The sequence below is a fragment of the Triturus cristatus genome, chromosome 6 (assembly GCF_964204655.1).
Source record: "Triturus cristatus chromosome 6, aTriCri1.1, whole genome shotgun sequence".
NCBI lineage: Eukaryota > Metazoa > Chordata > Amphibia > Caudata > Salamandridae > Triturus > Triturus cristatus.
Window position 1 is genome coordinate 765,543,100 of NC_140589.1, and position 72,089 is coordinate 765,615,188.

At 45.2% G+C, this 72,089-nt stretch overlaps 1 protein-coding gene across 5 annotated transcripts; it reads right to left on the reverse strand.

Annotated features, from left to right (window-relative positions):
- Positions 1-22,866: 22,866 nt before the first annotated feature.
- On the reverse strand, positions 22,867-47,887 carry VGLL2 (vestigial like family member 2). 5 transcript variants are annotated; one of them, XM_085611298.1, is made up of 5 exons: positions 47,754-47,886; positions 47,002-47,452; positions 39,835-40,129; positions 31,340-31,828; positions 22,867-24,837 (listed from the first exon to the last, which is right to left on the reverse strand). In XM_085611298.1, the coding sequence occupies exons 2-5, from the start codon at positions 47,080-47,082 to the stop codon at positions 24,794-24,796; spliced, it is 909 nt and encodes a 302-aa protein (XP_085467424.1). In that variant the 5' UTR covers positions 47,083-47,452; positions 47,754-47,886; the 3' UTR covers positions 22,867-24,793. The 5 variants fall into 5 exon arrangements, with proteins under 5 accessions (XP_085467424.1, XP_085467428.1, XP_085467425.1 ...); XM_085611302.1 differs by lacking the exon at positions 47,002-47,452 and having other exon boundaries at positions 47,754-47,887; XM_085611299.1 differs by lacking the exon at positions 47,754-47,886 and having other exon boundaries at positions 22,867-24,674; positions 47,002-47,266.
- Positions 47,888-72,089: the final 24,202 nt, after the last annotated feature.

Below are 72,089 nucleotides of genomic sequence, written 5' to 3' on the forward strand. Positions count from 1 at the left end.
GTATCCAACCCGCATTCCGTTGAGGTTCGCCTGAACTTTTGACTTTGACCTGGTCGATTGCAACCAGATATCCCCATTTGGGGATATGTGGTTGTAATTTTGATGTTTCCACAATACGTTTTGGGTCCTTCCCTGCTGCGGGTACTTGGCCCACCCACATAAGTGAAGTACCATTTCTATTGGGATACTTGGAGAAATGCTGGAGGGTAGGAAATTTGTTGTTTCTTTCTGAAGCATGAAAATGTTGGCACAATAATGCAAGGAAAATGTGACAGTCACATTTTAAGGTTTGCAGGACATTGTGGGTAAGATAACTTGTTGGGATCCACAAGAGAGACATCACCATGTACTCCCATGGGTGTTTAGTTTATGACAATATCTACAGTTGGTAGGTTTTCCTTAGATGGAATGTACACCTCGGCAGAGAGACAAAAAATATTACTGCATAGCCATCTATTCCTTAAGTACACACACATACTGGATGTATTTGTCACGAGGGCGGGTGATGGTTCAGTATATAACATTTTATTAACAAGAGATTTCACAAAAATGAAATGCACTGTCAATAATTTAAAGGACAAAAAACTGAACCAGTGACTCGCAGCTCATGAGCTGTAAAGCCACGTCAAGGCCCCAACCGCTTTACAGGCCATTCACACACCTTTCATACGTGATACACACAAGACCCTTCACACCACCAGGCACGAAACCAACACATTACAATATTCACAAAAAGGGACAAGGTACACCCTGCTTGAGTAAGACAGAAAAGACAAATACTTCTGCACAACCACCTATTCCTCAAGCACACATACATACCAGCTGGATTTGGCACGAGGGTGAGTGATGGTTCAGTGTATACAGTTGTATTAACAAGAGATTTCACATAAATGAAATGCGCTGTTAATAATTGAAAGGACGAGAAACTGAACCATTGACTCACAGCTCGTGAGCTGTAAAGCCACGACAAGGCACCAACCTCTTTACAGGCCATTCATACACCTTTCATACGTGTGACACATACAAAACCATTCACACCGCCAGTCACGGGCCCAGCACATTACAACACTCACGCCAGCAGACAGCGTCATTCAAGGGCTCATCACTTTCACACACCCACATTCCTGACACAGCAACCACACCAGCTCACGGATTGCGTGGAGTGACATTTGGCTAGCAGTGTGTGTAGTGACCAGCAGCAAGTCACTGCTCACACACCACCTACCAAGCGCCAGTCCATGCACACCGCCAGCCAAGCACCAGTCCACGCACACTGCCAGCCGAGTGCCAGTTCATGCACACCACCAGCCAAGCGCCAACCCACGCACATTGCCAGCCAAGCGCCAGTCCACGCACACTGCCAGCCAAGCGCCAATCCATGCACAGCACCAGCCAAGTGCCAGTCCAAGCACACCGCCAGCCAAGCGCCAGTACACACACGCTGCCAGCCAAGTGCCAGTCCACGCACACCGCCAGCCAAGCACCAGTCCAACATACCACCAGCCAAGCGCCAGCCTACACACACCGCCATCACATTTTGGATTTTTTTATACAAAAAAGAAAACACAAACAAATTGAAAATAGATACAAATCTACTAACACAAAATCTGAAACTAAATACATTGCACAAATGCCAACCTTGAAACTGAACAAAAAATATAAAACAATAGAGACCATGCAGTTCACTTTACCACTCATGGATGCTCCCCAAAATTATTTTGCGTGTGGTACATTCTAAAACAAGCAGGCACGCACATCGCAGGGTTAGGACACTCGGGGCAGTACATACGAGTCTCCTTCCGCGTACCTCTTCGCCAACAGACTCTGCATCTCCTACTGGGAAAGTCTTTTGAGGGTGAGGGAGGAATGTGATCAGGAAAGTGGTGATCTTTAGGTGTGCACCCTACAACCCCTATTTGAACATTTATGAGATTTAACCCAAAGTGAGGCAGCACCCGCCAAGTTAAAAAGGAGGAATGGAGAAACAGACATTATTATGACTACATGCACGGAGCAACAACTGGGTTCGAGTAAGAAGCGGAGTTTTTATGTGTGGTGAAGGACTGGAAAATTGATTTTCATCTGTTGATACTCAGTATGACACAATGAGGCTTGATACATAACTAAAAGTGATAATGATGAATTTGTAATAGCAACACTCATGTTTCAATGTTCAGGTATACTGCATTATGGGTAGTGTAGTTTGATTTAACCTGTAGGCAATTTTGTGAGTGTTTTCATGGCGGGAAAAAGGTAATTAATGCCCTAATTAGGAGGTGTGGACTGGAGAGGCATGGGTTTAAATAAGGGTGGGATCAAAGGCTGTACAAACATTTACTGAAACTAAGATGGTGACGGATTAGCGTGAGCGTTTGAAGCAGGTATGTGAATTCATTGGATTGATGATTGGGCAGATGGTTGTGAGCGGAGTGTTCCGTCTGATAAAAATGATGAGCGGGTGTGTGGCAGTAGTTTGTGAGCGTGAATGGGTGAGTACATATGTTGTAATCATAGATGAGTTTACTCTATGAGAGGTGGGGTTGGTGTGAGTAATTACGAGAGAATGGAGAGAGACTGGATAGGAATAGATTCAGAAGTATGAATGCTAGTAGGTGATTGAGGATGTGAGAGGTTGGGTGATTAGCAGGGAGGGCGACGAATGTAGGGAGAATGCAGAGGAGCGCATGGTAATCAGTGGAGCGAGGTGGGGTGATGACGGGGATATGGGTTCGAAGAACGTACAAGTTGGGAAGATTGAGCATACAAAGTAGGAAATTAGCAATATGGACTATTAAAACGTAAATTACATCTAGAAGAGGGGTAAATGGTTGTTATACAGCACAGAAGGGATTGTTGGCAATTTGTTAGGGAGGAAAATTAACTTTTCATGAAGACAGGGGCAACATCCATATCGTTTTCCGTAAGGGGCTCAGTGAGGGAGATGTAATAAATGTCATATTTTGCATTGATTCATGGTGATGAAGTCAGATGTTAAGCATTTTTGTGATGGTACTGGATATTTGTTTCATTGTTGTTTATATCGCACCCTGATGAAGAGCACTTGGGGCCCGAAATGCATTGGTCTTTCATAATAAACGTTGCTTTGGATGAACTCTTGCACTTGTCGTGTTTGAGCAAGAGGTCCGGATGGGCACAGCTTTCACACTAGAAACTTGAAAATGGTACAACATCCCTCGTGTGGATTGAAGAAAATGTTGAATGACAGGAAAAACATCTAGAGAATGGATTACGTGGTTAAACATTGGTTTAAAAATGGATGAAGAACATGAACTGTCTGCCAGAGTGGCGCAACACAGCTGTGCGGTCGGTTTGGGGCAAGATGTTGCCCCTTCTATCCATGATCTTTCAATCTAGCCACATCCTCCACCACTCCAACTCTAGGAACACTTGCCTGTTCCACTACAACAAGGCTGCCAATTACAGACTCCTGAAACTTAGGACAAGTCATCTTTGACTTAGGACAACAAACCTTTAATACAACAAAAGCATTAAAGGTTGCCAAGTGGAAAAGATGGCTAGCCAACTTGTTATACCAAATGTAAGCCTTACGAAGAGCAGTGTAAGGTTCCAACCTCTGATCTACTCTATCAACACCACCCATGTGCCTATTATAGTCTAAAATACACACAGGTCTATGTGCTTCAGCAACCTTACCCCAAATAGTCACAAGTGAAGTGCTATCATCATGGATGGTAGTCAGCATGTAGACATTTCTCCTTTCTGAAAACTTCACAGCTAGAAGTTCCTCGCAACGCAACGCGCTGCACTGTCCCCACACAAGCTTATGACCAACAAGTTCTTTTGGGAAACTCTTACGGTTAGAGCGGATTGTGCCACAAGCAACAGTGTCCACTTTGGCCAATTCCCTGAACAACTGCACACCAGTGTAGACGTTATCTACATATAAATGGTCACCTTTGTTAAAAAGTCCTCTACCAAGTTCCCTCACAATTTTCTCAGTCACTCCAAAAGTGGACAGACAACCAGGGGGATTAATCTTGGAATCCTTACCGGTGTACACCCTGAAATTAGAGACATATCCAGTCCTACTGTCACACAACATATACATCTTAATTCCATAGTGTGCCCTCTTACTAGGAATGTATTGCCTGAAACCAAGTGGCCCTTGAACAAGACCAAAGACTCATCCACTGCTATTTCTTTCCCTGGAGCATAGATCTCAGAAAATCGATCTACAAGTGATCAATGACAGGCCGAATCTTAAAAAGACGGTGATCTCGTGGCAAAGATAAACCATTATCGACACAATGCAGCATCCGAAGCAAAAGCAAATACCTATCACGACTCAAACAAAAGAACGAACCTCGGCACTCTAATTAATTCAAATATTCATTCATGGATAGTTGCCCTTTTCATACGCAAATCAATTTAGGCAATCTTCAAACAACCATAGCTTACTGTTCAGTCATATTTTTAATGTAAAAAAAGCACACACATTTGTCAATATCATAAGTACAGTAAATTAGGAAGCAAGAATTATAATAGCATTGCATTCCGAAGGTGGAGGGCACAGTACAGGGAGCCTCCTGTTGAGCGTTGGATTGGCAGCCGACACGTGTTTCGTTACAAAGTAACTTTTTAAAGGCTTAGATACTCCATGGACAAGGTTCATTCATATTCCATAACCATCAAAAGGTCTTCCAATAAGGATAACCAAATCCTATTTGCCTACTTTATCTGTTTCGTCCAGAGCGATAATAGTGGCACACAATTTTAGTGGATCCAATGATTGACTTCAAGTATACAAAGCGGTGGCCCATATATTTCAGCCGACTAATTATTGTCCGAAATTACTTAGTAAGGCCACGGAATATAGAAACCAAGTAGTGTAATCCTCCCAAGTTCTTTTATATTCTAAAAAGCAGTCCATCATAGAGGAAATAGGTTTGTATCAATACAAGGAGCGAAGGGCTATGATATGCCCCTGTCGGTGAAAATTCAGCCGTGCGTTTGGGCCGTCTCGAAATAAATGATTTTTTCGAGACGGCCCTAAACGCACGGCGGAATCAAAGAACATCCCCAGGAGGGGCAGAAAAGACATGCACATATTTGATCCCCATTGGGAAGCGACCCTTGCCCAAGGGGTCCCTTCCATTTAAATAATTATATCCCTGATAAAAACCCTGGTGGCTAGTGGGGTTTTCTGCCCAGGGGCAGAAAGGCCAAAAAAACGGCCCGATCTGCCTCTGGTGCTAGTGGGGGAATTTCTGCTGCACGATCGCGATGCTGTGTGCGACGCTGTGCGCAATCGTGAAGCAGAAATGCCCTGAATCAGGGTAGAGGAAAAACTCTTTCCTCTCCCCCAATGCCTCAATGCATGGAGCAAACCCCCCCAGGAACAAGGAAACCTACCTTGTTCCGTCCGATGCCTGGAAGCAAACGGCTTCCAGAGCGTCTAGGACTTCCTGATGACGTTAGCGCACGCTGTGCGTGCTGACGTCATGGGATTCCCATGGGGGTTCGAGGGTGGCAGCGGAAACTCTTCCGCTGCCATCCCCCTGTGTGGGGGCTAGATGGGCTGCCCATGGGGGAGCACCAGCGCTTCCCCCATGGGTGGGTGCCATGACAGAGCAGTTCCTTCATGAGCACACACCCACCGTGGCTCATGACGGAACCGCTCCATCATGAGCACTCAAGTGGTTAAAAATTCATAACTCCGGTTCTACTGATTGTATTTTTGTCGTCTTGGTCTGGTTTTATTCATTAAATTAAGCTCTATTGTTCTAACTTGTGGAATCTTTTTGTGTGGTGTTTTCACTGTTTTACAGTTTGAAGTGTTGCACAAATATTTTACACATTGCCTCTAAGTTAAGCTTGACTGCTCTGTGCCAAGTTACTAGGGGGTTGAGCACAGGTCAATTGGGGATTTGCTTGTGCCTTACTGTTAGAAATGGGGTCTCTAGTTATCAGTTGTTTGCACCCTGTCCACGTAGGGACCCTCACTCTAGTCAGGTTAAGGGGATTAAACAGCTACAATAACCTCAGCTCACCTCCTTGGTAGGTTGGCACGAGCAGTCATAAATACCTCAAAGACAATGTCTAAAGCATTTGTACATATACACACAGTAAAAACACTTCAAAAGGACACCACAGCAGTTTAGAAAAATAACCAATATTTATCAGAATAACACACGACTAAAACAACAACAATCCATACACAAGTCAAGTTATCACTTTAACCCCTTCAGTGCCCATGACGAGCTGGACTCGTCATGGGCTGCGGTGGCGCTGTGCCCATGACGAGTCCAGCTCGTCATGAACTCCGCCCGCTAATAAAAAGCGCGGCACTGGGCGGGGAAAGGGGCGGGCATGCAAGGGGTTAAAAAAGTTAAAAATAGTTCGGTCCATAGAAACTATGGATGTGTCACTTTTAGCACAAAGTACCTGGGATGCATGGGGCATGGCCAAGCCACTGACCGTAATGGCCGTGTGGCGTTGAAGCTCTGTTCGAACTCCCCACCATCCTCAATAATATTGGGTCGCAAACACCATCCCCCACCATCCGGCACCTGAAAACACTGGTGGTGCCCTGGGCGCTCTCCTGCTATGCATTGGGGGAGGGCGGCACTGAGGGAGTCTGAGTGGGCCGTCTGAAACCCCTGACTGGCCCTGAGCCTGAGGCCTGCTCAGGTGTCATGTTGGCGGCGCCTGCAGTATATGCGACCTGGAATCGCGGGTTGCCGCACTAAAAAGCATACACTGGTGAGAATGCAGAGCAGATCAACCACCCTCCCAATCCTGCAGCACACCATCGCAAACGACCTGTAAGCCCAGCTGAGATTGTACATGCAGACGGAAGAGCCTTGTGGAGCAGCTGCTCACTGTATGGGCCCATGCCTGTGTGAGTGCTGCAGAGACCTGTCTGGATGCGCTTGATTGGAGTGGAAAAGAACAAGAGGCACAGCACGGGAGGCAACAGGAGATCTACCACAGAGGACTTTTCCCAGGCATGAGGTAAGGTGAGCCCCAGCGATCCCCGTAGGCCCCCTGGTGACAGGGTCCACGGGTTAGCCTGGGGAGCCAGTGGGCGGTCAGATCGGGCAAACCCGCTGCTACTCATGCTTACAACCTATGCGCTTGCCTCCTCCCATCCACACAGTGCAGCCGGCTGGCCCTTTGGGGACTTGGATGTGAGGGGCTACATTCACTGGGATCCCCGGACCGCCATTGGCATATCAGAGGCCTGCGTACACACCACTAAATAACACACCATAGTGTCCCCCCAGGCCTACATGGATACTGTCGCCAATGGAACAGAGGTGCAAGACGTCAACAACCATCAATTTCATGCTGGCCAGCCTCCCCTAGCCGCTGAGTAATCCCTCATTGCGGGACGCATTAACAGGGCCTTCACACCCCGCTGGTTCAGGTGCAACACTGGGGATGTTGATTGGCCCCGCTTACTTGTACTCCTCCAACTGCCATCAGACACACACTTTTGCCCTAATCACCCGGCTACTTCTAATTGTGGAAACAAGATGGGTCCTGGTGGCACTTTACTGAATGCCTGGCTGCTGCAGGTAGTCCTTTTTAACACTCCCTCGGTGGCACGGTTCTATGTCCATGACCTAAAGAACACTGCTCTGAACTCTCCTGGAGCCTTATGTATATCGTCAATATAACCATTGTAATTTCTGCCTGCCAGCATATCCTTACATTATATATAACCTCCCCACAGGTGAGATACACCACCCAGGCATTGTTTACATCAGCAGATACCAACACAGACCCATTCAAGCTTGAACTCCTGCTTTGACCCACACCTAGCGGGATATGGTTTGTGGGGACCCCAAGCAGCATTGCCTAACCTACAACAAGAAGAAACCCTGAAACTACCCAACATCAGAAAATGGCAGTGGGGAGTACAATACATAGCTCAGAACCTACCTTCATAACCGGCATATATTCAATAATGGCTGAACTATGCTCTGACTTTCGAGCCATAGATGGCCAGTTTGATACTCTAGAGAAGAGACTTGATGCAATGGGTGAGGCCTTGATGGTCATGACCACAGACTTGAGGCGGCCAAGGGGAGAGTGTCAGATTTGGAAGACAGAGCAGCTCAGATGACTAAAAAACCTGACCTGCCTTGAACAACTAATGAAGACAGTTACAATGAAGAATCAAGACCTAAAAGTAAGAAGCAGCAGAACAATATTCATATAAAAGGAGTCCACGAATAAGGGCCGATTAGATCTGTTTGTTGAATGGCTACTGACGGAACTGTTCAGCATGGAACCATTCACCTCAACATTTGTGATCAAACAGTCCAACCAAACATTGGGACCACGTCCAAACATGGGAAGGCAGCCGAGGCCACTTATCGCTCGACTTCCCCAACTGCAGAGACCGAGCTACTGACCTACGTCTGACCAGGAAAATATGCCCATTGAATTGGTAAGGATCCTCTCTTTCCATATTTCCTGATTTTACCGCTATGGTTCAAGATGCCTGCCACAAATATACAGGTATAAAGGCCACACTCTGGGCCCGATTCACAGAACTAACTTAAGACAAAATCCTAAACTTACTACCATTTTGGTATTCACAGAAGGCACTTACTCATTTTGGCATTCACAGAAGGCACTTACTCATTTCGGTATTCACAGAAGATAGGTGTCCTAACTTTAGGACTCCTAAATGCCTTCTGTGAATACCGCAAGTCTTAAAGTTGGGATTTTTCTCAGTTTAGGAGTAGTAAAGTTAGGACTCCTAACTTTAGGACTCCTAAATGCCTTCTGTGAACACCGAAAGTCTTAAAGGTAGGATTTTTCTCAGTTTAGGAGTAATAAAGTTAGGACTCCTAACTTTAGGACACCTAAATGCCTTCTGTGAATACCGAAAGTCTTAAAGTTAGGATTTTTCTCAGTTTAAGAGTAGTAAAGTTAGGACTCCTAACTTTAGGACTCCTAAATGCCTTCTGTGAATACCGAAAGTCTTAAAGTTAGGATTTTTCTCAGTTTAGGAGTAGTAAAGTTAGGCTTTTGGATTTCAGACCTTTTGAGTGTTTTGTATATGTTCTAAAATTTGTAGAATTGTGGATAATTGATCTTGAAATGTATTCACCTTAGGTCTTGTTGTTTTTGAGTATTGTTCTTTTAACCATTGTATAATTAGTAGTTTTGTATATGATGAGGGAGTGCATGAATGATTGTTGTTTGTCTGTAGATCAATGTTGTATAAGTTTGTTTGTTGGGTGTGAATACAATTAGGGAATGTGTTTCAACGTATGAGTGTGAGTATGCAAGAAATTGTGTATTAATGAAATATGGGAGGTATGTGATATGTAAAAAGAGTATAAGGATGTTTTGATTCTGAAAATAAATATTGATTTATTCATTAATTGAAAAAAAAAACCTCTATTGGTCACTTTTTTTGTTTCGTTGTGATTAATTTGAAATAAGGCACATAAGAGATATTAGCATTGGCATTTTGTTGTTTATTGTTCTATTTGTGGCTCTGTCTTGCAGTCTATGAGTCCAAACCCTGGTCATTTTTACTTTCCTACATAATGTCATTTCATGTTAATATCCGCCCATTCGCGGGTGTCACCTGCATGTCTTGGAATATACGGGATTTAAATACCTGCGTAAAGGCAACCAAGTATTGCAATACCTACAAAGCCACACTGCTAGAAATGGGGGTCTCTATTTGGCAATGGTTTGCACCTTTTTCCAAATAGGGACCCTTGCTTCTAGTCAGGGAAAGGGGGATACACTCCGAAAATAACCCCTGCTCACCCCCTTGGTAGCTTGGTACGAGCAGACAGGCCTATCTCAGAGGCAGTGTGTAAAGCATTTGTGAACACATACAGTAACACAGTGAAACACTACAAATGGGCACCACACCAGGTTAGAAAAATAAGTAACTTTATCTAAACAAGACCAAACGACAAAAAGAAAATCCACACTACAATATTAAAAAAGAGACTTTCAAATGGTAGAAATAGTTCAGTTCAATGCAAGTTGTAAATGCGACACTTTTCCAACAAAGTACCTCAGATGCGTCACGCAAAACAAACAAGATGGTTGCAGGGAAGGTGATGCGTTGGTTCCTTGCTTCGGGGGAGGTCATGCGTCGGTTCCTTACTGCAGCGCAGGGGAGGTGATTCATCGGTTCCTTACCGGAGAGGAGGTGATGCGTCAGTTTCTTACTGCGTTGCGGATACGATGCAACAAGATGGCGCCTCGACACGATGCGACGATACGGTACGATGTGACAAAATGGCGGCTTGATGCGATGATCCGGTACGATGCGTGTATGTTTGCAGCCGCACGGCAGGGGCTGCGACGGTCTTCTCAGCGATGCGTCGGGACCCGCTGTGGATGCGGCGCGCTTCTCCTGGTTGCTCGGCGTGGCGTCGGAACCAAATGCGAATGCGGCCCACTTCTCCTCCGCGACTCGGTGATGCGCCGGAAATCGGTGCGGGTGCGACGCGCTTCTTCCCGTTGCATCGCGCTTCCAGCTCCCAGCGACACGCAGTCTCTAGAGGTCCTAAACAGCAGCAGGCACCTCTTTGCAGGATAGAATTCCCAGCAAGTAAATTCAGAGGATCTGGTGGTGAAGTCTTTGTGATCCTGAGACTTCAGACTGGAGGCAAGCTCAGTTTCAAGCCCTTGGAGATCTTTTCTTCAAGCAGGTGACAAAGCAAACAGCAATGTCCTTCTTCCACTTTCCTTGGCAGCAAGCAACCACTGTAGGCCAACCCCAGACAGCAAACAGCACTGGGGCAGTATTCCTCTTCTAGCTTATCCGGCTCTTCTCCTTGGCAAAGGTTCCTCCTGATTCCCAGAAGTGATCTAAAAGTCTGGGGTCTGGGTCCCCCTTTTTATGAACCAAAATCCTTTGGCTCTGAAGGCAGAGAGCGTGTGTACCCAGCCAAACCCAGTTCTGTCCTCACTGGTGCAGCTTCCTGGCAGGAGGTGGAGACAGCATTGTTGAAGACAGACTAGGTCCATTCAGGTGAAAGGAAATCTCCTCTCCCTACTCTAAAGTCAACCCAGGTCCCATTCAGCCTAGCCCTGACTAATTACACTGCCGGAGCAACAGCCCTCTCGCCAGCTACTGTCACTCACAAGCCAGACATGCAATACACAAACCTAGCAGAGGCATATTGGATGGTTAGGCTAGAAAAAAGATCCACTTTCTAAAAGTGGTATTTTCCAACACAGAATATAAAAATCACCTTCACTTAAAAGATGCGCTTTAACATTCTGAGTTCAGGCATACTAAACTTGATTTTCCTATCTTGTTCCTTGGGCCAGTTATGTTTATAAGTTGTTATAAACTAACTGCCCATTCGGGCCTATGGGAACAGATAGCCTTGCAATAGTGAAAAACGAAACTGGCAGTATTTCACTATCAGGACATGCCCCAAACACCAGGGCATGTCCTAACTTTCACACACAATGCACCCTGCCCACAGGGGTACCTTTAGCCTACCTTAGGGGTGACTAATATGTAGAAAAGGGAAGATTTAGGGACTGGCAAGTGTGCACACTTGCCAAGTCGACATGGCAGTCCCAGACTGCACACAGGCTCTGCAATGGGAGGCCTGAGCCACATTTTACAAGCGGCTTCTGCGGGTGGCACAACCAGTGCTGCAAGCCCACCAGCAGTATTTGATTTACAGGCCCTGGGCACACATGGTGCACTGTACTAGGGTCTGACAAGTAAATCAAATAATCTAATCATGGAGCCACTTCAACAATTTACAATAGGGAGCACTTGCACTTTGGCACTGAACAGCAGTGGCAAAGTGCCCAAAGCATCTAGACCAGCAAAATCATAACAAAAACACAGGAGGCAACAGCAAAAAATGGAAGGGAGACCCACGCCAATGGTGCCAGGTCTAACACACACTGTAGACATAGCCTTTCTACATGAGACCCACCTATCATCTAGTCAGACACCTACTTTTGCAACCACACAGTTTTTGTTCCAGTTATAGCACCTATGGAAGAGGAGTGTCTATTTTAATTCATAAACGACTACCTTGTCAACCATACGCTATCCACACTGACACAGAAGGCAGATATCTTCTAGTGGCGGGACACCTGCTAGGTTATCGCGTACTGTTGGTAAATATCTACAATCCAAATGTCGATGACCTGGAGTTTTATCAAAAAGTGCAGACACAGATCGATCAGGTAGAGGTGGACCACATTTGGGGGGGGAGGGGGACCTTATTATACTCCTAGATGCAACATTGGACAGCACCGCACAGACCCCATTAGGCAAACCTCACTCTAGGCCCATTCTATGAGTCATTTGAGATACATGTACACTAGTAGATACCTAGCGCAAGCAAAACCCTACTAAGTCCGCCTACACATTTCATTCAACGTAACACAATACTTGGATAAGACTAGATTTCTGGCTCCTATCCATGCTCATTCACTGGATTAGGCCTGTTACACAGCTCCCACATACTCTGTTGGTTTATTGCCCTGTAACTCTGATCTTTTGCATGCCCCGGGAGGGGGGGTGTTGAGCGACAAGGGAGATTCCCGAACATGCCTCTCCAAGATTAACTATTCCGCTACAAACTCTAAGCTGCTATTATGGAATACTTCGAACTCAATAAGGGCACTTTTGAATCCCAAGCTACACTGTGGGAAGCCTTTTCGGTGTACACATGAGGTGTCTGCATCTCCAAGCATGTGGGAGTACTGTGGACATACGTAGTTCATTGGCCCGAATAGAGACAGATTGGGACATTAGACAAGACCACAGTCCTACAGAACTCGGCGGATTATCTTCAGTGTTGGGCTGCTTTGCTTGCAGATTTCAGAGAAACGGCAGAGAGGGAGGCTAATTACCTTGGAAAATATGCTAAAGAACAAAAATATGGGGAGGGGGAGAGGGCGGGCAGTACATTTGCTAGGCTACTGCAACCATCCAGGGGTCAATCCTACATATTGGGCCTACAGAGACCCGATGGGACTCGTGTTACAGATGCAATGACTATCCAGGCAGAGTTGCTTGAATATTACACTAATCTATACAATTCGCGACTAGTTGGAAGTGACACAGACATACCTAATTACCTAGAGGAAGTAGCTATGGTCTGGCTTACTTCAGTACAGCGTTACAATGGATGCTTGATTCCGGTCCAGGGAAGACATGGCTTGGCAGTTCGGGCTGGACTGTTCCCATGAGGCACAGGGTCAAGACTGATTTGCATATGGCCATGTCTAAACTGGGGTGGTGTAGTGGGCAAAACAATGATGGATTTAACCCAGATCTCTTGACTGGGGGAGAATGTCTGCATTGTCAGCATTCCGTCCATCATTTGTTTGTTGTAACGCTTTTCGCCCTAAGTGGGATGGGTATTCCCAGACGTGGGACCCGTGCTCACTACGCCACTGGAGTCAAGCTATCCTGGCTGATGACGGCTGATAGCCAGAAACCGGTCCTAGGATGCTTGATTCCGGTCCAGGGAAGACATGGCTTGGCAGTTCGGGCTGGACTGTTCCCATGAGGTACAAGGTCAAGACTGATTTGCATATGGCAATGTCTAAACTGGGGTGGTGTAGTGGGCAAAAGAACGATGGATTTAACCCAGATCTCTTGACTGGGGGAGAATGTCTGCATTGTCAGCATTCCGTCCATCATTTGTTTGTTGTAACGCTTTTCGCCCTAAGTGGGATGGGTATTCCCAGACGTGGGACCCGTGCTCACTACGCCACTGGAGTCAAGCTATCCTGGCTGATGACGGCCGATAGCCAGAAACCGGTCCTAGGATGCTTGATTCCGGTCCAGGGAAGACATGGCTTGGCAGTTCGGGCTGGACTGTTCCCATGAGGCACAGGGTCAAGACTGATTTGCATATGGCCATGTCTAAACTGGGGTGGTGTAGTGGGCAAGAGAACGATGGATTTAACCCAGATCTCTTGACTGGGGGAGAATGTCTGCATTGTCAGCATTCCGTCCATCATTTGTTTGTTGTATTACTTCAGTACACCAGCAGTTTATTAGTGATCCTTTCACCACTGAAGAGATCATTCAAGGGATAGATGCAATGGATGGTTCTAAAGCACCTTGCTTGTATGGCTACACAGGTGCTTTCTAAAAGGCATATAAACATATATTTGCACCATATCTCCTAGAAATGTATTCTGAAGCACTAGAAAAGGTGTGCTTTCACCCACTCTCCGTGAAGCCATGATTACGCCACTTCTAAAAGCTGACAAAGACCCTCTGACCTGCTGTTCGTATCGACCACTATCCATGTTAAAGTTTGACAATAAAATGTTAGAGAAGATGCTGGCAATTCGCCTTTTGTTATTAATGTAACAAATAATATCAGTCAGTCAGGATTTGTCCCACATAGGTCAAACGCCCTTAATTTGCACACAGAATTGCCCTTTCTCCATGCCACCCTCCGTACACATCACTCATCACCCTCCTTTGCGCGCAACCAACTGCACGCATTAGAACCAACGGCATGCTGACGGCCCATATACAATTTCATGAGGAACAACACAGGGGTGCCCCCTCTCACGATTGTTGCTCATAATAGCGATGGACCCACTGGTGCAACATCTTCAAATGAACCATCTACATGGGAGGGTTACAGTTTCAACCCACCCCGCTCCTGGTCACGCTATAAGTCACCGATATTATTATCTATGTGCGACGTCCAGCTGAAAACCTAGCGCCTATACTTCAGAGATCACTCGCTATCGAACGCTATCTGGTCTGCATATAAACTGGACCAAGTCCAAAATATTTCCCCTGACAGCAGTAACTACACAAACATGCCTCAAATTTCCCTTAAAGTGGTGCTATACATCAGTCTGCTACCTGGGTATTCATATCAATAGAGATAGAGACTAGATCGTGCATCTCAACTATGGACCGGCAGTAGATAAATTGACTGCCCAGCTAGCGAGATAGATCCACCCTCCTCTATCAATAGCGGGTCGTATCGCTATCATCAAAATGACGGTACTGCCTTACTTTTTGTACCTTTTTCACCACAGTCACATGCCATTAACCAAAGCTTTTTGTGCAACACTCTGTGGCATTCAACTACAACTAGTCTGGGGGTCAAACAACCCAGGATAGTGTGGGATACTCTGGTACTCCCATACAAACATGGGGGCCTGGAAGTTCCCCATATGCACTAGCTGGTGGCTCAGTGCAGTTTTTCCAGAGATTGGTACCATTCACACATACGAATACCATACTCTAGGCCAGAGATTGATCTCACTGACTCAACTCAGCTAAAAGTACTATTGCCTATGGGACTTCCACGAGATCCACGTAATGTACAAACATTGTCTTCAACTACCTCGGCCTAGCAGAGATTGCTCTGTCTGCTCGGTAGAAAAACCTGAGATATCTCCAGCTGCTAACCCCTGGCTGCCCATAACGCAAGAGAAGCTATTTCAATGCATTCTCCTGAAATACTCACTGCACACCATTGGGAATCTTTTCCCTGAAGGGCACATGTTTTCCGGCACAGAAGATGCATGTTTCCAGGACGCTCCCTATATGGACCATTTTGTGTTACAGAGGCTCCAGTGGAGACTCAGAGCCCAGGTTTTGTCATATACGTTGGTGCCAGTGGAATTTGTACCGCCAACACTGATAATTACTCACTTAGAAGGGGATTGGTTAATTTCGATGCTGTACAATGCTAGTTTGAAACCTATTACGTGCCCACGACTCAAAACTTAGGACGGCCTGGGAAACAGATCCCGGACATTCCTTAACAGATAAGGTTTGGCACAATTGCTGCATGCAGACATGCTTAATATCCCTTAACCATCACCATAAGATTGTACATTATAAATTTTTACAACAAGTATACGTTACACCGGCTAAGTTAGCACGCATAGACCCAACTCGATTCTCTGACAGCCCAAGATGCCAGACATCGCCAGCAGACAATGCACACATGACATAGATTTGCAATAAGATCTCCCCATACTGGAGAGAAATCTTTGCCAAACTTTCTCTTATGACCCACACCATCAACGAGCCCTACCCCTTACTGGCCCTGTTGTGCTATATACACAACTTGCCTAAATCAATATGCCGCTTTGTAGCAATTGCCCTACTACTTGCCAAGCGGGAAGTAGCCATGCAATGGGGGAATAAATGCCCGTCAGAAGCATAGATCCAGTGTGTAATGTACTGCCACACCAACATAGAGCATTGTGCTTCTCTCCAAACACCCACCTCTAGAGCCCGAGATATCTAGCAATCGACTCCCCTGAAGAGAAATAATGATGATAGACACCCTCCCTATGTGCATCTAACGCCAATTGGTCGAAATACTCGAGGTAAATATAAGAGAACAGTCTGCTATGCTGAACCATTGTCAATTTTGAGGTGATACATATTTTTTTTACTCTGTTGCTATCTTATATACTGGTGAATGTCACTGCTATGTAACAACAGCTACTATTTCTTTTATGCCTTCATATATAATTACGTTACCAATCCACCAGGGGGTGGGAATGTGAAGTGCTATGTATGGCGCTGTGAAAAATCAAAAAATAAAGTAAGCAAACAAAAAACAATGTACCTAGGATGCATGAAAATCAAAGATGAAAACAGGCGCTGGGGAGGTGAGGTGCCAGAAAGGCAAAGCAATGCGTCAGTCCCTCACTGCCAGGAAAGGTGATGTATCGGTTCCTCACTGCCAGGGGAGAAGATGCTTCGGTTCCTTACTCTCAGGGGAGGTGATGCATCAGTTCCTCACTGTCAGGGGAGGTGATGTGTCACTTCCTTACTGTCAGGGGATGTGATGAGTCTTTTCCTTACTGTCAGGGGAGGTGATGTGTCAATCTCCAGACAAGCAGCCTTGGTTCCTTACTGCTGGGTCAAGTCGAAGAACTTGGTGCACAGGGATGATGAGGTGAAAATCTAGGCGGGCTGAGTCAATGCAGCGCAACAGGCGCTGCGATTTCCCAGCTGCGAAGCAGGTGATGAATCGATTTCTTCAGCCACACAGCAGGGCCTGCATCGGTGCCGGTGATGCGGTGCTCGGGATTAAGGTTGTAGTGATCTTTCTACCGCACAACAGGCGATGCGTTGATTCTTCACCGCACAGCGGTGATGCATTGGTTTTTCAACCGCACTGCAGTGCTGCTTCGGAAAAACAGGCACTGAGAGTCGATGCCTTGATTGTCTTGGTTCTTAGCAGCAAAATGACCTCTAATGGCCCAGAACTGGAATTGCCACCACTTGGCAGATCAGAACTCCCAGCAGAGGAGTTTAGGGGCTGCAGATGAAGTCTTTGATGGCTCAGAGAGTTCTTAACAGGAGGCAAGTACACACAAGCCCTCAGAGAACCTTGGAAAGCAGGATGTAGAAAGCAAAGTCCAGTTCTTTCACTCCCAGGATAGAAGCAGCAAGCAGCAGGCCAGCACACAAAGCAACAGTCTCCTCCTACAACATCCGGCTCTTCATCCTAGCAGAATGTCCACTTAGTCCAGAAGTGTTCTGAAGTTGTGGTGTCAAAGCTCCGTACTTATATCAGTTTCTGTTTTTGAAGTAGGCAAACGTCCAATGAAAGTATCTGTAGTGCATAAGACCCTGCCATTCCCTGACCTGGCTCCAGGCAAACTACAGGGGGGTGGAGACAGCTTTGTGTGAGTATGGGCAGAGCCCTATTCAGGTGTCAGCAACAACACCCCCACCCCCACCACTCGAGCTCAAGAAGACCCATCAGCCTGGTGATGGGCCATCAGGATATGCAGGGCACACCTCAGCTCCCTTTGTGTGACTATCTAGAGAGAATGCATGAACAGCTAACTATCACCCTCCCTCAGACATGGATTCCACAGGCAGGCAGAGGCACAGAATGGCAAAGCAAGAAAATGCCCAATTTCTAAAATTGGCACTTTTAAATGCGCACTTTAAAAACTTCACTAAAGGATGTATTTTTAAATTGTGAGTTCAGAGACCCCAAACTCCAAATCTCTGTCTATTCCCAATTGGAAATTACGCTTGTAAGAGGTTACAGGTCAGCTCCAATAATAACCTATGGGAGTGATAGCCCTTGCAAGAATGAAAAACAAAATGAGCAGTATTTCACTATCGGGACATTTAAAACACACCCGTACATGTCCTACCTTTCAAATACACTGCACCCTGCCCATGGGGCTACCTTGGTTCTACCTTAGGGGTGTCTTACAAGAAGTAAAGGGGAACGTTTGGACCTGGCAAGTGGGTGCACTTGCCAGGTTGACATGGCAGTTTAAAACTGCCCACACAGACACTGCAGTGGCAAGTCTGAGACACGGTTGCAGGGCTACTCATGTGGGTAGCACAATCAGTGCTGCAAGCCCACTAGTAGCATTTGATTTTCAGCCCCTGAGCATACACAGTGCACTATACTAGGGACTTACTAGTAAATCAAATATGACAATGATTGGATAACCAATTACAGATACCATTTATTCAGGAAGCACCTGCACTTAAGTGTCCAGAGTACTAAAGCCAGCAAAAACGAAATGCAGCACACAGTCAAAAACAGGAGGTCAGAAGCAAAAAAGACAGGGGAAAACATGCCAAAGATGCTAGTTCTGACACTTACCCTGACTAGGACTGTGGTTGCTGCTTGACCAGGGCTCACACCCCAGTCAACCAGTAACCCAATTTCTAATAGAAGAATTGCTGAGTATGTGAATCATTGTTAGTAAAATATTGTTTTGCTAAAAAATGTGTAGCCTACAGAACGTTTCAAATGCTACACATTTTTGATGTATGCACAAACCTAGGAACATGGATGTAAGCACCCATTCTATGTGCATGTATGTACACGCACATATGATGTGAACACTGGGGCCCAGTTACTTACCGGTGAGGTAGTTTAACGGTCAAATGTTTGAATTATACACACACCGGTTGTTCCATTTTCTACAACTTGCATGGATTATGGCAACACTTTGTAGAGTAGACTTTAGGCTTGTTGATTACGTAAGACCTCTTTTAACATCTAGTTTGGGGACAATGCTAATGAAATCAGTGGACTGCCATCATTTTCCCCTCTCCCATACTGTAAGGACTTTTTGTGTAAATATATCCAGGAATATTCATTGCGCACAGAAGTGTAGTCACTCCGCGTGAAGTAAATCAGACAAGGCACGTCAGTGTGAAGGATAGCAATACAATAATAACTCGGCTCATTTGTTGGGCAAGACCCCTGACCTCTTAGTCAGGAAACTGCTCTCCCACTGTGTAGCACCGCTGTAAGTGGCCTGCCCCAAGCGCTGCCTTTGACGGAGTTCGAGGCCCATGTGCCCCAATCCTTCGTCTGCTCCTGCCTTCTTTTGCTGCACCTAGTTTTATTTTCTTTAAATTTTTGCCCACTGCCTTTGAGACTTTTGCTCTTTGGCTGTCTTCAGCCTTCTGTTCTTTTTTCTTCTGCCTACTTCTATTTCTGTCTTTTCTCCTCTTTATTCAAATCTTCTTTCCCCTCCTTTCCCCGCCGCTTCTGCCCCCACGGTCCCTCCCGCATTCTCCCGCTCCCACCTCCCAGCTGTCCCGCCTTCCCCTGACCCCTACTTAATGGCGGCTGTTGTGCCCGTCTGTGACCCGACCTTGACCAGCGCCAGGGACCCTGGTCCTCCAACCCTCCAGCGCTACAGCTCCGCAGCTCTCCACTCACTCAACAGCGGCAAGGACAACAACTGCTGGCTCTCCTCACCAAATGACACCCACGGGCCTTTCACCTGTCGCCACTGCCACCACTCCTTCTCCAACCCCCAGGACCCACCCCAACCCTACCACCGGAACTCCACCGCACCCCAAACCCTGCAATGTATCCTTCACAACATCCACTCCCTCCACAGACATGCCACAGAAATCCGGGACCTCCTCGACAGCACCTCACCCAATGTCGCCTTCCTCACAGAAACCTGGGTGAATGCCATCTCAGGACCCGACATCGCGATTGCCATCACCGAAGGCTACAAGACCGCCCCAACCACCCTGGAGAAGGCATCGCCATTGCTCAGAAATCCAAAACTCCGACTAAACACCCACACTGACGGGTCCACAGACCTGATGGAACACCTTCACTTCCCGATACAGACCAACCCGACTCACCCTTTGAGGCACCCTCATCTACAGACCCCCCCGGACCCCGCACACCCTTCACTGATTCCATCATCAACATCATCACCCCGCAAGCCATCACTTCCACTGACTACACCTGCTGGGAGATCTCAACTTACACCTAGATAACCTCCAAGACCCCAACTCCTCCTCTCTCCTGGACAACCTCCTCAACTTCAGACTCAAACAGATTGTACTAGAAGCCACACACCCAGCAGGACACACCCTCGACCCCATCTTCACAGCAGGAAACTCCATCACCTTCAGCCACACCTCCGAACTCCCATGGACGGACCATCAGTGCGTCCACTTTACCTTCAATTCTGAAATCACCCCCAAACACCCACACCGGGTCCAAAGCAGAAATTGGAACAAGATCCCCAATGACCAGCTCACCGCCTCTCTCAGCAGTTCCACTCCCACCACCATGGTTGTCGACCCAACTGCCGCCGCCGAAAGCCTGCACAATTGGCTCACCGACTGCGCAAACACCATCGCCCCCTCAAGAAAACTACCAATCTACACGCCAAGAGAGCCAGCTGGTTCTCCGCCAAACTCCGAGAATCAAGACGAACCTGCAGACGCCTAGAAAAGATATGGAGGAACTCCAAAACCACAGCAGACCTTGACAACTTCAAAGCAGCCACTGCCATCCGCTACAAACTCATCAGACACACCAGGAAGAAAGCACTCCAGGATTAAATCTCCACCCATGCACACAACAGCAAGGAACTCTTCAGCATCATCAAAGAGTTCCCACAACCCAACAGTGATACAACCAACATTCCCCCTCTCAGGACCTCTGCGACAGACTCAGCACCTTCTTCCATCACAACATCAGGACCATCTATGACAACTTTGACGACAACAACCCACACACAGGTCCCACACCCACCATCCCCTTCACCACACAATCTACACTCGACAGATGGACCACCCTCTCCATCAATGACACCCTGAAGACCATGAAGTCAGTCCACTCCGGAGCCCCCACTGACCCCTGCCCCTACCACATCTACCACAAAGCCGCCAACACCATTGCCCCTGAGCTTCAATGAATCATCAACTGCTTCTTCGAGACCGCCTCCTTCCCTGATGACTGGAAACACGCAGAGATCAACCCTCTCCTGAAAAAACCCTCAGCTGACCCAACCGCCCTCAAAAACTTCAGCCCAATCTCCTTACTCCTGTACCCGGTGAAAATCATCGAAAAAGCCATCAGCCAGCTCACCTCCAGCTCACCTCCTTCATAGAAGAAAACAACATCCTTGACTCTTCTCAATCCATTTTCAGGAAAAACCACAACACCGAAACCACCCTCATCGTCGCGACAGACGACATCTTCTCCCTCCTCGGCAGTGGAGAGACTGTGGCCCTCATCCTCCTGGACCTCTCCACGGCTTTCGACACCGTATCTCACCGCACCCTAGCCCGATGACTACACGATGCAGGAATCCGATACAAGGCCCTCGACTGGATCCGCTCAGTACTATCCAGAAGAATGCAGAGGGTCAGACTCCCACCCTTCCTCTGGGACCCCTCACAGACCACCTGCGGAGTTCCCCAAGAATCCTCCATCAGCCCCCCCTGTTCAATATCTACATTGCCCTGCTCGCACCCATCGCCAGATCCTACGGACTTAATATGGTATCATAAGCAGAAGACACCCAACTCATCCTCTCTCTATCCAACAAACCCCACATCTCCAAACACAACTTCCAAGAAGGAATGGAAGCCATCACCAGGTGGATGAAAGACAGCTGCCTACAACTCAACTCGGACAGAACTGAAGTACTCATCATGGGCCCTAACCAAGACACATGGAACGACACCTGGTGGTCCCCCGCCCTCGGTAACCCTCCCCTCCCCCACCGACCATGCACGCAACCTCGGAATCATCCAGGACTCCGAACACAAAATGAACCACCAAATAAATGATGTCACCTCCTACAAAAGACCTTCAACTGGTTTCCTCTTGAGCACAGGAAAACCGTCACCCACACCCTCATCAGCAGCAGACTGGGCCATGGCAACGCACTCTACACCGGGAACAACAAAAACCTCACTTGCAAACTCTAGAATGGGCAGAACGTTTCCGCCAGACTTGTCCCCAACCTACCTCGCCACTGCCACATCACCAAACACCTGTGGACACTACATTAGCTCCCTTTCAAAAAGAGAATCACCTTCAAGCTTCTCACCCACGCCCATAAAGACCTCCACACCAGACCGGCCTACCTGAACCACCGCCTCTCTTTCTACGCACTCCAGAGATCCCTTCTCTCAGCCCAGCTCTCCTTAGCTACGGTGCTGCGCATCCAGAAAAGCAGAACAGGAGGACGGTCCTTCTCCTCCCTCACTGATAATGCATTGAACACCATCCCACTCCACCTCCGGCAGACACAAACACTCTCCAAGTTCATGAAGGACCTCAAGACCTGGCTCTTCGACAAACTCAAATGAACATCAGGACGCTTCCCCCCCCTCCTCAAAGCGCCTTGAGACCCCAAAGGTGAGTAGTTGCGCTTCATAAACCCTTGTTTGATTGATTGATTGATTGATTGATTGATTGGGTTGATTGATTGATTGATTGATTGATTGATTGATTGATTGATTGATTGATTGATTGGGTTGATTGATTGATTGTTGAGGCAGATAAACTCAATGACTGGGCAGTCACTGCCTCTTCTGGAAGTATTGAGCAAGTAGTCGAACTCCCTCAGTAAATCAACAATTGCCGAAAATAGAGGAAGCATATTGTATTTAATGTGGCATCTTCCACGTTGAAACCATCGACTTTGTTCAATAAACAGAACAAGGAAGTTAACGAGTGAAAGGGGGCGTGTAGCGATGGAGACAGAGAGATCAAGAAAGAGGCGACAGAGAGAGTGGGTCACAAGAGGACTGGATTATGATTGTTGCGTTTGTGTGCATGAGGGAAGGTGCAGTCGGTGGAAGAGATATATTGTGGTGAGAGGAAGGCTGAGAAGCATGAAGAATATTAATATAAAGGGTGAGAGGGAAAGGATGAGAAGAGGGAGAGAGATAGAACTGAAGCGAGCAAGAGAGACAAAACAGAAGAAAGAGAGTTAGAGCGCCTGAGAGTGGAGAGGTTGAGGGTAGAGTGGGTGGAAGGAAAGAAAGGAAACAGGAGAGAATTAGAGGGTAGGGCGCTGAATAAATAAAGGACAAAAGAACAAAATAAGGAGATGCAGAAGGTAAAAGAGAGCAGAGTAAGAAGAAATAAAACAAAGGAGAGTAAGCCAGACTCAGTCAGCTATAGAGAAAGAGCAGGCGAGAAACAAAGAAGCAAGAAAACAATGACTGAGACAAAAAAAGAGAATATTTTCATTCTATTTGTTGAGAGGAAGAGAAGAGTGGTGTAATTTAACTTTTGACTGTGCCAAAAGATGGTACAAGAGGGCGAAGGATGGGGACTAGCATGTAGTAGAGAAAGGGACAAACGAGTAAACTTCAAGACAGAGACAATGAAGGATCAAGGGAGAGGATGAAATAAAATGCTGAAGGCCAATGATGAAAGTAAAGCAGAGAAAATAAACGGAACGAAAGAAGTAAAATCAGTGGACACGTGGCATGTAAGAGAAAGTTTAAAAGGAAATACAAAATAAATCAGAGGAAACTCACAAGCACGGAAGGAAAGGACAGAAACCAGCCTTGCTTGATAGGCAGTGTAGACCTGTCGCCCATCTGCCATTGCCTAGGCTATCAACGGATATTGGTTTTCTAAAGGTTTTCCCGTTAATTGTAAATTGTTTCTAGTAAACAAAAGTAAATAGAGAGAAAAAAAACCTACAGCAATTGGAGGGCAACTTCCACCACATTGGCAGCCATGTGTCTGGAGTTTCAACAGTTGTCCCCATAACAGCTGCTCCCTGTAAGCCCACGGCAGGTGGCTGCTAGTAGCCCCTACCACTCACATAACCCTTCTGAAACGTTGTAGATCTTGCAGCTTTTAATAGTCCAGAAGGTTTCATTTACCCTACCAACATTCTTCCAGGGTCAATGTTCATTGTCCTGCATGAACAGTCTTAAGATAACAAAATAAAATATACAAATCCAGTTATTTTTAAAATATATACAGTAGCTAGCACACCACTGGCAAGAAATAATTCACATCCGTTTATAAAAAATATTCACAACACCAGAAGAAAAAGTAAGGAGCCCACGTGAGCCCTCACTTCAGCTGTCCAAAGTACAGTTCAGAAAACTCGTCAGCTTCACAAAAAAAGGTCCACCAGCATTTTTAGCCGTAAGCTTTTGAAGAAATCACTGCTATTTCTTTAAAGGCAAAGCATCTGGGGTTTCCTTGCCCCCTTTTTTCAGGGTTGTCCTTGCAGCGGATAGTGCATGGTTTCTGCCCCAGCGTCTCTGCATCTTTCCAGGTGATGTGGCGCCCAGGAGTGTCCATGCCCTGGTGGAACGCAGTCAACCCATTTTCCTTTGCAGCTCTGCGGGGCGGAGGTCTGTTTTTTGGTTCAGCGTTTATCAGGTCAGCTCATTAGGGTTCCACCACAGAAGGAATATCGCCGAGCTGCAAACCAAGACCAGAAGTGGTTACAAACCAAGCGCACTGCAGCGCGGACAGTGCCACCCACTCTACCAGGCCAGGGATCGCTACCACCAGGGGAGGGAGTCTGAAGGGAGGGCCGCTTAAAACCAGTAAAGATCCTTGCTCTTATCCTGAGGCTGCAAACCTGAGAATGCAAAGAGGTGGGAAAAAAAGAGAAAAGGCACAAGATGTTTAAGGACAGAGAAAGGTACACAAGAGAATTCCTGCAAGAAAAGAAAGCTGGATTGTAGCAATAGAGCATGAAAGTAAATTAGCAGAACAAAGAGAGAGCAAAAGGACATGTTGAAAGCAGAGAACCGGGGCCCTTCTGATAGCTACAAGTGATCTAGAAAAATCACCAGATTATTTACTGGAAATCTTAATCACGCCTAGCCCTTCCCTTTCTTATCAGACTAATTATTCCCTGAGACAGGTTCCCAGTTGCCTACCTAAATATCAACCACGTTAAACAAGGCCTCTTCTTACAGAATTTTCAGAGTAGCCATTTCCCGCCAGGCTGCGACACTGCAGGTCTAGTCAAGTAGCATGCCCTATCTGTGATTTACCAAATTACCTCCAGAGACTCTGCATATTACCGATAGAAACAAGAATTTGTAAACTAATGAAAATTTGAAAAACTGTATCCCAGAAGTGCACACGACAACCACAAATAACTTGATGGAATTAGAAAACTCCGTGTGATTGTCTACTCTCCCATATACCGACAGGCAGCGTGCCAGCCCCTGTAGGGCACTGGCACTCCCTTCACAGGTGAGAAAGGCAAGAAACCAATTCACTACTGCATGGAAAAGGTATCAACCCTTTTTTAGTCTCAGTCACTTATTATCTGACCACTTTGTTTCCACCCCGGTACCAATAGTTTAGAACGTTTCTTGACAAAAGCATCAAGATCCAGCTGAAGTGGGCATTGCCATGCCCCAAGTTGCCCCACGCCTGACGAAGAGGAGTACAGGTATCCTACAGGAACGTGGGGGCACCTGATACAAGAGTTCAGTAACCTGGAATGAACAAGAAAAAAACAAGCAGAGAAGGAGCTTCGCCACAGATGGTCAAGGCCGATGCTAAGTGTCAATAAGCTGTGGTCTGAACACAAACTACTCTTAATTGGTGTGTCCTTCAGTTATCTTCTCTATACCTCTCACTGTCTCTTCCCATTGCCGTATCAGGCATGTCCCACATGATGAGCTATTTCAGTATTTGTTTTCCCCCTCCAGCAATCATCTGTGCCCCTTGCCAGGAGTACTCAGCTAACTGACCTCAAGGATCTGCTTTTTGGCTCTGCGTTGACCAGATCTTCCTCCCTCCCAGCGATCTGCTATCCCCACCCCGCACACAATGCTTTCCTTCACACTATTGAGGGTTTTGGCATTCATTTATCTGCTCTAGGGCCGGATGATTAAAATAAGCTTTTATGCCCTAAAAGGGTTACTGCTCAATCCCAGACACTAATTATTTGATCACAGAACCTGATTTCCTGAGTCAATCACAGGAATTCAATTAGTGCCAGCTCAACAAATGGTCCCAGATTGGAATGAAGTTATCACAGAAGCATAATAATGAATTCTGAACATCCCTTCATTGGCCCGTCTTTAAATGCGGGAGATCAGTCATTAGCATGATTAGTTTATTAATGAATGCATTAAGCTAATTAATGATCTGTTGAGATTTTCGGATTAAAAAAAAAAGCTTATTGGCCTTCACTAGCAGAACATAAAATAGTTATTTAAAAAATACCCAAAGAATATCGCTCATCATTCTGGAAGCATTTTTATTGGCAATGAAATGTGTTCATTGCTGTAGACCTTCACTAATTGGTAACTGAAGCGCACTGGTTTTTAAACTAAGTACAATATTTTGTGCCACAAGTTTGGAAATTGTCCCAAACAAAATGGCCCAAATTGTTAAACGTGCATTTTCGGGTGTGGGCTCAATAACTGAAGGCTACTTACTTATTTTTCAGAAACGTTAATAAGTGGGTGTTGCTTATTAATCAAATCTTAAATCATTTACAAATCCAAGATGTTCAATATTTGCTCCAGAAATGCACAAGTTTGAATAGGAAGCGCATAAACTCTATGCAAGTTATGCATAGTCCATTAATCTTTCCAATAGGTCGGGTGTTGTCACTGATGTTTACAAATTGGCTTAATTTCTATAACTCTTCTCTATTGTTTTTAATGTGCCCCGTTAAGTCCATTGCCACTAGATGTTTCAGTCTCATTAAATGGCCCTGTTGGTTTTTCATTCCCAGCTCAGTAACTGTTCCAGCTCATTAATTGCTGCAGCTCATTAGTTATTGTCACCAACGGTTAGCTAATGAGCTTCTCGCAATCACAACTTATGCACAAAAGGAAATGTACATTAACTTATTTTCTCAGTTCATCTACTGCATTTTGAAAGTCACCATTCATTCATTCATTCATGCGACCGAACTCATGACGTGTCACAGAGGTAACCCCTCTGACCAAACTGATCCTCTAAGCCATGGGCGCTCCCTGGCATTCCTGCAAAAAACGAGGTTTTTTTTTAGCACAGCCACTTAGTCCTCAATTAACACCACCCCTCCTCCCCCACCCCATCAAGGAGTCCCAACTGTACATTTATCTCACCAATTTTGGAAAAACAGAGTATTTGGTTCGAGCACAGAAACTGCACAATCGAGGGTGAATATTAAAATATCCCCTCTTTGAACCAAAGCACTTATGGCACCAAGCAAGCATAGTAAGTCATTGCAACCCTTCCCCGAAAAGCTAAATTGTCTCTTCCATCAAAGCCTCGATCCATTCATTCCATCCACCCACTGATATCTAACATTCCACCTTTGCATTCTGTCATCCTTTCATTCATCATTGTCTTTTACCATTCTGTCCATCCATCCATCCGTCCACCAATATTCAAACCAATCGAACTCCAAACCTATCCATCTATGATTCCTAAACACCCTTACAGTCATTCATCCCTCCAGCTACCTTTCCACTCATCCACCCACCCATTTACTCCTCCTGCTCTTATACAAATCCCGCCTACCTTTCACTCATCGATCCATCTTTTCACTCATCCATCCATCTAGTCTTTCACTCATCCGTCCAACTACTCACTCATTCATCCACCCTTTCACCCATCCATCCACCATCTGTATAACATTCACGCTATCCACACTTGCCCATCCATCCATCCTTCACTCACGCATACACATTAATTATTTATGAGCCTTTGACTGCCGAGTTGCAGACAGATGAAGTCCATCAAGAACTCCTCCCCCACTCTAGCTGCTAAAGCCAGGGCAGGGGTGGAGGGAGGTTACAATACCCCTGTCCAAACCTATCATCCATCTCCCAACCAATTTATGTTTCCATCCTTTCAACCATCCATCCGCTCATCCATCCTTTCACTCCATCCATCCACCATTTCACTCATCCGTCCAATCATCTATCCACCCCTTCACTCAACCATCCACTCATTCATCCACCCTTTCACTCAACCATCCATCCTTTCACCAAGCCATCTATCCTTTCACTCAGCCATCCACCATTTACCCCATCCTCTTCATTCATCCATCTTTCCACTCATTCATCCACCCTTTCACTCACCCACCCATCCAGCCTTTCACCCACATCCATTCATCCTTCCTTTCACTCACTTACCCACCCTTTCACATTATGAGCCTTTGTTCGGCCAAGTTGCAGACATACAAGGCTTATCAAGAACTCCACCCCCACACTAGCTGCTAAAGCAGGGGCCTGCCCCTGTCCAAATCTATCATCCATGTCCAAACCTATCCATACTTTCAGCCATCAATCCATCCCCCTTTCACTTCTCCATCCAATCCTCCATCCACTAATTCACTCAGCCACCCATCCTTTCACTCATCCATCCACTCACCCATCTATTCACCCTTGAACACATCCATCCATTCACTCAACCATCCACCCTCCCATACATCCTTTTCCTTTATCCTTTCACTTAGTTAACCATCCTCTCACTCGTCCGTCCACTCTTTCACCCATCCACCCACCCTTTCATTCATCCATCCTTTCATCTATCCTCTCGCTCATTTATCCAGCCATCTCTCCATCCACCCTTTCACTCACCCATTCAGCCTTTCACTCACACATCCATTCATACATACATACATCCACCCTTCACTCACTTACCCACCCACCCTTTCACATTAATTATGAGCCTTGGTCTGCCAAGCTGCAGACAGAAGAGACCCTTTAAGAACTCCACTCCTGCTGTAGCTGCTAAAGCCAGGGGTTTACTACGCCCTGGTGCACAAAACTGTCAATATATTAATACAACGACCTCTTCACTGGCGACACCTCATTAACTGCCCTAGCTAATCAGACCCTACAAATTCATTTTCACAGCAGTTCATTATATGTCCCTGGTACAAAGATTACCATCTCAATAATTGCGTACCAAATGTCCTAATTTGATCCAAATGCTAATTATTTTGTCCTTATGCTTGTCTGTAGCTGCCTCAAACTGTGGCAGAAGGTAATAAATAGGTACAACTACAGCTGGCGAAGCAAAACAGTTGGTAAAGAAACTCACTAATTGATTTTACATCAGCGATTGTAGCCAGATATCTAACTGCCCATAACAATTAATGATTTGCTCTTATCTTATTACATTGAGCCAGCTAAATAATTGATACAAGGAAGTTGTCACCAGAAGCTTAATGTGTTCTGGTCAAATTTAGAGATGAATTACAGCATTTCTCCTGCCTATCCCTGCAGACATATGGTTGGATCAGGGTCTCTACAATTCTAGAGCATATGGAAATGTATAATTACCTTGATTACCAATCCAGGGTCTCAACTCTTAAACTGGATATCAGCAGATCATTGGCTATTCCAAGTTCATCAGTTCACTTGACCAACTCATTAAAATCATTTTCATTAATAATGCTTTGAATGTCATCATTTAGTGAATCTCATAAAGAGACCCCTCATTCTGATGCCTTCATCCTGGAAATTAAGTTAAAATACTCCGCTCACGAGGCAGTCTTAATAATTTATTAGTAGATGCAAACTCATTTATTGCACTGGGGCCTTTTCTAAGCAATCCAGGATTATTCATTTTATCTTGGTTCATTAATTGGTCCCAACAAATTCCCCTTATGGATAGTTTCAGAAATTTGTTCTGCAACATAGGTTTCCTCGCATATGATCCTAATAAAATGCTGTTAAGCTTTGAGAAGAGGCACGGAAGCATTATATAGATTAAGTTATTATTTATTAACAGTATATATGATATGTGTCCATGTCAAATATAGCTTGTTCGAAGGGATTGCACAAAGGCACTTTAATTACTGGGCTCGGCAAGGTGGCTAAATTTGAACGTATGGAAGTTTTTATTATTATTGTTATTATTATTATCTGGAGTTGTGTCATAATGAAATGAACAAAATATTACTTATATGTGGTCTCAATGGTTTAGTACGGCATGTCATCACTGAATTCTCAAAATTTGTAATGCATCTGTTCAAAAAATCTTTTTGACGACAGTTTTAAGAAACTTATTGCTTTTATTCTCCATGATTGTATTGATTTTTATAAATTGGACAATAAAGACATTATTATTATTATTAATTGGGCCCAGTCTGTAAACTGATACTAGTTATTACTAGTTCCTGAAGATCATGCTTCTGTCTCTTTAGCCCAAGCAGCTATCACCTTGAGTTGAGTGGATGTAGTACCAGCCTCATCTCACAGTGGCTTTGAATGCAAACAGATGTCAAGCCACGGCAAGACTCCTGGTCCACCTTTTACTCCTGCCTACTTCTCAAATTAGAGAAGCCATCCACAACGTCCCGCCTGGTTCCCAAAGGTCCCACCACTAGTTTAGAGGCAGCCAACCACAGACAGGCTGTGGGTATATAGAGGGGCATGCCCCTGGTCACATTTTATGAAAGCCAACCAACCCAGACTTTGCTACAGCGTTAACGGCAAATTTAGAGTGCATTATCTAGCTTTCCCAACACAAGGGCATGAAAAGGCATGGCAGCACCTTTATTACCAAATTGTTATTCTTGAGAGCACTTCAGGTTATTTCAGATTGTGACGCATGATTAGGTGAGGAACATGTAAGCTGATGTGTCACAATGACAGAAGGAAGGGGACGGTAAAAGCATGAGGAAGGAAGAGCAAGACTGCTCGGAGAAATGCCAGGTTTTACTGATAAGCTAGGATTTTAATGGAGGTGGATGAGAGTCTGATGGACAAAATGTGGTCATTGATTCTGCCTCCTGTGGACTAGGTCAACATTGTAAATCAGACTGCCAAAAGAAACTATCGATTTTATGTGATCTGACCATTTGTCCACCTTTCCCTGTATCCAACAATCAAGCTGATAATTAATCAACTGTTTCAGTATATGTCGTCAAGGCATTGAATGCTAAGAAAAATGTTTTTCTCAATCGCACAAACTTAAAAATTACATATCACATTTTAATGACTGAGCCATTATATGCTAGAATGATAAGACAACTCTACTTATGGGGAGGGAGGGGAGGGGAGGGGAATATTGCTATTGTGCCCATAAAGGCACTCAGCAGCCAGCTGGGAGAGTGGGTTACTGCATTTGCTAGTGAGGATATCATAGCACCTTTGTGTCCTTACCTGTGTCTACATTGAGACTCATGTCGCCCGGTGGCCCGGGGAAAGGGCCTGGTGTTGTCCATGCAGAAGGCTCACCCTTCCCCAGGTCACACTGTGATGTTCCTGGTGGCGGTGGAAGTCGGTGTGGCCTCACAGAGGTGGGCACCAGTAGGGAGCTGTACCGAGGGTCAAAATGGCTGCCGTAGACCTCATGCATGGAGGAGGGCCGCGTGTAGGCTGAACTCTGTGAGCTGAGGGAGTATGGCTGGTGGTGATGGTGATGATGGTGGTGGTGAGCTGGATGGTGCCAGGGCTCTGGGGGTCCCTGATGCAGGTGGCTGTGTAAGGATGCAGCAGCGGCAGCAGAGTATGGGTCAGAGCCAAAAGGCAGGTCTGGGTGCGGGCCAGCGAGTGGACTTCCCAGGGACGAGGAGGGTACAGAAGGCTGGTATGTGCTGTTCCAGAAGGATGGAGGGAAACTCCTCTGGCTCATCGGGTATCCAGAAGCATCTGCAGAAAGAAGTAGAGAGTAAGTACGAGGTGGAGACTTTTCCTTTCATAACATGTTTCTACAAAAAGAAAATCACACAATTAAGGGAAGAATTCAGTCCAAGCAATCTCCTTTCCTATAGGCAGTACTAGACTGCACAAACTAAGCTCCCCTTTCATAAACAAAAGTTTGTCCCAGTGCATCATTTAAAGTGTGTACTACTATCAAACTAGAGTTTCAGGGTGATGCTTCTTTACAATTTGTTTAACTTCCATTGCCAGAGAGGACCTTTCCAACCTACATGGACAGCAGGGAATGCCAACCACAATAAGCACCAGGTTTGTAGTGGAAATAACTAGGTACTCATTAAATCAATGGGACATGTTTAATGGATGATAATTCTATTCTACTTTAGGACATCCCTGGCACACACGATAAAGCGTGCCTGATTTAGACCCTCCGCCTCCCACCATTGACACATTGCTTCGGCTCGATCCAAAACCATTTGATACTTGGAAATGTTGGGCATCGTATCTGCGTGAACATTTAACACCGGATTGCTATCTATAGAGATATATGGAATGGCGAGTCATCCAGGAAAGGAGCACAGATTGCAAAAACAGAGTTATCCATTTCAAGCTCATTATTGGGTCCGGCTAATAGATGGCTGTCCTTTTTTGCACAGGTTTTCAACGAGAAACTTAAAGGAGGCTACTGCTTTCGGGCTTTACATCAGTTCATGGATTATGACTTCTTGCGTTGTTCTATTAAAAACGCTGCCCTATGTTTACTTTCACCAAACATATGCAGTCTCTCTTCACTGCTGAGGCCAGGCATCTGGACTGATAGAGATGAACTGGAAATTGTGGTTAAACATTGGCTTACCCATTGTACAGAGATAAATACCACCCCATCACTCCACTTCGACCCCTTGATGGCTTCATTACCACCCAACCAACTGCACTATAACCTCAGAGTGCCAGACTACCAAGGCTACAACTGCCCTACCAACCTCACCAGCACCCTATGATCCCCAAGCACTGCACCACTACACTACCACCGAGCACCAATGTAATACTATTCCCACTTTCCATGCCCTCACAACCACCAAAATAGCCCTACAACTTCTTGCATCAGACTACCACCCGCAGCACAACTCAATCACTCTCCAATTCCACGCTACCGCTATTCTGCACTACCCTCTCCACAAGCACCAAACAACCGAATTCCAGCAGCATGCTACTACACCAACAAATCAATAGTTCCTTTGCACCACCCTTCAACCCACCCAGAAACAGACTTACAAATCAACACTGTCATAATACCAATCCCTATACTCCACTACCATCCCAGCAGTATTCCACCCTTTTAGCACCACAAACAAGAAGGTGCTTGCACCACAGGCACATTTTATGTATTCTCTTCCTCCATGTAATTTGAGTTCATACTGCTATAGAAGGAAGATCATTGTGAGCAGTTATATAGTGGGACTCCCTTCAGTAGGCTGTAGATTGTCAGATTCAAAAGTGCCTTATATTGCTGAAAGAGCAGCTCGTGCAGGTTGCACGCATTTCGAAACAGGAAAGAGGGAGGTAGTGAGAAAAAAAAACACTCAACAAAATCAGGGGAAATGTATTTTCCCCATTGACCAATACTGAAACAGAGCACAGTTAAGGTGGGAGACAGCGAAAGTTTTTTTCTGCTTTAAGAATCGTTAGCCTTCCGCCTGAATCGGGTCTGTTGGCACGTATGAAGATGAATGCACTCCAAATGAGCAGGAACACCATTTGACAGCGTTGGCCCTTCCGGTGCCAACAATCACTTCCGGGTGGTGCAGCACTTGAAGTTAACTACAGTATCTCAGTTTCCATCATTAGCAAATTTGGAAAGTTAAAGTCAAACCCAGAAGCATTTTCTGTACCTCAGTCACAGTGTTACCATATTCTAAATAGCTGTTTTTCCACCCTCACTGCCCCCTTTTCATCTGTTTAATAGGGGTGTCCATTTAGGAAGCATTCACCTGCCTAATTAATAAGTTTTACACAATTTGCTAAATTATTATTTTGCAAATCACTTATATAACTTCACGACAATTTTGCCCTAGCAGCTTAGATCCTGAAGATTCTTCTTGCCAGTCCAGGCCACCATGCAGGGCTAGTGGGTTCAGCTCCACATCTAACTTGCTCTTCAATTAAATAACATGAACACCTCAGGCTGATTTAGCACCCATTTTAGGAAGTCATTAACTTCGGCACCTCTGTTTCAAACTTTAGTCAGGTCATTGCAAACAGCACGGTAAAAGCTACTGGTTATCTGTTTTGACTATGCCTTGCACACAGGTTGAGTGACATTCTCTTGAACGCTGTAGTGTCCTGCATGGACAAAGGAACACGGACACGTGTGGTTCTTTTTGGAGGTTCTTTATTTGGCGACCTCGCTGTATCTCCGGTATCGGCTAACTGCCGTTCCTGGCCCCCGGCTCCTCCCTTTCCGCCCGCCCTCGTCCTCCCTCGGGCAGGTCCTAGTGCCCCTCATGTGGGGTGCATCATTACAAACGCTGCAACATATCAGTGTCATTCATGTGCGAGTAGTACTCCAGGAGCTAAAGATCAAGCCAGGCAGGTTGGAAAAGGTGCAATGATGCCATTTTCCTCATTACACCACTTATGTTCTCGGGCAATAGCGCCAGTACCACAGTGAATACAAGCCCAGATTTGAGTTGGGTTTGCATGACTTTTTGGACGCAAAATCCTTTTTGGTATTTACAAACTAAAGCAAATTGTTATTTACGTTGGCACTGCATTGAGATACTTTGCGTCAGGTAGGTGCTGTATGGGTGGGGCATGGGCATTCCCATGCATCAACACATGGATTTGGATGTAAACCCATAACTACAAAGACTTGTAGACATTGATTTGTGCCACAATGGTGTGTCTGCCTGAAGCTGGTGTGACAAGGAGAAATAGCTTTATTTGTCCTTGTTATTTCCTCGCATTATGCAGCACACATACAAAGAGCAGAAAGCCACAAAGAATAGTTTTTGTGCAGCAAGGAACCATTTCCTTTACAAAAACTATCCTGACCTTAATGCAGATACCCTTGCACCATGGCACAAGGGTGCCCGAGTTTGTCTTAGGCAGCCACAAGTGTGCCAGCCACAAGCGTGCCCGCACATGGAGAGACAAGACACAGTTCTGATCTCTCCCGTTCATGCAATGCAGCGCAGCAACTTCACTCCTGTCAAAGCCCACGCAAAATCTTTTCAATTATGGCCCACGATTTACTTAAAAATGGCTTTCTGTAGTGGAAAACAAGCCAGCGTTACACTTGCTTGAAAGCAAGAGAGGTCAGTCGGTTATGGTTCCTGTACCAAAGATCCTCCACAACAGGTGGTGAAATGCTGGTCAGAGGCTTCCACCCTTCCTAGTGTGATAACAAAGACACGTGTACAAATGTCAATAAGCAACCACAGTAAATTTCCTCTAACGCTAATTATAAGGAAGTACACAGGACCCATTTGTTCAGTCCCAATCCTGTCTGTTTCTGTGTACGGTGGCAGGTTCTAAACTATCCACACGTCTTGGACAAACATGTCGATTTGACTGATAGTAGAGCCTGGCAGTTCATTTTCATCCTTTCCCTGTAATAGCCCATCCACACCATTGCATCCTCTTGTATCCAGAATAGACTTCCAACAACAGATCAAGGCAGGAGTGCCATTTATACCCGCTCAACGACTGGTTTTACGTTACAGCGCCGGAGACAACCAGGAGCGACTCGTCTATATTAAAACACGGGTTGACTATACTTGGCTTTTTTTTGTTGTTTGCAAGATTATTTTGAAAATAGGCAGCTGGCCAGGCGCGATGCCTTGACACCTGGTTTTCAATGACAACCAATTTGACACTGAGTCATTTGCATTTTTACTGTGTCAATTTTAACATTTATTTTCATGCAATATCCTTGATGTTTATGTCAACCCACACAAGAGGGGAAATTTAATTTGGCCATTAAACCCATCCTGGCATTTTAAAAAGCCTACTTTTTTTAACCAAAAGCATTATAAAAAATGTACTCACATTTCACTTTTCAATAGACTTGATAGTGGAATTAGTCACAGTAGCCCTTGTGGCATATACCCAAACCAAAAGGAATTACGTGAAAGTGTCCTAGCGGGTCTAGGCCCAATTCCTGGCCTTCACCAGAGTGGCTGTCCGGAATCCAAGAATCGTTATTCACATTGAAGCCTCTAGCTTCTCAAAAATATAACTGGCCCTCAAACTACACCCGAGCATGGTCTGTAGTTGCCTGGCCTATTTAAGCACTAAAGAAGGTTTTAACAGGTAGAAGTAACCAAAGCCTGTATGTTGTGTGTGTGTTCTTTAAGTCACTCATGCTAATCACCTCTCCCTGTTTCTTTACCAGAATCAAAGCTGTTCCGGAGGACAAATTATCAGTTACCAAACCACTTAATGTTTATGTTCTCCAGGAACAAACTCGCTCCTAGACTAGATACCCAAAAGACAAAATATTTGATTTTGTTAGTTTGATATCCTTTTAATTCTCTTGGAAGTAAGTTTTAAGCATCTTATACATTTTTAAACCCCACTGGTACAGGCTCCAAGAAGGCTATAGAGAGGAGAATGTGTCCTGTGTCTCAAGTCTGTGTGCAAAGCAGCTCATTTTGGCTTACATGCAGGTAAATACTTAACAGGTTTAAGCAAGAGAAGAATCCTGTTTTAATCCAGAATGAGGAATTATTCCAGAAGACGTTCCTGAATGCAGACGCATACAGACACCTGGGTATAAGAGACCTGGCTGAGGCAGAACAGAGGCGGGTGGTGCCCCACAGAGCCACCCCTGTTCACAGAAGTCTACCTTTGCACAACTAAGAAACTGAAGGTGGGAAATGTTTTTGTCTCCTGTTCTATCAATGATGCAAGGCAGAAGGCTTGTGGTTTTTTAAACTGCCTTGGATAACGGGAATCAGGTTATTTTCCTCAGCCCACGTTTATATATTTCCTGCAAAACATTATTAAATTTCTCAAGTAGAGTCGAGGGGCACAATTGATCATTCGTTTTGGTGGTTATTTCGTGCACCCGTTCCATAAATTGAGAGGACTGTACCTCACTTCCAAAATACCTTTGATAGAAAGTGACTAGATGCAGTAATAGTATAATGACCCTCAGTGAGCAGGTTTTTATTACTCCTAAACTAACTTTTTACAGCTCGGTGTCTAAATGTTCATTGTTCATATAATTCAACGTAGAGGCTACTCTCTCTGCGTGGTGATGTTGCCGCTATACAATTCTGTTGAATATGTCAAACTAGCTGACAAAATCGCAAGTACGCTTGCCATTTTTAGCCCAAGCTTGGAGGCCAGCTAGCTCTAATAACAGTGACAGCCCCTTAATGAATGAGTGGCCCAGAAAAGGATAATAAAAACAGACCTTAGCTCCTGCACATCAACATTTTTCAGCCAAGATTATGTGCATATCTATCCTTAGTGTTCTTGTTAATTGTTTTCATTACGGAGGTAAAAGGTGACTGGACAGGCGGCACCCAGAAAGAACAGAGAGTACTACAGTTGAGCTAGTGTCGATAAAGCATGTACTCCTCTGCTGCCTATAAATGTCACTATGAGACCGTTGGTACACCACTTTGCAATTGAGTATGAAGCAAGAGCTAAGGAAACAGCAAATAAATCATTTTATTGTTCAGTACTGGCTCTGTAGGTGTGGGCGGGGCTGCCCACAGAGCAGGGGTAGGATTGGTGGGCACTTTTATAACTGTGAATGTTGGATTGGCCAGCCATCTTGTGCTGGCCAAACAGAAATGCACACGTAGCATGTTCTCCTCCTGGCTGTATTGCACAGTCGGGTGAAGAACATGCACAGGCTCCCACTACCTCTCTGAGCACCGAACCAGGCTGCTCAGACCAATCACAACACTGCTGTCATTCTGATGAACGAGTTTTGTGATAGGCTTAGGGAAGTCTGGGAGTCTGTGTGCTTCCTGCATCGACCGAAGAGGACGGAGGAGAGATGGCGGGCAGTAGATAAGTGAAATGTTCTTTTTTTTATCTCCCGTGCGGAAATAAATACTGAGACTTGGCTAAGAAAATATTCCCTCATTGAGAAAAAAATATGCATTCCCAGAAACAGAAAATGTCCTCCGTGGAGGCAGAGAATACAGAAACATTGGGCCCAGGAGCACAGTAACACCAGGACAGATAATGTACACACATTTGGCCAGGGTAGTTCAAACAAGGTGACACGCTGACTGAGCGGAGAGACGGATGTGCATGGGACAGCAAAAAGCCGATACTGTAGTAAGAGGACGCAAGACCAAGGAAACACCAATATATGCACCAAGGCAAAATGCCAGTGACCATTGAGGCCATGCACGTTATAACTGAAACACGGAAGACCCACTGATCACACTCACACGGGTCTGAAGAGAGGCCACAAAGCTGATCTCCCTACAGAACTCTCATTGGGAATGGCCATATCCAGCAGACAACAGTCTTCAAGCAGAGACAAAGAACAAAGCAAAGAGACCAAAACGTAGTGTTAGTCAGCGACCTCTTCAACACTAAAATAACAAAAGTGCTTCCCCCACCTAGTTAGCGCACAGAGCTTCAGTGTCATCTTAAGAATTTTGCGGGCCCTGGGCAAGAAATATTTTTGGGCCCTTCTTCAGAGTGGTTGTAAATTATATTACCAATAATTTACCAATTCCAGCCCCAGGATGACAAACGATAATTACTTGTACATTAATGACCAAAATAGAGAAATAGACTTGGGTGAGATAAAGAAAAAGTTCATTTTCACAGGGGCCCCATGGAAGGTGGGGGCTGTGGGCGATTGCATACTTTTCCCATGCATTAAAACGTCTCTGCAGGCTCCTTGCCTTGACTGTATTCACCCTAGTCAATGCACAGATCCCTGTGGGCAGTGCTTTAATTTAAGCCAATGGTTTCCGGTGCTCAGCACTCGCACTTAATTGTCTGCACACTGGCAATTGTGACAGTCTGCCACAAGGTGGCTCTGTCTGGCTGATTTAGAGAGGACCACAACAACAGTTATAAATTCAATATACATTAAAAATTACTATTATCTGCCGCCCAAGTCATTCTTATAGCTTTGTGTGGTCTGAAATAGTCACACCTGTAGGAGTGGGAGGGTTAGTAGTTGTGTGGTCCTTAAACCTCCTCTAGCCCCCCTTGTGTGATTACATGGTTACCATCACTGGCAACATGGCAGGGGCAATGTGTGGTCCAAGCTGCAGTGGCCTCCTGACAATAGCCCTAGCGCTTATTTTTTTCTTCAAATCCAGTACTGTCTATGAGTCAGTGAAATTCAGGGCCTCCTTAGTGAGTAAGTCTCCAGTGAGCGGTCAGGGCTGGATCGATGTGTCCCATCCCCCCTGCCCACACCATTCAGTCCACAGAGGCCACCTGGAGGCCGTGAGACTGAAGGCCTTGGCTGTATTCTTTAACCCCAGCCGTCAATTGCCACAGTGGCTCCTTGGGGGTCAATGACCATAAAAGTCTTGGCTGTGCTTTTCTTCCCCACACCCAGAGTAAGAACACAGGGTTCCGTCCCCCACACCACTCAGTGCACATGTCTCCCTAGAGATAGTGAGGCTGAAGGCCATGGCTGTATTCCACTACTACTGTCCCCACTCCCCATCCCAGTCAGGGCACATGGCTTCCTGGGGGATGTTGCTTAACACCTCCCCACACTGTTAGTGCAAAGGGCTCCCTGAGGTCAGTAGCACTCAAGGTCCTGGCTATGTTTTATCAATCTTCAGCCCCCCCACCACCACCATCCACAGTCAGTGAACATACCTCCCTTAGTGTATGTCAGCATCCATCCTTGCATCATCATTCAGTGGATCGGGCTCCCTGAGGTCAACAAGACTGAAGGCCTGGGCCTTGTCTGTGCTCTGTCACCACCCAACGTATTCTCATTCCGTGCTTTGAGCCCCTGGGCTCAGACTGACCTGCAAGGCGTCACTCACCTCTCCAGGCACTGGCGCTCCTCGACGCCTTGGAGCTGCTGGGCGAGTAGCTGCTGGGCTGGCTGAGGGCCCGGCTGAAGTGCTCGTCCACCACGGAGCTTATGTCGCCCTGGAAGTAGGTGAAGAGCACGCAGCGGGAGCTGAGGTACTCGGCCTCGGGCGGTCGCTCCTTCTCGGGGCTGCATTCCTCCTCCTTGATGCTGGCCGGCGCCTGGCTGGAGAAGGAGCTGCCACTGCTGCTGCCGCTGCTGGCGCTCTCCGGGGCCTCCTGCATCTTCGAGTAAAAGGCGAGCTTCTGGGGAGAGAGCCAAAGACGACCAGTCAGCTCCGACTTAGAAGCACAGAAACAGTCCCCAGCTCGCGCTGAAGAGCCACAGTGAACCTACAGATACCCGTGCACACATACAAAATTACATAAGGCAAGGTCCATGCATTAGAACAGAAGTGAGCCGAATCCAACGAAGATATCCAGTCTTCTTTAATAAGTTGTACACAAGAAGCCAGCTGGCTTCTTGTGTACAACTTATTAAAGAAGACTGGATATCTTCGTTGGATTCGGCTTACTTCTGTTCTAATGCATGGACCTTGCCTTATGTAATTTTGTATGTGTGCACGGGTATCTGTAGATTCCTATTATGTGTTAGGGTTTCCCTGCACAAATTAAGGGGTTTTAGGGTTTCCCCTTCTCAGTTAGCACCATACCTATTTGTTGTAATTAGATACCTCATACGTGAACTTGCTGAGTGCCATGTCTTCCTGCAGACTCTAAACCCGTATCTTCCTGTACTAGCCACAGTGAACCTGACGATGGTAACATCTAGTCTGTAAGCACGCCATCAACAAGCACAGACTGCAGTATGTGTGGAAAACAATGCTGGAAAGTAGGGGGAACCCACCGGAACCCAGTTCCAGCAGCCATTTCTGGGACGGATACCCAGGGGAACATGCTGAATTTGTCCTGGTGCCATTTTCAGACATCAGGACATAATTCAGCAGTGCCTGCATGCTGCCTGCATTCTCTTCAGAGCAGCAACCTGCGAGCAGCGAGGGGGCTTTATTATTTTTATATCCTAAAGTGCCTAACAAAAAGGCCAGACTTAAAGGGTCATCGTCCCTTCTTTTGTTCAACTATCGTTCTGGCACTTACTGGAGCCTACCAACTAAATACAAGGATACTAAGGAACCCAGTTTAACATTTCACAAGTTCTTTAGAGAAACTGACTTGGAGGCAGGTTTTTGGCCTTCTTCAACACCCTTTGTGTGTATGAGTAATTAGACAAATAATAAATAAAGAATAATTAAACAAGTAATTAACATAATTCATTATTTTGCAGCACTATTCATCCCAGTGTAAGGAATGGGTGATTTACAACACACACAGAGGCACAATAAATCATACGAGTTTGTAAACTAATATCCAGGAAATGTAACATAAGACAGTGGGGATATATGGTGTAGGAGTTACATATCATCCATACTTGTAGACATTATATGTTGAGAGAGAATAGTCGGGAGGAACACAAGGTCAGGATATAAAACCTAAGGCCGCGATTGTGGTTGTCTGTACTAAAAAGACTTTATTGCTTCCCATAGAAACACTTCTTTGAAATCTGAGAGTAACAGATCAAAATAGAAAACAATAAGGATCTAAACCCATGGCTGACAGTTTGCACGCAGCACCTTGATGCCGGTAAATAGAGCACGGCGCTATATTAGAAGGATTACAGCTTATGAAGTGGAAGTAACAAAATGATCTCAGTGTCAAAAGTAATAGCCCACTTACCTATCTACATAAAATATGAATCTGTGATCTAAATGTTACACTGTGTGCTTTGCAGCAGGCACATTAACCCTTGATGCTACTTTATGAGTCAAAACTGTGACTGGACAAAACACTGAACTTTCTAAGAACTGTGTTAACCACTAGAGTTCTCTATAACTACTAGTGCAATCCACCTAAAATTGCTAGAATAGATTTACTGCCACATATGTTCTTGTCAATTTCTTTGCAGCAGATTTTTAAAATTAATGTATACATTGGCTGATTGTTTTTCAAGCTCTTGCCTCTGACTCTGCCCCTTTTCCTCCGCCACACCTTGAGCCCCAATCAATGGGTCCCCGGAGTAAATGTTTTATAATTGCAGAACTGATGGAAAATGACCATCTCTTTAGAAACACACTGGCCAAACCTGGAGGGTATTCTGTTGTTGATGTACCCTACTTTCCCCACTCCACCCCACCAACCCAGTCATTCATCTACCCATCCATTTAACCATCCCAACAACCCATCCACCCACCCATTCTTCACAAATGTACATCGACTGAGCGTTGGAGCAGAAATACATAGAGAAGGGTCCCTGCTGCAGTTTGACACTAGCATTTGGTTTCCAGACATCAAGGCTGTTTGCAAATGACTGTGCAAGAGAAAAGAGTACATCAGATCCAAAGCAGTCGACTTTTCGTCGCAATTAGAGTTACATTTGCAAATAGGAATAATGAAAAAAAAAACAAGAGTCCGTGCCCAGCGTTTTTCAAATGAGTGTCACCTGCGCTGCTGGATGCCAATGCTGCCCTGTCTCGATTCCACCCCATAACTCTTATTTCTACAACCGCACACCTCCCCCTCTTTACCTCACTCTTGCAAGTTCTTTTTTGTGTCTGTTTTCTCCCCGTGTATCTCTCCACCTCTTCCTCTATTTTCCGTCTTTGTCTTAAAACGAGTCCAGGTCCCTGAAAATGAGAGTGGGCACCTGCACAAATTAATCACCGTGGCCTACAGAAACACGCTTTTCTAGCTGTTCTGCGTGTGACATACGACAATCTTTCTGTCCATCTTTTTACCACAACTGCCTCTACTGGTGGCCCTTGTTTATAGAGAGCGTCGCTCCTACTGCGCATTAGGGCACTGGCTGTAATTAAAACAACCGAATGCGACGTTTTTACGGCTCGCGCGCCCTGTCTTAGGTAAAGAGCCATCTTTAAGGGCACCTTCTGGAATAATAGCATTGGATAGTACCCGCGACCCACGGCCGCATCCTACCTACTGAACTTTAACCGTCACGCTAAAATATTGAGATAGCTTCCTGCGCTCCAGTGACCGACTGCCAAGTCACCACAAGCGCCATGGGCTACATTAAGTGCATATGCAACTACACGTGGTTATTACGCCATGGGCTACATTAAGTGCATTACTGCAACTACACGTGGTTATTTGTCGGACTCCACAAGCATACGTACACCACGACTGATTTCATCGCAACGTGTTTTATAAAGCGCCTGCTCCTGGGGCGCAGCTGTTTCACATCGGGGCACATGAGCGGCTTTGTTATTATTTAATAACTTACTAGCGTTTGGTATGTCGACTTTAGAGCCATGATCGTGAGGTCGCCCCTGCCAGAAATCGAGCGTGTAAAAATGTAGGTAACACCAGTAGTTTAACCAGTGTGACCGGGCCCTGGTACAGGGAAGGAAATGTACCCCAGACTGCTGTCTGAACTATAAAATACAGCAAAAATCAGTAGTCATTGGGCCCCGGTGTCACTGCACCTGCTGTACCAATGAAAGCCACGCCTCTGGGTAACACTCGGATGGCACAGACAGGTCGAACACACTGTGCCATAGTATTCTATATCACGCGCACAATCTCATCCGCCTTATACGTTGTTGTCAAGGATCACTCGAGGCATCAGCCCTGGATGCTCAGCCCCTCTCTTGAACCGCGCATCTGCTTCCAGCTACTGCCAGAGCTTCAAGTGGCTGTTTATTTGGCTATGAATAAAAGCGTCATTTCCAGTTAACACGTGGATCCTGTGCTGCACGTGACAGCAAAAGCGCTGCAGTACCGTGCATCAGAAGAGAATGCGCAGCAGGATACAGGGTAGGACCGTGAGCGCGAGCACTTTGCACCAGTGCAATAACACATTGCACGCACGCTTAGTTCTCACCACTAACTAGTGCAAAAACGATATTTGCGCGTAGTGAGCTATGCAACATGTTTACCATACACCAACAGTGCCAACAAATCCATTTCCAGGTCAGCAAATCTGTGCACATGCTTTGCACTGGTGTGGCGATGCAAGCCTGCAGTGCACTAGTGGTGAGTGTGTGGGGGTGGGTGCATGGTCTGCTAACAAGATCTAATCTGCAAGATTCCCCGAATACACGGAGAATACAGCAGGATTGTTGTAGGGGCAGGAAACAGTGTTTACTTTGTGCAAGAAAACACCGGTGTTTATTTTTGGGACTCAGGCTTAATTTCTCACCAGACTTTGATTCAGAGTTAGCGATAGAACGGCAGAAAAGAGAAAGCAAGATTAAGAGAAACCCAACATAACAGAAAGTAGGAAGATAGTGATGAACGTGAACATGAAAGAGATAGAATGCGTAGAGAGGTGTAAGACAAAGGCATGAGGTGAAATAAAAGAATAAAATTGGGCACCTTTAGTATTTGGCAACCCTGGCTGTCCGAGATTGGGCTACTTGGAAAAACATTTCGCCCCAGCACTTGCTTTATTATAGTGTTCATTGATCTGGCAGCAAGAGGGGCGGGTGCGTGGGCAGAGCGCCGAGATGCCAACAGATCCACGGGCTTGGCTTCCGCTCCTCTGGTGCTTCCCACCCGGAAACACCCGAGGTGAAGTACCATTTTGAGTGGGACAGAGGGCATCAGAAATATGAAGTTGCTACATACATTTGAGATCGCGTGGGCAAAACCAGCAACAGGGTGCAATATGACCCGTGGGAAGGCAAGGTGGGGGGCATAACCAGCACCTTCTGTCTCTATGGTAACTATATATGTTTTATAAACAAAATGTGACCGTTTTAAAATAGCACTTAGTAACAGATGCTTATCTACTGATGTTTAGTGGGTTTAAAGTACCAATCTTAGAGGTAGGAAAGGCTGCGTCGGTTCTGTTAGGAACCTGAGATTGTAGTGCGTCGTGTTAGAAGCGAGCCCTTAACCGGCCCAGCCCAGGAAGCGGGTGACAATGTCCATGCTTTCCAGGGCAGGTCAAAGGGCAGCACAAAGGAGTGTGTGATTCCAAGCGAGATCTGGCAGCTCTGACTGACTTTAAGGGACATGGCTGCCCTGCTGTGCAAGGATCGCGATCCCCCAAAAAGAACGCAAGACATTTCAGAACAGGACACAATCCACCCATTTTGCGCTAGATGCACTTTGCTCGTTTTCCTTCAGCTTGTTTCCAATTCGTGACGCTTGCGTGCACTGTCAAATATATAAATAAAAAACAGTCAAATGCTTCCACGCTCGCTTTCAAGTGAAAATTCTCACACAGTTGATACTAGGTTTTATTTAAGGACTAGTGCTATAAACTGGAAAATCATCCCGTGCCTCAAGTCCACAAATTCGTGGGCACCAGTGCCCGCACCAAGTGTGCAACAGAGCGATGCAGCTGCAAAATGCTCCTTCCCAAATATAAACACGGGATGCGTTTTCCAGCTCAAACTGCAGCACTCTTAACAGTGCCTAAGTCTGCCGAGGATCAAACCACGGCGTATACAGGCCTAAAAGAAACAGCATCTGTTTTGAATTTGTCATTTGGAAAACGAAGTTCGTTCACACTGGCTTCTGTTTCCCCGGAGCAACACAGGAACAGGTGCAGACTGCTGCACAGAGGTTCTTACAGACAGAAAGGTTGCTGTGGAGTCGGCGGATTTAAGAAGGGGTGCAGACCTCGTCGCCATCCAGCGGAACACATGCTGAGGTTTTACCGACACAACTGAACCACAACTGCCGACCAAAAACAGAGAGGTGGCACGTCCATGTCCGAAGTGATGGAGTCGGGTTAGATGGACGCCGGTCACAAGTAGGGGGCCGCAGTTCACAATTTTCTAATGTGGTGTTGAAACAACCGATGAATGAGTGAATTAACACGTGCCAGTAACTTGTGAGCGGCGACGAACCGACAGCGTTTTAACCAGGGTTGCGCACACTGGTTAAAGGTTCGTTGTAACATTGTATCCATTCACTTCATTAAAGGCAAGGCGGGGCCACACCCACAGTTTCTGTTTTGTGGATGGTCTGCACAGCAGCACGAAGAAATGCAAGAACCAGACGTGCAAAAGCCAGCGTCACAACTTGTCACTAATTCGACTAACACAGATTCCACGTGTGGCTGTACTGTCGGTGTACACAAGGCAGTTTCCTGTTTAGCGCCCTCATGAAAGTTCTCCTGTCACGCGTTATACTTGGCGCTTTCCGTGTAAAATCCATTGTTAAACCTTTAACACACGTGCGCACATTTGTTACCCCTTTCCAGGATGCCGCACACGAGCCTTCCAGACTGGCAGCGTCTGTAATGTTGAAAGTTTGCGCCCAAGAGCCGTGTGAGGGGTGCACATGTGGGCGTGGTGCGTGCGGAAATTACTCATTAAACTGTTAGAAACATTATGCAGATGCACTTAGACAAGGGCCGTCCATCTGGGCATTAATTGTAACGCAAACAAACTCCCACACACAATAATCGCAATGAAAGACATGAGATATCTGACAACAAGTGAGCTCAGCTGTCACACTGACACCCACCAATGAACTGCATTACGCATCCCCCCTCAAGTCGTTCCATTGAGATCGCACCCTACTCTTTGCAGGCGGTTGCTTCCACACAATCTTATTCTGCCCCCTCCTAGCAAACCTACACCATTCTCTTTAAATAGACTCACCCCTTTGGCTTTAATGCAATCGCTCACAAAGAAACCTGAACTCAACCTAATGAAGGAATCAACGTTTTAAGAGGCATAGGGCCTGATGTATCCAAAGGTTTTATCCATTCCTTATATGTGGGAAAAGGCATATAAGGGCAACAGTCTCCAAACACTCGAAAAAATGGACCGTCAGGACTGCTCTCAAAATTACAAACACAGCTTGCTTTCAGGGATAAAGTCTTCTAAACTATCCAAAAATCCGATTCAGACCATTGCATGTTAAGCTGTATGACTGGGCATGCATGCCAATACACATACCCTTAGAGGCGGAGGATCAAACTCTTAATTTACTCACACATCTTTAAGAAAAAAAACGTATTCTTTCCGTGAGCCCTTTAAATTACCAATATCGCCTTACGCACTGCTGTAAAAGTTAATGCATATAAGAAATGAAACTTTTATCAAATGTTGGCATGTATGCTTAAGTAAAGAGGAGTTACGTACCTGGTGGTATGGGCTATAGGCTGCTGCAAAGTATGGCTGGGGTGGACCATAAACCTGGTACATAACATCCAAACAGCTCATGGCTGGAGGCAGCTGGTATGTTCGTTTATGTTCTTGCAACTCTTGTTCAGCAGGGGACAGGCGGTCGCTTCATGGGCGGCCCTAGACCATGGCGGGGTTGGTGGGGGCAGGTGCAGATGGTGGTCCGCGAGTTTCCCACACGCTCTGACTTCAGCGCAGAGGTCCAGCGCAGTCCCAGTGGAACAGCCGCGGCTCTGCACTCAAGAGGCATTTAAACCGCACGCTCTGACGCGTGACGTCAACTGAAGGCCGGGGAAGTGGAAGAACAGTGGCCAATAAGGGAGCGAGCCGGGTCGAGCGCGTGGCTTCTGGCTCCAGGTCTGGCTGTCAACATGGCTGAAGAGATTTCGTTGTCCGGCTGCGTTGGATTCTTAGACACGGAAGAAGGACTGGATGTCAAACATTTTTTTTTCCGACACTGAAAAGTGCACACACTGAGATCTAATACGATATTCTGACAAAGATGACGTATTTAAAAAAATATATAACTGATAAAATCACTCCTTCTGCTTCATATTCACTATGAACTCGCCATAACGCTTAATTTTGAAACCATTTGCAATTCTGATGTATTTGCAAATGATTATATCCTAATACAATGTTTTCATTATTTTAGGGAAAATCTACAGCTCAAATATGGCCGCCACCGAAAGGTACAGTGCTGCATATACCTGCATAAAGGTGCATTCGTAGTAGGCGCTGGCACTGTCCTACCAGCGCTCTGGACATAAGCTAAGCAGCTTCCCAGGGGGTGGCAGGCTACAGCCGTCCGTTCAACAACTTCTCGTAAATAACATCGTGTCCGACTAAAGAGACAGGTTTTACATAGGGGGCGTGTGCCGAGAGTGGGCAGAAATGAGGAGGGCAGGCGCCCCGCAGCCATCTGCTCCCCCCGCAGTGCCCCGTGCACGCACATCAGGCCACCCAGGGAAAGCAAGGGCTGGAGCTACGGGTGCTCGAGAGCCTGCAGCTGCTGCAGCAACTGTCCCAAACTTTGACAGATAGCGCTACTTATTTTAAAGAATGCCACTAAAAAGTCTGCATGGGCCTATTATAATTCCATGCTTAGTCTAGCCAGATTCAAGAGCTCCGGGGGCAACCCCCGGTTTATCTACCCGACAACCAGCTAACAGCATGCGGCAACACTTGCCTTTTGTTTGAATTCTGTTTAGTTGTAGTTCAGTTTGGAGGAAAGAAAGCATATAAAGCTGTGTTTAATAATGAGGCATTTTGGAAATTCTCACACCGGTCCTCAAATCTAGCAGCCAATTTAAGTGGGGATTAACCCATATTTGGACACCGCCTGTTCAGGATATAATTTGTATACTTGTAACTAGAAGTAAACCTACAACAAAAATCCACCATTCACCCAACGAAGGAACTGCAGTAGTTCGTTCTTCCGAATCAAGCAAACGGTTGATATGTACATTAAAAATAATAATTACCTCATAATTCTCTTTGCTCTCACTTATATTATACTTGTTCAAAACATGCAGCTGACATAGCTGTGTATTGCCATAACGCCCATATTTTTTATCTGTCCTGAAGGAAAGCTGTAAATGTCCGAAGCAAATAATACTGTTTTTACACTCGCGCTTCAGAAAAAAGTATGTCTGCAACATTTTAAAAGGAAAAAAAAACATTCTTTTGGGTGCAGAAATCGGAACTGATCAAGAGTGATGTAAAATATACTAATCGGAATTGATCCAGAGTGGTGTGTAATATATAACAAACAAGAATGTAACAAGAACGTTGTTTAACAAAACATATCGAGGATAGAATACTAAATTTAACAAGGCTTATATTTGGAAATCTCTTTCAGCTGATGCATCCTTATTCTGTTACCTGTTTTGCTGTGCATCACCTGTTTCCCCCTTATTCGTTTCATCTCGGAAAAATTGGGTATTAAAGGAGAAGGGGTCAGCCTTGATTGAGTATAGTAAAAAATAATAGTAAGGCATCACACACACTGATGTAAATGACCGAAATGGGTGAGCAAGTATCTATATGTGAATGATTGCATTGGCTGCTGTTTAGGCGCATTGACCCACATTTAACTGGGACGTAGAAACTGGATGAAAAACAATAAATGCAAGTTTTTATTAAATTGACTTATTTTGTCCAGACTTTTAAGCTGTAAAACGGCAACTGTCAACCTGACGATTTATATATTTTATTGTTGTTATAAGCCTAAATATAGACAGGATTGAAATCGTGTAGTTATTTTGAGCGTAAACCTTGAAGAAAGGTCCCGTCATACAACGAGGTTGTGTTTAGAACGAATAGGCTAAATTTGGACTTTACTACTGGGCAGCAACGTTTTAGAAACGCAGCCGAAAGCGAGTAAATGCTAAATGATGCTTCTGACAGCACCCACGTCTTCCCGCCCTCACGTCTGCAGCCTGCCACTCTGAAAGAAACGGATTCATTCTTACAGTACAACATGGTATCAAGATAAGTAAGTAACATTCTTAGCTGCATATGTCTGTTTTATGTACGCATAACTGTGACGGAAACCAGACTTTATGTGACTGTGTTTTCCTGCAACAACACAAATATATAGCCTCATACACCGCGGGTGACACTGACAGGGCCATGCAATGGCGACCGTAATACCACTGAGGAGGTTTGTGGCGGCGCGTGTGATGTCAGGCGGGAAAACACAGGCAATGCTTCTATTTAGGTGTGTGTGTGGGCTGGAGGGGGGGGGGGCGGGGGCGGGGGGCGCAAATCTGCTTATCTCCTTTCACAGTACATAAAAAAAGGAAGAAGTCCACTCTCTCGTGGAAGTCACTTCGATTCCGCATTGCAAGATGTCACCTTCGGACGGGCATAACACGTGTTGTTTTCCACAGGTAAGAGGTGAAACGATGGGAATTAAATAAGATCTTGTTTTTCCCAGTCCTGATAGGAAAAAATCAATGTAAACAACCGGAAGCATGTCATCAGTAATCACATAGACATGTTCTACCACACATGCACAGCAGTTCAAATGTAGCTTTCGGAATCACATTTAATGGCCCATGAAGTTAGAACGAAGGCCAATAGCGCAGACTCAGAGCGGAAAGGACTTTCTGGCTAAAAAGTGCTCTAGTTGTGTCCTAGTTTAACCGCCAGAACAAAGCATCAGAAGAAAAAAATGATAATGAATCTTTAATGAAAGTCTAGGAATAGATGACTCTCGATGCTGTTACAAATCGGGCACCTGATAACTAGAGTTCAGGAATTAAAATATTTTTTTTAGGTCTAGCTCGACAAAGCACCTGTCTACACTACCTGTCGGTAACGATTCTGCAAAATATACAGAGAGTAGGTTTGACTCGGCCAAGAGCAGCACTTCTCTCTCCATTCCTGTTTTGACTGTTTGGTGTATCATTCCGCCCCCATACCTGTTTTGACTGTTTGGTGTATCATTCCGCCTCCTCCGGAATGCTTGCCTTACATGCACGAAGTACTATTTTACTTCTCAAAGTACACCGAATTATCACACATTAAATGTTGTACATCATAGATGCAGAAATCAATCTGTTTTCTTTTAAAATAATTCAATACAATAGGCTTTTTCTAAATAAATATTTTAGTCAGGACACAAAAGTAAGTAAGACCTATTGGTTGTTGCCAATGCTGCTATATCTAAGGGATACATATGTGACAGAGAAGTCTATCCATACCAAGGAAGTATGTTACAGGCTCGATAATGACGTCGGTCTCCGTTGAAGGGAGATACAGATATGGTCAGTAAGTGTGCCCCAGTTTTGTACTACCGTGCATGAAATGAAAAAAGGGTATCTCTCTAAAGAAGTCTGCGACAGTGTCCACCTTTCATACTTGCTCATCATAGAAGCGGGGGAAGCGGCTAAAATCCTACCTGTGTCACGCCAGTCCTGTCACTGCTGCCACTGCCACCGCCAAGAATCCAGGGCTACACCTACCGCGCCAGCAAGTGCCATCTCCCGCGTCGCCGCCCCGGGACTCAAACTCCCGGCAGCCTCAGCGGCGGCGCGCGGCTCTGACGCGGCGCCAGCGCCAGGAGGCGCCTACAAATAGCCCAGAGGCCGGCGGAGCGGGGGGGAAGCGGCTAAAATCCTACCTGTGTCACGCCAGTCCTGTCACTGCTGCCACTGCCACCGCCAAGAGTCCAGGGCTACACCTACCGCGCCAGCAAGTGCCATCTCCCGCGTCGCCTCAGCGGCGGCGCGCGGCTCTGACGCGGCGCCAGCGCCAGGAGGCGCCTACAAATTGCCCAGAGGCCCGCTTCGCGGGACGCGCCGGACGAAGCCCGGGCAAAGTGCGGGCCGTCTGTGGCCGTCCGGGGCAGGAGGAGGCAGGGCAGGGCCACGGACTTTCGTTGTGGCCAACTATCGTTGAGAATCTCGGCCCCTGGGCTGATAGTAATGCATTCAGGTATTTGTACTGCCTACTGAGTGTACCAAAAGTTTTGGACGTGTACTAATAAGGGGGACTCCTGATCACTTGGTAACCGGCTAGTTTATTGAGGAAGTATTGCTTACTTAGTCGGTGCCTCTGCTGTTATCACTATGTCCAAACTGAGGTCTTCCAAAATGGCCTCTACAAATGACTTGAGGACATTGGATAACTATCTTGTCAAAGTAGTTAGCAAAATCAACAATGATAGGAGATTATCATTAAGCAGGGATAGCCCAGAAGCATCCCCAATAAGGCAGGGTTTATCTCTTTCACCAACGCCCTATAGTGCCCCGACCATCTCTATTAACGAGACGGATTTAAACACTGATGTCTCTGTGGTAGAGCAGGACTGTTGTCCCGAATCTATTCAAGCACAGGACCAGACACTACCACCAAGGTCCCCTCCAACCCAATCTCCCATGAAGAGAGCGATGCGTGCCTGTAGGAAGGGGCCCGCTAAGAAAGCAGGGGGTCGGAAGCCCAAAAAACCTGGTCCATTAACTACTAATAGGGGAAACACTCCTGAGTCCACCAATAGTATAGAGGGAACTAGTCTGCACTCAAGTCAAATTGATATACTGGTTACAATCCTTGAGTCTAAATTAGAAGTCTTGATCAGCCCCCTGGTGGACAAGTTAGAATCAGTGCTTCTCAGGGTTATTAGATTGGAAGGCCTTGTAGAATCTTGCCTGACTCGGTCTACCGTTTCATCGAGTACTCATTTAGACACAACAGGCTCTGTGGATAATCGCCTAGTGGGCTCAGCTACACACTCCTTAGTCAGTAATAGGGTGGAGGGTCTGGAGGCCATTGTTCAGGCTCCATTAACTGTAAACGTGCCAAACACCCCATCCTCATCCACATCGACAGTAGGATCTGCTAGTGCATATAACACATCTAGCCAACCACAAATAACACAAAAGAGTTCTCAGGCCACTATAAGAGGGGCAGTCACTGGTGGTAGTAGTATCTCTAAGAGACATAACTTTATTAATCTCCCGCCAGAGTGTGCACCATATACTGTGGTTTTAACAAATGTCCCTGAGGTTGACTCTCGTCTGAATGGTCCTGGGCTAGAAACGTATCATGCCCTTAAAAATAAGACGCTTGCTTGGCTGAACAAGAAATGTGGATTTCCATGTGCCCTTGCTAATGACATTTTATTTACCCGCAGAGTTAGTTGGGTTGGCAATGGCCCTAAAAATATAGGAGGAGACTGTATTATTATAAATTTCAAACACCCGCAACATGTGGCAACAGTTCTCCTCAGAGCTATGAACTTGCCAGCCCAAGAAAATGCGGTTTGTGTTAGACCTCTTGGCTTCTTTTATAATAATGTGGTCAATAACCAACGTTGTCAGTTATATGTGCAAGGGCATTCTTTACATGAGAATGGAAGTGGGATGGTTGCTCGCACCCCGAAAGTTTCCCGGCCTCAAAACAGTGGGGAGTCAAATCGTGTTCAGCTGACCAATAGGGAGTCCGTTAACATCCTACCTCTTCACAATCGGTATGCTGCTTTATCTTCCTTGGAGGAAATTGATTGACTGCCCAATGCCGTGGGGAGCTCTTCTCAGTCCCCATCTTCGTCCCTTAAGATTGCCACATGGAACATCGCTGGCTTAAAGAGCAAGACTGGGATAGCCGATTGGGAAAAGACACTAAAATCTTTTGATGTTATTGCACTACAGGAGACTTGGGACCAAACGAACAGCTTCTCATTGGATGGCTATTGTCATTTTTGTATTCCAGCTATCAATAGCGTGGCCGGAAGACCTAAAGGGGGCCTATTAAGTCTCTTTAAATTGGATATTAAAGGTACATTAAATCAGTGTCCCTCGGGTTCAGCAAATTGTCTAATTGTTGAGCTTTCTACCCAGGGTAAGGCCAAGATTCTTTTTTTAAATTTTTATAACTCGCATGCAAATGAATGCACCAGTCAAAATCTGGATGACTTGGATAATTTTCTGTCAGTCTATAGTACAAATGTATGTACCTTTGAGTTAATGTTATTAGGGGACTTTAATATACATCCATGTACCCTACCATGTATTAGGAGAGATGATGAAGGCCCTCCACTTTCCTCAACTGCTCACCCAGAACATACGAGGCAGGGTGATTATCTTGAGTTTTTTCTTGCAAAATGGAATTTATATGAGTTTGGTAGTGGAGATGAAAATAATAGGTCCCCTACGTTCAAGGGCAAAGAAAAGGGTACTATTATAGATTATATTTTTTTGTCTTCATTTTTGTTAAATAGTGTGTTAAATTATTGTACTGAGGTGTCAGTTTTTAGTGATCATAATCCTGTCGTACTTGTTTTTAAGAATACTGAATTAATTTCTCTCAAATCAGTAAAAGAAATTGGGGGCTTGAACCTTAAAGTTAAAGATCAGAATCGGAGGTTGAAGTGGACAAAAATAGTCCCTGAAACCTTTCATCAAGAGGTCTTATCTAAATTGGAGGCTGAAGTCTCTATATGTCTAGCGGAAAGTCCAGATCCCAAGGAGGTCATACTAGCGTTCGATCAGATTTGCTTAGAAATCAATCGTAGTCTCCAGGTTAAATCTAGCCAGAAGGCGCCAGAGGGCAATAGATGGTTTGATAAGAAATGCTCTAAAGCGCATGGTGTACTACTAAAAGCATTAAAAACTATCCCTAAAGATCGAGCAGACATAGCAAATGCTAGGAAAATGTATAAAAAAACCATTCTAGAAAGGAAAAGGACCTTGAAAGATAATGCCTTGGTTCAACTTTTAGATCCAGAAACCCTAAAAAATAGTGGTTTATTTTGGGAAATAATAAATCAACCTTTCTTCTCTGATGAACACCCCCTTGGAGGCAAATATCCCAGATGAGGGCTGGATTAAACATTTTAGTCAGATATACTCGAATACTGGCCCTCTTGTCAGAATCTTAGAAGATGAAGACGGGGAAACCTGCTTTGAGAAGGATGCAGTAACTTTTGAAGTTGCAGATGTAGAAAGGGCTATAGACCTGACCATCAAAAACAAAGCACCGGGCCCAGATCGGGTACCTGGGGATGTTTTTAAAAGCTTTCCTAAATTTTGGTCTAAGGTTTTATGCAAGGTTTTTAATACTCTTGCATTTGATAAAATCCCGCCCTCCTGGAAGAAATCTATTATTATACCCGTGTTCAAAAAGGGTAATAGGCAAGACCCATCCTGTTACAGGCCGATTTCACTGATTGATTCATCTGTGAAAATTTTGGGTCGTGTTATCTTATCTAAACTGAACGATTGGCTAACAGAGAAAGGGGTCCTTGCAGATGTACAGTACGGTTTTAGACCGAAAAGGAGTACTATAGATCAAGGTTTGAATCTGTTCTTACTAATAGAGAAATACACGAAGGCGAAGGAGGGGTCCATGTATTTGGGGTTCATGAACCTCTCGTCAGCCTTTGACCTTGTTAATCGATCCAAACTATGGAAAATCCTACTTGATATGGGACTGGACAAGGCTCTCGTTAACCTCCTAGCAGATCTACATACTGACCTAACAGCTTCAGTTAGAGTTACTTCTGCGGGGCGATGTACTAGCCATTTTAACTCTGAAAGGGGAGTTAGGCAGGGGTGTATCCTGGCTCCCCTTCTTTTTACTATTTACATAAATGCCCTGGAATTTACACTAAAAGATGCTACCCAGGACATCCCACGGATAGGAGAGCTCGGCATTCCGGTTCTCCTATACGCTGATGATGCGGTTCTGCTTTCTCGCACTGGTGTTGGCCTCCAACGATTGTTGGACGCGTTTGAGGTCTTTATGACCTCCCTGGACTTAAAGATCAATGTTAAAAAGTCCCAGATTATGATCATGGGCAAGGGCAATAAAAACAAACTCCTCAAAACTTTCACCTGTGGGAAGCAAGAATTGTGTAGAGTAGCAACATTTCCATACTTAGGGATTACTTTCGATGAGAAAGGCTCATGGGGCCCTCAGATAAAAAACAGAAACGTTGCTCTTGTAAAATCATCTTCTGCTGTTCGGGGTTTTATGATTAAACTTGGTGCAAGGCCAGTTGTTTCCTTGTTAAAAATTTATGAAGCAAAATGCCTTGCAGTTGCAACATATGGAAGTGCGATATGGGGTCATTGCTATATGGAGAGCATACAGATCACAGAAAATAAATTTTTAAGATCGGTTCTTTCTCTCCCTCAGTCTACTTCCACACATATCGTTCATACAGAACTGGGCGTGGGTTACATCTCAGACATGATTAAACTGGCCCCTGTTCTAGCCTGGCTAAAGATTTGGTTGAATAAAGAAATTCCGCTCAACCACATTATTCTAAAAGACTGCCTGCAGCTGGATAAAGTAAATAAAATAGCTTGGTTAGTTTATATCAAAAACTGCTTTAAAAGATTAGGGAGACCGGATCTTTTCTGTTTCCCGGAATTAATAACTGGTAAAGATATTGGACTGATCAAAAGTATGATGAAAGATCTGTTATGTCTGGAAAGAGAACAAGTAGAATACGAGAAACCATCGGTGCGGGCCAGCATCATTTTGAGTACTCATGTGGGCCCTGAATTATATTTGTCTATTGTAAATAAACCTTTTCACCGGTTTCTACTCACACGTTTTCGGTTCAATCTGATTCATCTCACTCTTGGCCAATTTCAAACCTGGTGTCCTCCTGAAAAAGGAACGCCGTGTAATTGTGATGATTTTTCGATCCAGAACACAATGCATTTTCTGATGTTCTGTGACCATTACGTGGCACTAAGGAAGAAATATTTGTTCCCAATTTTAAAGGAGGCGGGGTTTATACAGGTCAAACCTGCTCTATTGTATCTTCAGTTATTGCAGACCCCTAGGATCATGTTCCATGTTGCTAGTTTTTTAGTGGGTGCTGTTAGGGTAAAGAATAGGAAGCTTGCCATTCCTCAGACTATTTTAATGTAATGAATTGATTGATTATTTAACTTATTACATGAAATGTAACATCAGCGAATTTGGGAGAATATTAATGATTCTTGTTAAATCATGTTTTTATGATGTTTTACTTACTGATCCCTCTTTTTAAACATTTTAGATATATGAATTGTTGATCTTTGTAAACATTGATTGTACTGTTTCTATGCCTTTTTATGATATTTATTTATCGAAATAAAGTACTTTGACTGACTGACTGACATCTGCGTTCTCAGTTGCTAAGAGCTTGATCCTCAATCATATGATGTACACACTTGCTTATGTGTGGCAAACGTGCCTTCTTAGACTACACATCACATATTATGATTCACACAATCAGGAGTTGTAGATTTTTTCCAGTCACAAGTGGCACAGCTGCGTAACATCAACCAGGTGGCTTGATTTATGTCATTCGTAACTGTATATTTTGGGCAGGATATGAGTGTTTCTGTAAAAAGCGCTGCGAGAGTTGTCATTACTATGTGTGAACACCCACAACGTTGCAATTTTGTGGATATTCACAGACATTTGCAAGGACAGTTACCACAATGATAGTACTTGTAAGCTTACCCTTACTTCAAGCATTTATTGGTGTCATGGTTGTAGGAAAGTGTCCGAATGACCCCCCCCCCCTACATTTTGTGTGTGCAAAACTAGAGGGGATTTTATTTCATATAAAAAATGTTGCTCTCACAAAGAAAACAAAGAAAAGAATTGTAAATTTACTCTCACCCCCACACACCTGAGGATTTTTTTTGCATTGTGGCTTGTCACCAGTCATAGGGCTAGAAAAGACACACAAGCACACTGGAAAGTACATGTACAAAAGTCATAGAGCCGTTTAAAAATACCTGCCTTTACCCACTCTAGTAGATTTACTCACATGCTAGGCTGTAGATGTTTAGAATTGTCAAAGGTTTCCATCAGACGTCATGGAAAGCTTCAAAAAGTGACGATTACCCGGAGCAGCTGGAGAGAACATTTTGTGAATTCACAATTGCTTCCATACAAGCACATCTACACCCATAAATGTACATTGTGTCAAATGTAAAATGTGAAAATGCCTTCACCTTAGTGCACCTATAATATTGTTTTCTTGTGCAAGTGTGTAAACTTCTATTCTACCCTGACCCAAGAGCAACAGAGTGACTGTTACCTGTTGTTGGGACAAGTTGCCTCACTGTTCTCACCAACCCCTGGACTCACACATCTGTGCGGCCAGGAGATTGACACGTGGGTGAGCTTATCTGTGAAAAACACATTTTACAGGTTGTCAGAAAGAGTGAGGGCTAGAATCGAGGGGGAAGTCTCCAAGATGCTGGAATTAGAGGTGATTGATCCCTCCAATAGCCCTGGTCCAGTCCTGTGGTGCTGGTACCAAAGATTGCCCCACTGGGCGCCGCACAAGAACACTGGTTCTATGTCGACTGATGAGGACTCACTCACATCACCAGAACTGATGCACACCCCATCCCTTCAGCAGATGAGTTCATTGACAGGCTGGGCGCTGCCAAATTCCTCAGTACCTTTGATTTGACACCAGGGTACTGGTAGATCACTCTGAGGGGCCAAAGAGAGGTAAGCATTCTCAGCCCCAGATGGTCACTTCTAATTTTAGGTGATGCCCTTTGGCTTGAAGAATGCCTCTGCTACCCTGCTAAGGTTAGTTAACTGGGTCCTGGCTAGTAAGGAGGCCTTTTGTGCCATCTACTTAGACAACATTGCTGTCTACAGTTTCAGCTATGGGGAACACCCGGATCACTTTCACGAGGTGTTTCAGGCCCTGCAACAGGCAAGCCTGACCATCAAGGCCAGTAAATGCCAGATTGGGTAGGTTCCATGGTGTACTGGGGTCACCTGGCAGGTGGTGACAAGCTGCAGCCTCTCCAGGCCAAGATTGAAACTGTCATAGCCTGGCAACCACCTAAAACCCAGACAGAGGTGAGAGCCTTCCCGGGCCTCACAGGATACCACAGATTTGTTAAGGGAAATAGCACGATTGTTGCCCCTTAACAGAGCTGACTCCTAGGAAGCTGTCCAGATTGGTGTTTGCCTGTCAGAAAGTCTTTGATACCCTCAAATAAGCCATGTGTACAGCACCTGTACTCAGGGCTCCTGATTTCTCCAAGCAATTCATCGTGCAGATGGACGCTTCAGAGCATGGCATAGGGGTGGGGGGGGGGGGGTTGTAGCAACAGTTGAATGAAGAGGGCCTAGACCAACTGGTAGCGTCTTCCACAGGAACAGAGGTACAGTGCGATTGAGAGATACTTTTGCTATGGTCTGGGCACTGACGAAGTTTAGACCATAACTGTTTGGGACTCCCTTCCTGGTTCAGACAGACCACACGCCCTTCAGATGGTTTATGCAGATGAGGGGTGAAAATTCCAAACTGTTGAGGTGGCCCATATCCCTACAGGAATGGACCTTGTGGTGGATCACTGTCCGGGGTCAGACAACGCCAACGTTTTTCCCATCTAGTGAAGAGAACTCCCAAGGGAATGGGCAGCTCTCCCCACTTTCAGCTGAGGGTCACACATGTTAGACCTCACAGCTTTGAGGTGGTCTTCCCCCAACATTTTGCTTTCCTCCTCCATTTTTTCTGACCTTGTTTTTGCTGGCCATAGGACTCTGAGCACTTAACCAATGCTAACCAGTGCTAAAGTGCACATACTCTCTACCTAAAACATGGTAATATTGGTTCATTCCCAATTGGCATATTGAATGTACTTATAAGTCCCTAGTAAAATGTAGTACATTTGCCCAGGGCCTGTAAATAAATGCTATTAGTGGGCCACAGCAATGATTGTTCCACCCACTTAAGTAGCACTCTAACCATGACTTAGGCCTGCCACTGCAGAGCCTGTGTGTGCAGTTTACACTGCCATTTCAACCTGGCAAGATAAACCTCTTTCAAGGCCCAAGCCTTCCCTTGTTATACATATAGGTCACCCCTGAAGTAGGCCATGGACAACCCTGAGGGCAGTGTGCAATGTATTTAAAAGGCAAGATGTGTACTTTCAAGTTTTACATGTCCTGGTAGTGAAAAACTGTCAACATTTTTTTTCACTACTGCAAGGTCTATCTATTTTAAAGGATAAAGTTGGGATTAGACTATTACATTGTCTAAGTGTAATTTCCAATTGTGAAGAGATAGACTTTCCAAGTTTGGTGTTTCTGGAATCCTAATTTAAATTCCTAATTTATGGCAAAGTCGGATTTTAATTTGTAATTCTGAAAATGCCATGTGTAGAAAGTTGGCATTTTCTTACCTTAGCCACTTGGTGCCTGCTGCCTGTTTCTGATCACATGTCTGAAGTGGGTTACAGTTATGGCTTTGTGTGTTCCCGTAGTTAGCCGCACACAATGGGAGCTTAGGTGTGACTTGATTGGCCATTCTGGCAGGATGGGAGGGAGGAGCTGGACACAGCCTCACTTGCACCTGAATAAGCTGTGTTCTGTCCCCACACAAAAGGCTGCATACCCCCATGTAGTGAGACAGGAGCCAGGGCAGGAAGGGAGGATCTCTGTGCACTTTCAAAAACATTTCTTTGAAGTCTCCCCCACTTCAAAGGCACAACTGGGTATAAGTACTGGAACTCTGACACCACCACCTCAGAACACTTTTGGACCTGTGAAGACTGTGTCAGGAATATGGAGTGCTGTGTTGCTGACACACTGCCTCTCTGCTGGACTGCTACTTTGTTGGTCTCCTGCCATGCTAATCTGCTGATTGCTGCTCCCCTGCCTGGGTGAGAACGACTGGACCCGCATCACTTGAACCCAGAGTGAATCCAAGGGCTGGCTGTTTGGCCTCCTGATCTGAAAATCTCAGGGACATAAAAGAATTCCAACCATCCTGCTTCTACACCTGGACTCTGCCGTCTGTAAGTCTGCCCTACCAACTGGTGCCACCCAGTGTTGGACCCTTGGAAGTTGGTCTAAGGTGCTTGCTTCAGCAAAACCCAGGCTTCCTCTGTCAAGCATGTGCATTGCCGCCGTTGTATGGATTAAAACTGGCACATAAGTCCTGTTGGGTGGACCAGAACTGGTGAATAGCCTCTGCTGCATGCATCGGCCCCAACACATCGCCTTCAGACCCACCACTGTGTGACGCTCTTCCCGGCACAAGTCTTTGAATTCCCATCAATGACATCCTTAAGGAAGATGCTGAATCTTCTCAACGTAGCTCTTTGCTCATTAGAGCCGACGCATCGCCGCTGCTGCATGGGTCAGGACTGACACTTCGCCACCATTGCATGGATGGACACAAATGCATCACTTCGGCTGCACCTCACATCTTCAATGTAGTAAGCATAAGGTACTTTTGTTAAGTGGGCTTCACTGGGTCCCTGTATTCAGCCCACTCTCCATCGCAGTCTATCTAAACTTTTGACTTTGTCCTGGTCTGGTGCGACCAGACATCCCAAGAAAGCGCTTATTGCTTCTAAGTGCTATTTTGAAGTTTATGCTTTAAAAAAATCATAACTCAAGTTCTACTTATTGTATTTTTGATGTTTTGGTCTTGTTTTATTTATTAAATCAATCTCTATTGTTCTAACCTGGTGTGGAATCTTTTTTGTGTGGAGGGTTTCTGTTTTATTGCTTGAAATGTCGCTAAAATACTGTACACATTGCCTCTAGGTTAAGCCTGATTGCTCTGTGCCAAACTACCAGAGGGTACGTAGAGTTTCATATAGGGTTTGCCTGCTTCCGATCCTGACTAGGATTCTGGTTGCTACTTGACTAGGGATCACACCCAGGTCAACCTACAATCCAATTTCTAACACTATAGATGTAGTTGGGCATACAAGGATGCCGATAAAATCCCCTAATCTATGATTTGATAACCTGGAGCCATGCAAACTAGGGGTGGTAAAAGTTATAAAGCCTTACTCCGCACACCTCAGGGCAATTCTTAAATAACGTTAATTTGCTTCACCAATTGAGAAGCTGGCAATATTCCTCCAAAACAAATAATAAAAAGTCAAAAATAGGGGCTACTTTGCTGTGGCAAGAATGTTCCCCTACCATGCAGGGTTTTGTGGCCATCTTTTATTACACAGAGTAGGCAACATGTGGTCCTTCACTGTTTCATGGTTCTGAAGTCCCAACATGCAAGACGTCTGGGACTGAGGAACTGAGATGATGTGGTTGTTCAGCTGTCATTGTGCTTCAATGTTGTTGTCATGGGGAAGCACAATGGCAGATGCTCATAGACATCAATTCTGTTCCTGCTCTTGGAAGTCATGCCCTTGAACTTTTGGGATCAGAAAACAAAGAAAGAGGATAAATCAAAGTATACAGTCACTGCATCCTGATGTCCTGTCCTTGTTGGGCAGGACATTGGGCTTCATGGATTGAGTGACTTTTTAACTATACACTCTTCGGCAATGTATGGGGACTTCATACTTCCCTGAATTTACCCACCTACTTGTACTTAAGATAAATGTAAATGCTAAATAAGCTGGGAGTTTAGATAACTGAGGTATGCTACAGATGAAGGAGACCGTTTTGAAAAGAAAAGTCCTAAGCTCAACCTGATGTATTTCTTTCTTTTGGAAGCAAGTAAACTAATTGAGAGCCATTCCTCCTCTGATCCACTCAAATCTAGTACTTCATAAAAACTATTAAACACAAATAGTGTCATGGAGAAGCCACACAAATGAAATTCAGTTAAGACACTTATGATGATATATAGTTATGTCTCTTTTTTTTTTTTAAGTTTCAAAAAACTTTATTAACAATATAGGAGAAACATAAGGCAGTTGGCCGCTATAGTTATGTCTCTTAGTCGACAGTAAATGTATTTTTCTTTGTGTAAGATTTACCAAAAAAAGTTAACTCAAGTAATATGATGAAGTGTCCAGGGGAAATCTTAAAGTCTGAGCTCGCAGCCTGTCTCCAAACTCAGTGGAAGGGAAGCTACCCCCAGAACCACTTTTGAATAGACACATGGAAGGGTACTGCTAATTTCCCTAAACACATCGCTGATGTTGCACAAGCTCCCTCCAAGGACAGAAAGCCTGTGCAATCTTGGATTTCCCTAAGAATGGTAAAATATTAGGTTATAAAATAGGATGTGCTACAAAAGTGGGGGTGAGGGATTGCCCCAGAAACATTTTCCCCATTGGTTAAGGAGAATACTGGGGTCACCGCCACACAGTGACTAGTGCAAATGCAAACCATAAAATGTGGCACCACATGGGGTCCTGCTCAAAACACTTTTTGACTTGTGGAATATCAGAAGAGGACTGGACCTGCTGTCAGTGACCTGAGGGGAGACCTGAAGGGCTAGATCTGCTCCCTCTTCTACCTAGGACAAAGACATGAACTCAGCGATCAGTTAGTTGACTTGCTGTGTGGCTACAGGGGTGAAGCCAACAGCAAGAGGCTTTGTTCCTGAAGTGAGCAGATGACCAGTGCTAACTCGACCTGAACAGCACCTTTCTGGTGGCCCCTGCTGGAGTGAGTCCAGTTCTCTAGGTGCTGCCCGCGAGGCCCTGGGAGCATTTATAGTGATCCATCGGAGCTGCTCCAGTAACCCTGAAAATGTAGGACTTTCATGAAAATCCTGAAAATGTTGGACTCTGGAGCTGTCAGTGGGATTTCACAGCACAGCTGTCCGTTTTTGATGCACCTTCCTCAGAAACATCTTCAGGCTTGCCCCACAGGGTGAAAAAGACTAGTCTGCAGCCAGAAATCATATCCACATCACAGTCTACTGCTTCCATAGACTATCATTGGCACTTAGTGCTTTTTGGTGCTTGTTGGAAAGTGGATTATTGGTAGGGGCAAATGTAGGTCTGCCACTGGCAATAAGGCCACTAACACAGTACAGGGCTCAGAATAGGTCTTATAAAATGATTCCCATGCTCAACCCTTGGTAACGTGGCTGCGAGCAGACAGGCCTAACTTTAAAGGCAGGTATGTAAAGCATTTAAAAACACCAATTCAGTAAATTATTAAGACACAACACATAATACAAATCCAACACCAATTTATAAAAATAGGAAATATGTTTATCTTTAAAATGACACAAAAATGACAAAAATCCAATGTAGGGAACCGGAGATATGAATTTTCAAAGATTTAGCATTATATAGCACTTCAAAACTTATAGCACCATATTGGGATATCTGGTCGCGATAGACCGGCTCAAAGTCAAAGTTTCAGGCTGACCGTGATGGAGCCCTGAGTGGCTAACACTCGCGGTAAGTCCCGGTCACAGTTTTTACCTTCGGACTTAGAAACTTTTCTGGAGCTTTTTCTCGTGGGGTCCCTCGATGCTCTTCACCAGGCCAGATTCGGTGAGAGTTCGCCAGCCTTGGATTTCTTCTACTCCTGGTCAAACTCTGCAAGTTGGAACTATGGAGCTTTTGCGGGACGAACCTGAAAGGCTTGGCTGGCTCACGGTTGAAGGCAGCCGCGTGGCTGGCCAGGTTGGGTCGGTCCCCCTATGGAGCTTTTTTTCAAAGTTGCTCCAAAGCTCTCCAAACTCCTGGAACTTCTTCCTGAAGTTCCCCAAGGGGTCCCAAAGTGTCTCAAACTCACTCCAAGGGTCTGGAAGCTCCAAGATGGTCCTTGAAAGTTGAGGAATTCAGTTACCACAATCCACTTGGACAAAACCCTTACAAATCCACTGGTATTTCTCCAGGTTGAGAATCCTTGGTGGTGATGTTCCAGGTGAGTTCTGTTTAGGGGTGGGCGGAATTTGAGAAGTTGCCTTTCGCAAAATTTCGTGAAACCACAAAAAATCTCAGCGAACACGCGAAATTTCGCGTGCTCGCGGAGATTTTGGACTGATTAATGCGTTACTGAATTTGAGCTTCAACTCGGGCACCTGCTTTCTTTATATCTGTAAGGGCTTCCTGTTGAGGTTTAATTTTTGTGACAGGAGCATCGTGCCAGAATGAATACTGCCCTGCATATTTACCCCAGAAGATGCCACTGTTTTGTGCAATACCTCTACTCAACTGGAGTACTTTCTACTGGCTAATCAGTAAGTGCTACCTCGTTGGGTAAATGTATAGTGTTTTTCCAACATTACAGCTGCGTAAAGGGCCAGAAGAGTAGTCTACTCTACAGCGACCACGTGTGTCTGTAACGTTGCCACTGCGCCGACGGGCGCCGGGGTCCCTCGAGTGAGCTGTCCATCATAGTGGGGGAAAGGGCGGGAAAACGTTGCACACCGCTGGTGTGTGGGCCGGGGCCAAACGGGTGGGGCTTCCATGCAGTTCACATGCCTCTTGTTTATAAAGGGCCAGAGACCGATCAGAGCAGCAGGTGAGGAGGCAGAACCTCCTGGTGTCAGGAAGTACACAGGGATTGCGCTCGAGAAAGTCATGGATGCACAGAGCTCCATCAAGGATCACAGCTAATTTTTGACGGTAGATATGGGGAGAAAAGTACACCTGCCCAGCCTCGACCTAGCTCACAAATGTTTTTGGCTGATTAATGCGTTACTGAATTTGAGCTTCAACTCGTGCACCTGCTTTATTTATATCTGTAAGTGCTTCCTGTTGAGGTTTAATTTTTGTGACAGGAGCATCGTGCCAGAATGAATCCTGCCCTGTATATATCCGTTCCGCCACGGATCGCGGAAGTTTCAACATTTTTGCGTTCCGCGCGGAACGCGAAAATGCCGAAATTTCGCAAGTTCCGCGAGCGGAACTGAATTTGCCACCCACCCTTAGTTCTGTTAACCTGTAGCTACAAGGAGTCTACTCTTTAGTTCTTGTACAGCAAGGTAATCCACAGGCCTGTAGTTTCAGCTGGTGCAGTCTTCAGAGGGCAGGCCTTAAATTTTACACCCCAACTTCTCAGCATGGCAACGTTTTGCTTTCGTAAATTTCAAGCAGCTGATCTGAGAGACTCTGCCCCTTTCAGATACTTATTCCAAGTTCTCTGAGTCAAGCAGGAGGTCACTCCTGACCAATGGGAGCAGGGTAACTCCCCAAGGATATGACCACATCCTGTAGAGTGTGGCATTATTTTGTCCCAGAGTGCACCAAATCCTCCAAATTCATAATGGCTGATTTTCCAGCAGGGAGGTAAGAGCTGGCTAAACACACCCCTAGGATGGCTACTTTCCATAGACTCTCCCCATTGCATCTATGCATTCCTTCCATAAGCCTTGCTCTGGCTGAGGTGAAAAGTTTAGAGTTGCACATGACACTGGTTTCTTCTCTCCTCTTTGAAGACCATGGTTTACGACTCATCCCCCTGCCCTGGCATTCCTGTGGAACAGCACACTGCCCTCCTAGAAGAGCTGGTTAACCCCGGGGCTCTTTATCACCTCTTCGAAGCAGCCTGGCTAATCTACTTAACTCTGACCAATCAGGACAGACCACTGGAAGGCTGAATCTGGACTTACAAACAAGAAAGTCTTATAACTTCTTGTCTGTACATTTTGGGAGAAATTCAACAATATCATATTGTTGGATCTATCACTACCATTCTGGGAAGTCTTTGAATGGAAGTTCTATCATTCGCCTATCAAGAGTTATTAGTTAATAACCTATTGCCATGTCAACCTATGTGGATTGGGATTTGCAATGGGAAAAATGACTTGGGCCAGTTTTCCAGCACTAGAGCTTATAAAAACATTATTTATAAGTACTTTGCTTATATCTACAGGACCCCCACCCCATGGAACAACTAGGGGAGACTTTGGGGGTTCTGAATCTGTAGAAATATTGCAGATCCTCCCTCCACAGTGCTCCTAGCTTCAAAGTCGAATTTGAGCAGCACTTTATCACAATGGGGGGAGTAAAATGTGAAATTTCACTTAACGCAGGGCATAAAAAACTCATTTTATAAGGGTCTGAATTATAAATACCTGACCCCCCACCCTTGGGACACCTAGGGGAGACCCTGGTGGTTCCTAATATGCCAAAACATTGTAGGTTATCTATTGTTAGGTGCCCCAAACACCAAAGTCGAGTTTGGCACAATTTACTTTTTAAAAGCAGTCCTGCCACTCTGGGCTACTGACCTCAGGCTTCAGCAGTGCACACATGCAAGTGCAGAAAATGCTGCTGGCCTCTAAACTGCCATTCCCTATTGTGGTCTAGGGACTTCTAGGTCGTTTTAATCCCCCTGGGGTCTGATAGGGTAGGTCATGCCAATCACAGGGGTACCCCACACCATAGTGTACCCTAGTGTATGTAGGTGTTTTCACTGTATTCTAAGTGTTTTCAGCATAGCATTGTCCCTGGGCTGGTTAGGCAAAAGTTGGGGGGTGCCCGGGGGGACAGAAAGAATTTGCAACATTGCTGTTTTTATTTAAATCTTTAAAAAACTCATATATCGCTGGTTCCCCTTATTGGATTTTTTTTGAGTCATTCTTTTTTATTAAAATTTACTAATTTTTCTAGTTTGGTTTTGGAGTTTTACTGATTGGTGTTTTGTTTTTATTACTTTTCAGATACTCTAAATACTTTACACATTACCTTAAGTTAAGCCTGTCTACTCTGTAGCACGGCTACCAGAGGTTGAACTCGCATTAATTTAGTCACTTTTGGGATCACCCTGGCAAGATAAAATTATTATTCCCTTGAGTTGGGTGACCACCCACCACAAATAATAATTCAACGTCATACAGTGGTATAGATGGAGTCCATGGTATGGTATGAGGAAAGGGCTAGTATTAGTATATATTGAAAAGAGAGCGCAGACATTTTGGCTTAAGGGAATGAGAAATTGGACTATCAGTGGGAGGATGCAGGAGAAGACGAGTAAAGTTTATTGAGGAAGTTTGTGAGTCAGATAGCAACACCTTTTGTGACTGGGTGGGAGTGGGAGGGGGAGTGAGAGTAGTAGTAATGATTGCAAGATTGAGGTTAAGGCCCAAAGGCCAGCAATTGTATAAAATATAGTGGAAGAGTCAGGGAAAGTAGGACTAATAGGGTAAAGGAGAAGGCTGTGTAAAACAGAATTTGATTCTCAGCCTACATGGATATAAAAAAGACCTGGGGCCCAAGGAGGAGAGAGATGAGGGCACATTGCAAAAATGTGCAGGGTGTCGAGCATTAGCAAGGGAAAGATGTTGATGACGTTTGTGGTACAAGCGTGAGTTCAGATAGGCATAGGGGCGCAGAGGCCTTATTATTGTAAATCAATCCCAGTCTACACAGGGTCCTGCCTCATATGGTGTGACTGGTCTAGACTGGGACCATGTACTGTAATATAAAAAATACACCATCCCACTGTAGGCATAACGTCATGGCTGCGCTGGAGACAATGAACAATGGAAAGGTAGGCTGGTCCGTCTTTTAATGCAGACAGACCGCTAGAAGATTGGAAAGTGGGCAGTGCCCTGTTCCCTAAGAAGGTTCACTGTGTGCATCTATCTGCAGAGGGAGCCTTGAGGACTCATGTGCCCTCTGCCAAGTAGCACCTGCAATGGAGACACTGTCTGTGATCTCCTGACATCCTGTTTGCCAATGCATCCATATTGGTAATATGGTCCAGTCACAGGTGTAAAGGCCTTCCCACCCATGCAAATGAGATTGCATGGATGGAAAAGTACACTTGCATGATCAGTATTACAGAAGGGGCATGCAAATGTAATACACAAATGCCCCCAGGGTGCACAAAACGAATCCATAACACCTGTGGCACTTGGTGGCACTTGTGTAGTGGACCCCCAGGAGTACAACACATGAACATCAGTATTGGAGCAGATGACATCGTGAGTACTGCATAAGGGAAGGGATTAATGACAGCTAAATCAGCAAATAGGAGATTGGTGAATGAGTGGAAGTGGATGGAAATGTGGAAGGTAATGTCAGGGTGTAGGGTGTGAGAAAGGATAATATTAAGGAAGTGCAGAGAAAATGTAACAACAAAGCAATTATAGTGGCAAACAGAAAGGGTGCAGAGAGTGGGAGAATGAGGAATAATTAAGAATGTTGTATGTTGGTGTTAGACATAACGGCCCTAGGGTGGTCGTCCCCAAACCTTTTTCATGCTTACCTCCTCTTTTTGCGGTATTCTTTTTGTTGGTCTTAGGACTCTGGGCACTTTACCACTGCTAACCAGTGCTGAAGTGTATGTGCTTCTCCCCTAAACATGCTTTCATTGAATTATCCACAATTGGTATATTTGATTTATCTGCAAGTCCCTAGTAGAGTGCACTTCCTATGCACAGGTCCCATACAGTAAATGATACTAGTGTGCATGCAGCACTGATTGTGCCACCCACACAAGTAGCCATTTAAACAAATCTCAGACTGCCACTGCAGAGCCTGTGTGGACACTTTACACTGCCATGTCCTCTTGGCATTTAAAACCCCATTCCAAGCCTTAAACTCCCCTTTTATTATATATAAGTGGCCCCTAAGGCACGCACTAGGTAGCCCATAGGACACCGTGCTGTGTAAGTAAAAGGTATGACATGTATTTTTAGGTTTTACATGCTCTAGTAATGAAAAACACCTACATTTATTTTTCACTACTGTGAGGCCTATACCTCTCATAGGTTAACATTGGGAATTTCTTATTACACTTTTAAGCTATAATTCCTGATTGAGAAGGAGACGCTCTATCACGTTTAATGTCATTTGAATGGTATTGATAAATCCTCTTTGTTGGCAAAGTTGGATTTACATTACTATTTTACAAATGCCACTTTTTTGAAGGATTATATTTCTCTGCTCTTAAAGCTCCACGTGCTGTCAGCCTCTCTCCAATACATGTCAGGGTGGGTGAAAGCTAGACTTTGTGCATTCCCTCTAGACAGCCACACACAAAGGAAGGGTAGGTGTGACTGAGTGCCCATCTGCATCTTGATGGCTCATCCTAGGCAGTATGGGACGGAGGAGTTGACATTTACACCTGAATGAGCAGTGTCCTGTGCCCCACACAAAGGGTTGATTACCCCCATGTAATAAGTTTAGAGCCAGGGTTGGGAAGTGAGGACCTCTATGTACTTCAAGGCCCCTCTTTGAAGTCACTTCCACTTCAAAGGCATAAAGTGGGTATAAGTGCTGGGTTATTTAGGCAAAAGGAACCAGGAGCTTTTGGATAGGTCCAGCAAACATGCTCCCTTACTTGATAGCTTAAGTGTAAGAGTGTGCTGTTCCTTAGATTGAAAGATAGTCTGTAAGGTCAGCGGAATGCGCTCCAATAGGAGAAAGTGCCCTCACACACTCCGAGAGTTGTCATGCTTCATGATCTAGGCGTGCTCCTCATCGGGCGGGCACTACAATACCTGACGGGCACCCACGAAGGGGCTATTTGCCAGAGATCTTTTTAATTAGCCGTCTGTTGAGTGTGGGTGTGTGGGGTGTAGAAAGTAGTGTGGTGAAAAATGAGATTAAAATGGATTTAGTGATGTTGGATGTAAATAAATTTTACTTTTACTAGTGGAGCTCACTAACCTAATTAAAACCAATACTGCTTGTGTGGGATGCAATGGTCCTAAAGAGCAGCCGTGATTAATATCAAGAGTGTGGCACTTGCTCCTATTGGAGCGCATTCCACTGACCTTACACACTATCTTTTCGTCAAAGTATTGCACTCTCCTACACTCAAGCTATAAGTGCTGGGTCTCTGACCCCACCAAATCAGACACTTCTAGTCCTGTAAAGACATTCTGCCAGGAAGAAGGGCTGATGACCTGCTACAAGGACTGCCACTCTTCTAGACTGCTGCTCTTGAATAACTGCTTTTATGCTGTGCTTCCCTGCTGCCTGCTACCCTCTGCCCCTGCTGAGGAAGAACTGGACTTTTGCTTGAACTCATAGTGATCTCCAGGGACATTCTGGCTTGCCTCCTGATTTGAGACTCAGGGATATCAAAGACTCACCTCCTGCTCCTGTGCCTGGGCCATTGGAAGTGGATCCAGTTGCTCGCTCCAGTGGAATTATGCATCTTCTGCTGCATGAAGCAGAATCGCTGCATCGACACTGTTGCACAAACAGAACTGATGCATCACACTCAGAACCATTACATCGCCTCCAGAACTGATGCATCAGAGCTGCAACATCACTGCCGCTGCAGTGAGAGATAATTGACGCATCTCCTCGACGGCATGGAGAAACCCGATGCATCGACTTTAGAACTAAAGCATCAGGGCTCCAATGCTTTGTCCTTGGAACCTGTGCATCACCATTGGTGTTTAGAGAAAATCAATTCTTCACCTCGACTGCCGGATCGACACTAAGGCATCACTTTGCTGCACATCGCATCTCTCTTTGGCGACCAGTATCAAGGTACTTTGTTCAGCCGGCTTTGAATGGCTCCTGTATCCAGCCCACGCTCCATTGGAGTCAGCCTGAACTCTTGACTTTGGTCTGGTCCAGCGCGACCAGATAACCCACATAGGTGCTTTTTGCTTCTAACTGCTATTTACACTTTTATTCTTTCAAAAATCATATATCGACTTCTACTTATTGGAGTTTTGTTGTATTGGTCTTGTTTTATTTAGAAAAACTATTCTGTATTTTTCCAAAGTGGTGTGGAGTCTTTTTGTGGTGTTTTCACTGTATTACTGTTTGATGTGCTGCACAAATACTTTACACATTGCCTCTTATATTAACTGTACCTGCTCTGGGCCAAGCTAACAGAGGGTGAGCACAGGTTACTTTATAGTGTGTATCTGACTATCCTGACTAGGATTGTGGTTCCTGCTTGGAAAGGGTGCATACTGCTGCCAACCAGAAACCCAATTTCTAACTGTGTGCATTGCCAATGCAATGAAGTCCCATCCAATTAAAGCGACAAAGCAAATACTATGGAACTGCGAGTTAACTGGTATGTACAAGTAGTTGCAGTGATGGATATGGGTTAAATAGGGGTTATAGGGTGTGGAAAGAGAGCTGGAAAGAAGGACAAAAATGCATACAAATATTTGTACTTTACAGGTAAATATTGCATGCTATTTGTTGTTTGTGATATAATGAGCTATTTGCCATTTGTTCGGAGGGGGGTAGATTGCAGCAGATGGCCCCAACATGGCTGATACTATCCTTCCATAAGGTAAAGCACTAAAGAAAGTAGCAGTTCAATGATGTGGGGCTACAAATAGATAGGGAAGGGGCAAGAGTGTTAGGAAGGGTGTTCATTTTTTTGTTGTTGTAAAAAATAGATGATGTTATGTCAAAAGCATTGGGAGTAGAATTTGAAGTTGGTTAGAGAGATATTGGTGGTTGGAAAAGGGTAGTAGAATGTCAGGTGACACAGCCCCTTTGGATTATAGGCAGTTGAAAATTTGCTATGTCTATCTCTGTGGATGGTTTCAAAGTAGTGTAAGGTGGGTTTATGATGTTCCATTATGTTTAATATGCAAATGAGTGTAGGTGAATGAATATAAAGGCCAAGAGGATTTAGCAACTGCATCTGCAAGGTGGTACAGGTGGCATGGCAAGAATGTTAGCAATGAAGCGGATATGGCCAAATATGGCAATAATTGAATCTTGCGCAGCTTCCAGGTCACCTGGCTTATTTTTCATATCCCAGTATGCAATTGAAGGAAAAAATGCTTGGGGACAAGTTGCTCTCAGACATATGTTGATTGTCATGCATGCATTTTGAGTGGTTTAGGAATTTAATGTAATAGGGGTTTTGAACATTCGGGCTCAATGCTGGAAATGCATTACACAGATGTGTTCTTGTTTGTTTGGAATAGTGGTGATACA

Bases quoted from the DNA above. Each gene is read 5' to 3' on its own strand.
- VGLL2 (XM_085611298.1), bottom strand. From the start codon at position 47,082: ATGAGCTGTTTGGATGTTATGTACCAGGTTTATGGTCCACCCCAGCCA. The intron at 31,829-39,834 runs GTGAGTGACGCC...TTCTTTCTGCAG, and splicing joins GAGCGCCAGTGCCTGGAGAG to ATGCTTCTGGATACCCGATG. The intron at 24,838-31,339 runs GTAAGGACACAA...TTGCATTCTCAG, and splicing joins GAGTCTCAATGTAGACACAG to GTTTGCAGCCTCAGGATAAG.